The 72,089-nt window shown below is 38.6% G+C and overlaps 2 protein-coding genes, 1 non-coding gene and 1 pseudogene across 3 annotated transcripts; 2 read left to right on the top strand and 2 right to left on the bottom strand.

Annotated features, from left to right (window-relative positions):
• Positions 1–15,976: 15,976 nt before the first annotated feature.
• LOC141634586 (small nucleolar RNA R71) lies at positions 15,977–16,084 on the top strand. The gene has a single exon (XR_012539313.1). It is a non-coding gene; the product is annotated as a small nucleolar RNA R71 (small nucleolar RNA).
• A 17,117-nt stretch (positions 16,085–33,201) lies between these two features.
• Positions 33,202–35,638, bottom strand: LOC141632448 (uncharacterized). The gene is made up of 2 exons (XM_074444994.1): positions 34,168–35,638; positions 33,202–33,653 (listed from the first exon to the last, which is right to left on the bottom strand). The coding sequence occupies exons 1-2, from the start codon at positions 35,636–35,638 to the stop codon at positions 33,202–33,204; spliced, it is 1,923 nt and encodes a 640-aa protein (XP_074301095.1).
• A 3,637-nt stretch (positions 35,639–39,275) lies between these two features.
• On the top strand, positions 39,276–44,890 carry LOC141633156 (mitochondrial import receptor subunit TOM40-1-like). Its single transcript, XM_074445616.1, has 11 exons — positions 39,276–39,660; positions 40,452–40,533; positions 40,615–40,714; positions 40,825–40,920; positions 40,995–41,045; positions 41,817–41,882; positions 42,014–42,115; positions 42,527–42,595; positions 42,681–42,764; positions 43,789–43,884; positions 44,518–44,890. The coding sequence occupies exons 1-11, from the start codon at positions 39,525–39,527 to the stop codon at positions 44,572–44,574; spliced, it is 939 nt and encodes a 312-aa protein (XP_074301717.1). The 5' UTR covers positions 39,276–39,524; the 3' UTR covers positions 44,575–44,890.
• A 237-nt stretch (positions 44,891–45,127) lies between these two features.
• LOC141633155 (exocyst complex component EXO84B-like) lies at positions 45,128–59,488 on the bottom strand (annotated as a pseudogene).
• Between the last annotated feature and the right edge of the window lie 12,601 nt (positions 59,489–72,089).

Raw genomic sequence — 72,089 nt, 5'->3', positions numbered from 1 at the left:
TATTAAAGTGTTAATACGACGATAAATCCTTGATTAAACTGGTATACTTGACATCATAATGGATATTATGATAATGAGAGTCGAGTATTATAGAGTTTAATCTAAAAGTGTTCTTGGTCGTTGGATCGTCAAAACGGGACTATGATAATCCGGATAGACCAATATATTGATAACGGTACTCATAGGATGAGTATTAATGGATCTCATTTATTAAGTTATAATATAGATAATGCATATGGAGATATGATTATTGAACGTGACCAACAGTGAGATTTCCCAAATGGTTATTATTACCTATGCACTGTCAATGTGGAAATTCTCTTAAGGAGGAATTGTATATTTTATCCTTTGACTTGAGATCATCATTGTAATTAATAGACTACTTATCGTACTTAGATACCGGACACCTAGTGTGTAAAAATGCTAGTTTTTTTTTTTTTTTTTTTTTGATTAGGTAAGAAAACTAGGTTGATCCTCTAGGGTAGGACCAACCTATCCATCCTTTCGAATGAGTGAGGTAAGTTGAAGCCACCGGCTATCAAACCATCTCGAAAGAGTTGGACATGAATGTCCAATAGTAGCTATGAAGTCAGCAAGCTTGTTGGCTTCACGAAAGTAATGTTTAATTATCACTTCATCGAAAAAATGAAGATTTAATTTTACATCCTTGATAATACTAGAAATTTCCCAAGAAATTAACCAAGTTCCTCGAATTGAGTTAATAACACATAAATTATCACCCTCCACAATTAACTTTGAGATTCCTAAGTATTTAGCTGCTAAAATACCTTCTTTTAAAACCAAAACTTCCGCAACAAGGATATTATTGGATCCGTACTTTTTTCCTCCCAACAAAACGACTTTACCATTGTGATCTCTTATAGAATATCCTAAAGCAGCTTTATTACCTTCTATTCTTGATCCGTCAAAATTTAGCTTTATAAATCCGTTTCTAGGTTTTTCCCACCAAATTTCTTCCTTACTAGAGTTATTTCTAGCTGACTCTTATATCTTGGGATTGTTGAGATCCTTAAATCTAGTCACATTCCAGATCTTAGTGCTATTATTACATAAAGTAATAAGTTTGCTGATACTTAAATTAACATTATTAAATATAAAATCATTTCTATGAAACCATGCATTCCACCAAATAAAAATAATCTTAATGAAATCATCTTTTGGAATTAAATCCTTGAAAACTTTGACTTATAATAGTATAATAATTTGACAGAAACTCGTTGAAACTAATAATATTCAGGTCTTGGATGATAAACCCAATCAAGGGACATTCGTAAAAGAAATGATCTTTGTTTTCAATAAGATTGTTGCACAAAACACAATGAGGTGGGACATCAATATGACTCTTGAGAAGTCCACTTCTCGTTGGAAGGCCGTCAACACAGACTTTCCAAAAAAAAAAAATTCAATTTTGGAGGAATATTTAATTTCCAAATCCACTGAAATTCACAATTGTCAAGAGCTTGATCGAACAAACCTTGCGCTAACCAAGTTGTTGTTTTGTTAGAGAAAATTCCATCTACGGACAACCCCCAAATGAGGGTATCTGGAATATCATTATGTGCCACTGGAATGTTAGTAATCTGATTAATAATATCGTTATTTACTAAACTGGATAATTTACAAACATTCCATTGCTTGTCTGAGGTTATGAAATCTTTAACCAAAAGATTAAGATCACGGTTACTATCATCATCAACCATACTGCCTGTAAGTGGGTGTGAAAAAATCCAATTATCAGACCAAAACTTAATGTTGCTACCATTACCTACCTGCCATCTCAGTCCTTTTCTAAATAGAGTCCGAAGACTCATTAGTTTACGTCATTGCCAAGAAGAGGCTGAATTAGGCTTATGATCAAAGAGTGAACAATTTCTCAAGTATTTTTTGTTGGAATATGTGTCCTCCGACAATAATGCAATCACAACTGTCGATCATGATGATCACATATTTAAGTCTCATTTTAAAGGATACAATTGGGAAGTAATATTTTACTGTCAACTGGTCCACACATATCGGTAATGATTGGTCGACTAGAGTTTGACATTCGTCGTCTTGACGGTGGTGACCAGTTGATCCCCTTAGGTCACACCTAAAGGGTAACACTCTTAATTGATTATTTAATTGATCGTATGACGATACGGGTTAATTAAATTGCTTAAAATTGACGGACGATTTTGGAAGTAATATTTACGTATCTCATTATAATTTGATTAAATAAGATACGGTCTAAGTTTAGACGAAATTATTGTTTAAGGAAACAATTGCAATTGAATGAATAATTTATTATAAATACAAAATGTTGTGATTTATAATTGGTAAAATATTTTGGTACAAGTAATTATGAATTACTAAGTCGATTTTGTATATGACGTATTTTATTAATGCGTTGATTTTTAATATGTTAAAAATACATAACAATTTTACATGACATGTGACATGTGACAAATTGACAAAGATAAAATGGAATCCATTTTATCTCAATATGACCGAAATAATGGGGTGTTTTAGGAAATTATTATGTTAATTATATTAGTGGTAAACATAATCATATTTGCCTAAAACTAGCCATGCAAGCCTACCTGTTCTTGTGAAGACAACCTTGCTCATGCATTGGCCCTTTGACCCCCTCCCTCTACCCGGTTTTGAGAAGGAGAAAACCATGGGTTTTTCCTCTTTATACACTAGATGAAATGTTAGTGTATTCATTCATTCATTCAACAATCAAAAATAGAGTTTTTAGAGAGATAAAAACTTCTTCTTCCTTTTCCTTCTCTTAGACGAAATTAAGAGAACCAAATAAATATTTTTGGGTCATTTTATTTAAATTAATATTGTTCTAGTAATAATAATATTAATTTTTGTTAAGAGATTACCTTGGGTATTAATCTTTGGGAGGGATTCTACACTTGAATCCTTATTCTTCCATTTTAGGAGTGCTCAAGAACAAGTAAGAAGGAGATCTTACTTGTGCCCAATAATCCGAAATATCAATGTAAGGGTTGACGATTTCTTCCTTATTTTCATTATTGTTTGCATGCATAAGATCAATGTTTAATTTTATGACTAAATTAAATCATAACATATATAAATATGTCAAGTAATGAGATATAGATTTCTAACAAGCGGTATCAAGAGCCTTTGGTTGTTTGCATGCAAATCGGTTATAATTTTTTCCGAGTTATACGATTAACATATAAAACTCATAAATTTGTTTTATTATCATATATCACGAAATAATTTATGAATGTTAAATTTTCTGGTCCTAAAATGTATTTAGGATTTTTGGGTTAGTTTATGGATTTTTATTGTTCATCTTATAAAATAATGGCATTAAAAATGTGATTTTATGATAAAAAATGTCATTTTCGGACTAAAATTAGCTAAATTTCGAATTTTACAGTGATTTTTGGATATGTTATCACATGTATTATTTTTAGATGACCTGTAAATTTTCATAATTTTTGGAGTTTTTATGCTCGAAATATGGATTTTTCATGATATAAATCGTATTTAAATGAAAAATAGGTTAATATGAGATAAATTTTGAATCTGGTCATATAAATTTAGTATGTTGTCACATGCAATTTTATAAGATGTGTGTAAAATAATAGGCTATAATGAAGTCTTCATGCATGATTTATGAATTTTTGATGAAAAATAGCATAAATAGTGACTTAATTAGTGAATAATTGCTAAAACATACTTCATGACTAAGAAAAAAGTCACATGTAGCATTTTATTATATTTTTCAGATCTAAAATTAAAAAGTTGATGAATATAATTTTTCTCATGTTTTTATGATTATAATTGATAAATCCCATAAACCGCAACATAGTTTTTCCGATAATTTTTCGAAATTTTAACCTAAGTTTTTGAACATTATGAGTGTCATGGTATTTTTCCAGAATGTTCATGAGTTTAAATTTTGAATTTATTTGAAATTTTTGTGATTTATTTGAAGTTTATAGCATTTTATTATAATTTTGAGTCCATTAATGAACAATTTTAAGAAATATAAGTTAATTATAGTCAAATAGTTAGTGGAGACTAATTTTGAGTCCTAAGTTGGTTAGGGTAATTAACTTGTGCATAAATATGATTTTATGTAATTTATTGTGATTTTAAAAGGTTGAATCACGCAAATCCGTAAAAACCATTTAATATACGATATTGGCTCCTTAAAGGCGATTTAGCATAAAATTGGGCATGTTCATACATATTATAATGCTGAATTTTATTTATGATTGTCATAATTTTATTTTATGTATTTTTGAATTATGTATTTTTTTTTTACTTAGTATGGCTTTAGTTTTTAATTGGTATTGCCCGAAATGAATGGGAATATCGATTCGGTTGTAATTTATTGTGATCTCGTATCACCGTTTTGTAATTTAATAGATTTATTTTTATTTTAATTACAAATGTATAATAGGAAATTATGTAATTTGTTATGTAATTTATTTATTCCGGAGTTCCTTGAAGACGGTGTCGCTCAAGAAGGCGATACATAAAGACGGTGTTACCTCGAGATGCGTGCCAAAACCGAAGTTCAAGGGACCAATGGAGTTGGTTTCCGAATATGTAATAGTTAATTAGATTTTCTATTTTAGGAAGGCCATACTAGGATTTAATTTATACTTTGCATTTTACTTATATGTTGCATGCATCGCTAAATCGCCATAACTAAAACATGCATTATCTTTTAATCGAGTTTATCGACCGTGTCAATTATAATTATCGTAGTTCACCGCTTTAGTTCACTTAAAACGTGATAGATAATAAATTGACATGACCTCTCGCTATAAATAATCAATTGAGACATAGCCTTACCAAAAAGTAGAAACCATGAAAACCTATTTCGTGAGGGAGTGCACTCGGCCACACCGGGGTACAAACCTTGTTACGTAGGGGAAGTGGGTGATAAATGTCTATCCAGCGAATTTATATTAATGAGGGGTATTTCGGCACACCGTGCCCTAAGTTGATATGAGTTTGGATCATGGACACATTTATTCGAAATTTGGGTTGAACTCAACGAAAGTATTCACGACGATTTCCGGATGTGTTTCGGGCTAGAGATAAATATTAATGTAATTTTATCGACCAAGAGTTCTAAAAGTAGAATCGATTAAAAGGTTAATCCACCGAGTTATGTTAATAAAGGGTATTTCGGCACACCGTGCCCTAAGTTAATATGAATTTGGGTCTTGGAATCATTTATAATAGTTGGGTAGAGGTCACTATATAAATGTTCATATCTTGTTAAAATTATTTACAAGTATGATTTAAAAAGACAAATGTTAATATTTCCTTTTCCTCCATACTTGTAGCTCATTACAATGAATCCATCAAACGCTACCGCACCGATAACTATTGAGTCTTGCCACAATGTTTTTGACGACGTTTGCTTCAACAATGATTTCGACACTACTAGAGAACTTCATTTTGGGATAGGATCGGATGGAAACCTTAACTTCATCACTTCTTCTAGACCACCTACTACTACTAGATCTCGTGTGAGCCGGTCTCAGGAAGACCGCCTCATAAAATCTATAGGATCTTTGTCTCTGAAAGTGATAGGCTTATCGCGTACCTATGCAAAAATAAATTCCCTAGACACAAGTTAATGTAGTAATAGGGGTCGAACACAAGGAAACGGGAATTACGTCGTGAATTGCTATGGGTGAATTTTTATCAAGGTCGATTACGATTTGGGTTTGGTTTGTTTGGTTTGATGATTAATGAAAATTGAAATGTAAATAATATGATAAAAGATAGTCTAAAGGGTTCGGGTCACTCATGCAAAGGTAAACATATGAACATGATAAACTTGATACTAATAATGTTGTCAATTGCTTAGGCTTAAAGATACCCACCTTACGGCATTAGTATCAACCATAGACCGGGTCCTAGAAAAATTCTCGTCCATGACTAGGTCGTCCTACCACACATGCTTAGTCTAATTCAATTCCATGCCTCTCGACTTTAGAACGAATGAACAAATATAACCTACGACTACGGCCGATAATCAAAGATTAAGCGTAACAAAACAAGCATGTGATGGAAACAATTGATCAATATTATTATGAACTTTATTTAATCATATTATATGTTTGATTTTGCATGGCTCCCCTAGCCTTTAGACTAGAGAATTTAGCTACTCATACTAAGATGTAAAATGTAAACTAATTTGTAAGGAATGTTGAACATGGTTATATGAATTATACTAATTAGGTGATATAACATATGAAAAGAGCAAAACTAAATAAGTATGAAATATTTGACTATGATAACTATGTGATAACTAAAGCAATGATGTAAATTGTAAACTTGTAATAAGAAATACCTTATAAAAGAGGACTTGTAAGGAATAACAACCAACTAATAACCAAAAGATTGAATAACAAATGCTTGAGAATCTCTTGAAATACAAAGTGTTGAAAGATTAACTAAGGAATGCTTAAACAACTTCAACTTGAAATGAAAACTAATGAGAGAAAACTTATAATGCTTGAGGCTTAATGTAGTAAACTTGGACGTAAAATGGGATGCCCAAAACCTAGGAATGCCTCTCCTATTTATAGGAGAGGAGGGGAAAAACGTAAGGACCAACGAGCATGCAACCCCGATCGGGGTTGGGCGGCCCCGATCGGGGCCGTGTGTTCCTCGGTATTTTGCCTTAACTCCTCTCTTAATTCCTTAGAGAATCCTATGTGGGTGATTAAATGTGCGATTAATCACCCGGTTAATGCTTGCATTTGGCATCTTAAGATCTTTTGGAATCCCATGCTTTCCCCTTGACTTTTGACTTGCAATTTGGGCTTGACTTGGATGTTTGATGTCATTTGTATTTTGCTAAATGATCCAACAAATTCTCATGCAAAAATCCATGCAACTTGAGTCACAAAGTCCATGCAACATCCAATCCTTAGTCCATTTGGTTTTCTTTCCTCTTAGCTTGCAATTTCTAGTACTTTGTAGTTATTTTAGCTCCAAAAAGCTTATTCCCTACAAAATATGTTAAAGTATCCAAAACAACTAGAAATGCAAATATTAGCTATAAAACACTCAAGATAAGTGCTAAAGACATGTAAAATCAAGCTAATATAGGGGGTTAAGATGTATAAAATATGCACTTATCAAACTCCCCCAAGCTAAATCCTTGCTTGTCCTCAAGCAAGAGACCAAATCCCATCTATTGCAATATCCAAACAAGCTAAGCATAATGATTTAAAAACCTGAAACAACATGGGCAAGGAATAAAGCAAGACATGGATGAGATTTACATGACGGCGTAGCATAGAAAACTTTGAATGAACCTTTAAGCTCTTGCATGATCTTTTGACTTATGGACTCTCACGGGACACTCAAACTCTTTTATATGTGAAAGGACAATTTTTGTGAATGAACACTCAACTATCCTCAACTTATAACGATGTGCCCGCAATCTAATATGGTAAACATGTCAAACTAGCAAGCAAAGACAATCAAATGTAAGCATGAATAAGAAGCCAAATGGGTAGGAAGAAGGCAAATAAACATGGGTAAGAAGGGGGAACAAAAGAGTTATGAATGTGGAGCTAAGTCAAGCTAGCAACTACCAAAATGCAAGGATGCTCAATCCCAATTCTAACCCAATTTTTTCAATTCAAACCATAAGAAATTTCTCCAAAATATAATGAATAATGCTTGAGAATTTCTCTTATATTTTCTTCTTCTTCTCTTTCTTTTCTTTTCTTTTTCAATGCATACTTCTTTTTTTCATGCTTTTTCTCATTCATTTGTTTTTTCTTTCTTCATTTTTTTATTTTCTTTCATTTCCAATTTTTCAATTTTTCCATTTTTTTTTCTTTTTTTTGAACATTAAGACCAAGCTCACATGACTTCAAACAACCAAATATATCCCAATGAGCACCCAAACACTATCCAACTAAGCTACTAGCTCAACAAGGGTAGGCAATTTCAATGATGTAGCTAAGGATAAATTTTGTGAAGGGGTCAAAAAGGCTAAAATATCATGTGATGGCTCCAAAATGCTAAAACAAATGAATGCATGCTTACCAAGAAATGACATGAAGACCATACTTGTGCGTTTTGATGTAACACATATTATAAGGAGACACCTACACTCACCTAAATGAGACCAAATAAAGATGAAATGGCCTTAAAGGAGGTTCTACCTCATCAATTTTGTAGCTTGCCACAAGTCAAGATCAAGCCTATTCGGTTCATTCTCCATATCCCACCTACTATGTCAAGACATCCACATGTAGCTAATATCCCATCATTAAAGAATAAATCATTAGCAACAAGCTATTAATAGGATAAGCAAAGAGGAAAGTAGGCAACAAGCAAGCACAAAGCAAAAATTTCTCTCAAAAAATTTCAAAATTTCTACACTACATGCAAACTACACTATATGCAAATGCAATCCCCCCCCCCCCCCCCAAGCTAAACATCACATTGTCCTCAATGTGCCAACTATCCAAATCACCCAATCAAACCATAAAAATGGCTCAAAGCACAAAGCAAGGACTAGAGGTTATGTCTAATGGGTTGCAAGATCTAAACTAATATGCAATGCAATTAAAAACTTACTCAACTTGCTAGCCCCCCCCCCATCCAAGCTAGCATGAATTCGGGGGATTTCTTCATTGATCAACTAAGAAAAGGGCCAAAAATTGAACCCCTTCCTCCCTTTCTTCTTCTTCTTGCCACTACCACTTGATTCTCCTTGTTGGCCACTTCCACTTGAGTCATCCCCTTGAAGAGGAGTGACATACTCACCAATATCTTAGCCACTACCAAGACCTTTACCATAACTACTAATCCCACCATAGTAACCATAGCCACCATATCCTCCATAGCCACCATAGCCTCCTTGCAATGCCTCAACCCCATAGTCCGAACCACAAAAGTCCGGGCCGGGCTCATAATGAGCAAATGTACCTGCATCATGGTGAGGAGGGGGAGGGGGAATAGGAGAAGGAGGAGGAAATCCACCCGGAGGATAAGTATAGAATGAAGGGTGTGGCCCCTCGGGTTGGATAACTCCTTGCCTAGAAAAATGATCATAAATAGGATGTAATGCAAGTCGTTGGTCATCACGAATTTGATTAACACCTAAGTTCATTTCTCGCATCATGTTCATCATTTCTATGCTAGATGGTGACTCAATGCTAGAGGTGGAATGACGTGCTTGGGAGGATGAACCTCCCATACGTCTCTCAACGGTGGTAGTAGACTCACCTCTAAGGGGTAAATGGTAGGTTGGTCTAACAAAGGGGTCACTTCCACGACGAGGTTTAGTGTGAACTAAAGCCTTTATCTCTTTCTTTTCCTCGGGTAGACGAATAGAGTCTTGCCTACCTATCTTCCAAGTCATGTTGGGATGTGCATCTTTAATTACAAGAAAGAAAGTATTCATAATCAAGACCAACCCCCTTAGCCCTAGACTCAAGTAAAGGTCTCAACCCGATAGTCTCTTGGTTAAACCGACACAAATGGTGAGCAATTTTAGTGACCAAATCACCTAAGACAATGCAACTATTCTTGGGATTAGTTTGCTTGGTCAAGTGGACCGCAAAGTGGTAGGGGATATTAATTCCCCACTTCTCATCACCATTAACATTCAAGAAAGCACCCAAGATTTCTAACTCAATATTCCTCACCGAGTGAGGTTCATTTCGACCAAAAAAAGTCCATCCCATAAACCTTTGCCAAATCCTTATGTCGGGATAATGAATAAATTGATGAGGTGTATGATCAAAACCCGGAAAAGTCAAGTGAGAAATGGCATCCCAAGTTAAAACGGGGTTATAATCATCGGGTGATTCGGTCGGTAAGTCTTTGCTAGGCAAATCAAAGATAGCGGCGAAATCCGCTAAGTCCATCTTATGATCTTCATTAAATAAGCGAAAGGTAACAAAAAGAATGAAACCGGGTTTCCTAGACCTATGAAACTCGAAAGAGCTTAAGAACTCAAGGGTGAGTTCGGGGAAGGTCTTATAATTCATGGTATAACAAGATTTCATGCCAAGATTTTTAAACAAAGCTTTAACATTTTTCTCTATTCCAATATTGTTTAAAGATGCTTAGTTAATGAATTTCGTTGGTTCCATACCTTTGCTTTTCAGAATAAACCAATTGTTGTATTGAGCTAGTGAATTGAAGATCACATTTGGATATTCCGGGTCATGCCATTGTGGGACTTCCTCCATGTGGACATCCGCTGCTGCATTTGAAGCTCCGCCTCACCTCTCCTTCTCTTTGAAGCACCTTGTGAAGAGCTTTTCTTGGTGCCATATTTCTGAAATTTTAAGACAAAATTCATCTTAAGGCAAACCAAAATTCATCCTAATAGGCATAATAGTATGAATTAGTGAACTAATTCACACTACAAACATGTAATAAACAATCTACAACCAATTTCTAGTACCAAAAAGCACAAAATCGAATTCCCCCAAATTGATTTAGGGTTTGCATAATCCAATTAATTGATTGTAATAGATGAATTTAAAGAGAAAAGAGAAGAGATCTTACCAAGATGATGTTAATGGATGAATAAAGCTTGCAAATCAATGAAGAACTTAAAGTTTCCTTGTGATTTTAGGTAGAAAAATGATGGAGAAAGGGATGAGGAGTACCGTCGGGTTTGCTGAGTTGTGATAGAATCTTGCTTTTTTTTTTTACATACCCGCAAATACCAAAAAACAGCTACAGTACCACGACCCCGATCGGGGCCACCAACCCCGATCGGGGTTGACTGCTTATCCGCGTTGACTTCCTCGTATAAGGGGGGTGACTTGTTTTTCTTTTTTTTCGAAAACCACATCCCCGAACGGGGTTTTTGCATGGGGTTGCGTGTCAAGTGCACTCCAAATTCTCCTACCTTCATTTTCACCTAGAAATCATAAAAGAAAAATCGTTAAGTTGAGTATTTTATTACTAATCTACGAAAAACAATTAAATTGCAGAAAATTAAAAACAAAAATAAATAAAAGCAATAAAAAGCTTGGGTTGCCTCCCAAGAAGCGCTGGTTTAACGTCCCGCACGACGAAAAAGCTTGAGTCGGTTTAAGCTTTCTTTGGTAGAGGTTGAACGGTCATTTCCTCTATCACACCAACGATCACATTCTCATGGTAGAGCTTCAAACGATGACCATTTGCTTTGAATTTTTCGCCCTTGGTGGTCACTACTTCAACGGAGCCAAACTTGTTGATATTTATGACGGTATATGGACCGATCCACCGTGATCGTAACTTTCCCGAAAATAGCTTGTATCGGGAATTGAATAGCAAGACCTTATCACCAATTTGAAATTCTTTGTTCAAGATCTTCTTATCATGCCATCTCTTTGTTCTCTCCTTGTAGAGACGGGAGCTCTCATAAGCTTGCAAACGGAATTCATCGAGCTCATTGAGTTGCAACAACCGCTTCTCTCCACTCAATTTCGGGTCCATGTTAAGCTCCTTAATTGCCCAAAAAGCCTTTTGTTCCATCTCAATGGGAAGATGGCACGCCTTTCCATAGACCAACCTATATGGTGAGGTACCAATAGGTGTCTTAAACGCGGTACGGTAGGCCCATAAGGTATCATCGAGCTTCATACTCCAATCCTTTCGTGATTTGGCAACAACTTTCTCAAGTATTGACTTGATATCACGGTTGGAAACCTCCACTTGGCCACTAGTTTGTGGATGATAAGCCAAGCCTTTTCTATGATAGACTCCATATTTTTCCAACAAAGCATCAAGTTGTTTCTCACCGAAATGAGTACCACGATCACTAATGATTCCTCTTGGAACACCAAACCTCGGGAATATGATCTTATTGAACAATTTAATCACGTTGCGAGCATCATTGGTAGGAGTAGCAATTGCCTCTACCCATTTAGAGACATAATCAACGGCAACCAAAATATACCGATTCCCTTTTGAGGAAGGAAACGGTCCTTGATAATCTATGCCCCAAACATCGAACACCTCTACTTCCAAGATTCCATTTAGAGGCATCTCGTGTCTTCTTGATATGGAACCCGTTCTTTGGCAAGCATCACAAGCCATCACGAAATTTTTGGCATCTTGAAACATAGTTGGCCAATAGAAGCCGGATTGCAACACCTTTGCAATGGTCTTGGATGGTCCATGATGACCACCATAAGGAGAAGAATGGCATCCTTCTAGCACCCCTTTCACATCCCATTGTGGGACACATCTCCGGAATAGCCCATCGGAGCAATGTTTGAACAAATGTGGATCATCCCATAGGAAGAACTTGGCATCATGTAAAAACTTCTTCCTTTATTGATATGAAAGGTTGGGTGGCAATTCTCTTCCAACTAGGTAGTTGGCTATGTCGGCATACCAAGGAGTATTGGCTTCCAACATCATTAGAACATCTTCGGCGAACGAATCATCAATAGGTAACTCAATACCTCCATCCTTGAACTTCAAACGGGATAAGTGATCGGCAACAACATTTTCGGCCCCCTTCTTGTCTTTAATCTCAAGATCAAATTCTTGCAAGAGCAAGATCCATCTTATCAACCTTGGCTTGGCTTCTTGTTTGGCTAGGAGATGCTTCAATGCGGCATGATGTGTATGAACAATGACTTTGGAACCAATCAAGTAAGAGCGGAATTTGTCTAAGGCATAGACAATGGCAAGTAGCTCTTTCTCCGTTGTGGCATAATTGATTTGAGCCGTATCCAAGGTTTTGCTAGCGTAGTAGATAGCATGGAGAACCTTGTCCTTTCTTTGTCCTAGCACGACACCTACCGCATAGTCACTTGCATCACACATGATTTCGAATGGTAAGTGCCAATCCGGTGATTGGATGATAGGTGCGGAAATCAAAGCCTTCTTGATCCTATTAAAAGACTCAAGACAATCATTAGTAAACACAAAGGGAGCATCTTTTAAAAGAAGCTCCGTAAGGGGTTTGGCAATATTAGAAAAATCTTTAATAAAACGGCGGTAGAAACCCGCATGGCCCAAGAAACTCCTTACACTCTTCACATTTACCGGTGGGGGTAGTTGCTCAATAACTTGGACCTTAGCACGATCCACTTCAATTCCTCTCTCCGAAAAAATATGACCAAGCACCACTCCTTCATTCACCATGAAGTGGCACTTTTCCCAATTCAACACCAAATCAACTTCTTCACAACGCTTCAAAACTTTGGACAAGTTAGTCAAACAAGCATCAAAAGAAGAACCATATACACTAAAATCATCCATAAACACCTCCATGATAGACTCAATGTAGTCGGAAAAGATGCTTATCATGCAACGTTGGAAAGTGGCGGGGGCATTACAAAGACCAAAAGGCATTCTACGGTAGGCAAATGTACCATAGGGACATGTAAACGTGGTCTTCTCTTGGTCATCCGGGTGAATGGGTATTTGAAAGAACCCGGAATAACCATCTAGGTAGCAAAAGTATTTGTGACATGCCAACCTTTCCAACATTTGGTCAATAAAAGGTAATGGGTAGTGGTCTTTCTTGGTGGCTAGATTTAGCCTCCTATAGTCAATGCACATTCTCCAACCCGTCACAATTCTAGTTGGGATTAACTCATTTTTATCATTTTTGACTACGGTGGTTCCTCCTTTCTTAGGAACCACTTGGACCGGACTCACCCATTTAGAATCGGAAATCGCATAGATAATTCCCGCATCTAACAATTTAAGCACTTCCTTTTTGACCACTTCTTGCATGTTAGGATTTAGTCGTCTTTGACCTTGAACATATGGTTTATGATCTTCCTCAAGATTGATTTGGTGCATGCAAAATTCGGGACTTATGCCTTTTAAATCGTCAAGTTTATAACCAATGGCTTTCTTGTGAGACCTCAAGACATGAAGCAATTTAGCCAATTGACTCTCATCTAATTTAGCACTAACGATTACCGCGCACATCCCCTCATTATCAAGAAAAGCGTACCTCAAATTGGAAGGAAGGGGCTTAAGCTCGGGTTTTTGTACCTCAACATCTTGGGGTGTAGCAACCAAGCCTATAAAGTGTGAGCTTTCCTCCAATGATAGCTCCTCTCCATCCAACTCTTGCTCCAAAGCATCAAGCTCCTCATTTCCAATCTCATCGTCACCTGCAAATGATTCTAAAAGCAAGAGTGCCTCCAAGGGATCTTTAGACAAAGATCGAGGTGTAGAGTCTTCTATAACAATGTCAACAACATCCAAAATGTCAATAGAATAACAAGACTCTTCTACCATAGGACTCTTCATAGCACTATTCAAGTTATATGTGACCTTATCGTCACCCACTTCCAATGTAATTTTACCGTTCTTGACATCAATCAATGCACCCGCGGTGTGTAAAAATGGTCTTCCCAAAATGATTGGGATTTGGGCATCTTCGGCCATGTCAAGGACAATAAAATCAACCGGAATGAAAAACTTACCAACCTTAACGGGAACATCCTCCAAAACTCCCAAAGGGCGTTTTATAGAACGGTCCGCCATTTGCAATGTGACACTAGTGCATTTTAAGACTCCCATATTAAGCTTAGCACAAATAGAGTAAGGTATTACACTCACACTAGCACCTAAATCGCATAAGGCTTTATCAATTTGGTAGGTACCAATTGTGCATGGAATAGAAAAGCTACCGGGATCTTTTAACTTAGGAGGGGACTTGTTTTGCAAAAGAGTACTCACCTCGGCGGTGAGAGCTATTGTTTCAACCTCATCAAAAGTCCTCTTCTTAGTTAAAATGTCTTTCATGAACTTAGTGTAAGATGGAATTTGAGTGATTAATTCGGTAAAAGGAACGGTTACCTGTAAGTTCTTCACAACTTCCATGAATTTACCGAATTGGAAATTCTTTTGATTCTTTGCCAATCTATGAGGAAATGGCACTTTGACTTTTTCCGGAATCTTTGCTTCAACATCTTTCTTTGGAGGAGCATCTTCCACTTCCTTGACTTTCTCAACAACAACAAGTGGGTCATCCACTTTCTTGGGAATTTCTTCAATTTCCTTATCATTTGGAGAGACCTCCAACTCAACAAGTACCTCCTCATCATCTTTGGGCATGGATGGCCCATCATATTTCGTACCACTTCTTAAGGAGATAGCATTAAGGGTAGCATGAGGTTGCTCACCTTGAGGGGGTAGTTGACCCGATTTCCTTGAAGAGCTAGATGAGGCCAATTGAGCCACTTGTTGCTCCAACATTTTGATTGCGGCATTTTGAGCTTGCTCATTCTTTTGGATTTGAGCCAACAATTCCTTTTGCATACGGATTATCAAGCCCTCAAGCTTACCTCCCTCTTGGTTATTTTGTTGGGCATTTTGTTGTGGAGGTTGAGTTTGTTGGAAATTGTTTTGTGGGGGCCTTTGTTGATTTTGATACCCCGGTGGAGGGATATATTTTTGTTGTTGAGGGACATAGGCATTTTGTTGTGGTGGGGATTGTGGTTGAGGATTTAGCACATTGTTGCTTCTATAAGACATATTCGGGTGGAATTTTGAGTTTGGATTATATGTATTTGAGAACGTACCCGGTGGATAAACATTTTGTGCATTTTGTCTTAAAGCTAAAAAGGCATTTACCTCTTCAATGGGAGCTTGGCAATGAGCGGCATAGTGACCCGCACCTCCGCAACCTTCACACACAACGATTTGGCTCGTTGAAGACATGGCATTGACTTTTTGAATGGAATCTCTAGCATCCCTCTCCGCCAATTGTTGTTGGAGCAAAGCAATTTGAGCTAGCAAAACAGAGTTGTTAGAGGATTCTTCTTTACCTTTAGATGACACAACTCGAGAATTGACATATTGGGCGTCATGGATCGCCATAGATTCGATCGTGGAATGAGCAAGATCGGTGTCAATTTGATCAAACCGCCCATTGTTGGCGGAATCGAGAATCCTTCGGGACTCGGCACAACATCCATTGTAGAATGTTATTGCTAGAAACCAATCATCTAGCCCATGATGTGGGCATTGCCTTTGAAGCTCTTTGTACCTCTCCCAAGCTTCATATAAGCTCTCAAGAGCTTGTTGACGGAATCCGGTGATTTGGCTCCTCAAGGTTTGAGTTTTCTCCGGTGGAAAAAACTTTTGGTAAAAAGCAAGAGCCAATGTCTCCCAATTGGTGATTCCCAAGGTGGTGCGGTCAAGGCTATTGATCCAAAGCATGGCCTTGTCCTTCAAAGAGAAAGGGAAAAGTATTTCCCTTATTTGGGCTTGGGTGACGCCCGTTTGACGGATCATGGAGCAATAGTCACAAAAGTTTTGCACATGCAAATTGGGATCCTCCAAAGGACTTCCTCCAAATTGCTTTCTCTCCACAAGGCTAAAAAAAGCCGGTTTGATCTCGAAGTCCGGCGCGGTGATTTGAGTGGTTGTGATTCCGGCCGGAAGCATAGCCGCGATGGGCTTTGAGTGATCGGAAAGTCTCACCATCTTTTTGGTAGTAGATGGTGATGGTGGTGGAGATGATGAATTTGAAACCTCCTCCTCTTCAAGGGCTTCTAGATCGTCTAAGTAAGACTTTCTAGCACTTTCAACTTGTACGGGAGAAGTGGATTCTTTCATTTCCCTCCAAAAACGTCGTCTTCTCCTAAATGTTTTCTCGGGATCGGAATCCGGTGAAAGCAATTCTCCACTACGAGAGGACCTTGGCATAAGACAACAATTTCTAGAGAAGTGATAAGTAACGGTCTCAAGGAACAAGTGTTCCCCAAGACAAAGGAAAACAAGATAAAAATCGACAATTCAAAAAGCAAAAAACGTTTCCAACAACGGCGCCAAAATTTGATAGGCTTATCGCGTACCTATACAAAAATAAATTCCCTAGACACAAGTTAATGTAGTAATAGGGGTCGAACACAAGGAAACGGGAATTACGTCGTGAATTGCTATGGGTGGATTTTTATCAAGGTCGATTACGATTTGGGTTTGGTTTGTTTGGTTTGATGATTAATGAAAATTGAAATGTAAATAATATGATAAAAGATAGTCTAAAGGGTTCGGGTCACTCATGCAAAGGTAAACATATGAACATGATAAACTTGATACTAATAATGTTGTCAATTGCTTAGGCTTAAAGATACCCACCTTACGGCATTAGTATCAACCATAGACCGGGTCCTAGAAAAACTCTCGTCCATGACTAGGTCGTCCTACCACACATGCTTAGTCTAATTCAATTCCGTGCCTCTCGACTTTAGAACGAATGAACAAATATAATCTACGACTACGGCCGATAATCAAAGATTAAGCGTAACAAAACAAGCATGTGATGGAAACAATTGATCAATATTATTATGAACTTTATTTAATCATATTATATGTTTGATTTTGCATGGCTCCCCTAGCCTTTAAACTAGAGAATTTAGCTACTCATACTAAGATGTAAAATGTAAACTAATTTGTAAGGAATGCTGAACATGGTTATATGAATTATACTAATTAGGTGATATAACATATGAAAAGAGCAAAACAAAATAAGTATGAAATATTTGACTATGATAACTATGTGATAACTAAAGCAATGATGTAAATTATAAACTTGTAATAAGAAATACCTTATAAAAGAGGACTTGTAAGGAAGAACAACCAACTAATAACCAAAAGATTGAATAACAAATGCTTGAGAATCTCTTGAAATACAAAGTATTGAAAGATTAACTAAGGAATGCTTAAACAACTTAAACTTGAAATGAAAACTAATGAGAGAAAACTTATAATGCTTGAGGCTTAATGTAGTAAACTTGGACGTAAAATGGGATGCCCAAAACCTAGGAATGCCTCTCCTATTTATAGGAGAGGAGGGGAAAAACGTAAGGACCAACGAGCATGCAACCCCGATCGGGGTTGGGCGGCCCCGATCGGGGCCGTGTGTTCCTCGGTATTTTGCCTTAACTCCTCTCTTAATTCCTTGGAGAATTCTATGTGGGTGATTAAATGTGCGATTAATCACCCGGTTAATGCTTGCATTTGGCATCTTAAGATCTTTTGGAATCCCATGCTTTCCCCTTGACTTTTGACTTGCAATTTGGGCTTGACTTGGATGTTTGATCTCATTTGTATTTTGCTAAATGATCCAACAAATTCTCATGCAAAAATCCATGCAACTTGAGGCACAAAGTCCATGCAACATCCAATCCTTAGTCCATTTGGTCTTCTTTCCTCTTAGCTTGCAATTTCTAGTACTTTGTAGTTATTTTAGCTCCAAAAAGCTTATTCCCTCCAAAATATGTTAAAGTATCCAAAACAACTAGAAATGCAAATATTATCTATAAAACACTCAAGATAAGTGCTAAAGACATGTAAAATCAAGCTAATATAGGGGGTCAAGATGTATAAAATATGCACTTATCAAAAAGATAAAGATGCCAAAACTAGTGGGAGCTCAAGCAATCAAGTTCTTGCTTCAAAGGGCAAAAAGTTCAAGAAGAAGGGAAAGAAAGTGAAAAACTTCAAGCAAGTTGATGATGAGTGCCATTATTGCTATGGCATGGGACATTGGCTTAGGAATTGTCTTGTATATTTGCGAAATATAAGGGAAGGAATCATCGTTCCAAAAGGTAAAATTCCTAACGAAATTTATGTTATTGATATAAATTATACTACCACTACGACATGGGTACTGGATACCGGTTGTGGTTCTCACCTTTGTAATCATTTATAGGGTTTAAGAGACGTGAAGAGGCTTAGCAAAGGAGATGTGGATCTACGCCTTGGAAATGGAGCTCGAGTAGCGGCCGAATCCAAAGGAACTTATGTATTAGCTTTGCCTAATGGATTTGGGTTGTATTTACATAATTGTTTTTATGTGCCTACACTCTCTAAAAACATTATTTCTATCGCTATGTTAGACATGGACGGTTTTTATTTTGTCATTAAGAACAATCGTTGTACTATTTCTAGGAACGACTTGGTTATAGGCCAAGCTTCTTCCATTAATGGCATTTACATTTTAGAAACCTCGAATCCGGCTAATGATATCTATAACATTCAATCAAAGAAACTCAAATCAAGTGACCCAAATGAATCGTTCATTTGGCATTGTCGATTAGGTCACATAAACGAGAATCGCATCAAAAGATTAATTTTGACTAATGTGATAACACCATTTTATTTTCAATCATATGGAACATGCGAATATTGCCTTCTTGGCAAAATGACTCGAAATCCTTTTAGTGTTAAAGGGACGCGAGCAAGTGAACTATTGGGACTCATACATACCGATGTGTGTGGACCAATGAGTATCACCGCTCGTGGAAATTATGACAACTTCATAACCTTCACCGATGACTTGAATAGATATGGGTATATCTACTTGATGAAGCATAAAAGTGAAGCGTTTGAGAAATTCAAGAAATTTCAAAACGAAGTAGGGAACCAATTGAACAAAAGAATTAAGGCACTACGATCCGATCGTAGTGGAGAATATCTTAGCCTTGAATTCGATTCACACTTGAAAGGTTGTGGTATTATATCACAACTTACTCCACCCGGAACACCACAACTCAATGGTGTTGCCGAAAGGAGAAATCGAACCCTGCTTGATATGGTTCGATCCATGATGAGTCAAACCGAGTTACCAAACTCGTTTTGGGGATTTGCAATTCAAACCGCAATAAAATCTTTGAACGTAAGTCCAACCAAAGCAACTGAAAAGACTTCATATGAGATATGGAGAGGAAAGGTTCCAATTCTATCCCATATGAAAATTTGGAGTTGTGATGCTTATGTCAAAATTAAAAATGACAATAAGTTGGCACCACGATCCGAAAAATGCATTTTTGTAGGTTATCCCATGGCCTCACGAGGCTATTACTTCTATAAGCCTCAAGAAAACAAGGTGTTTGTGTCTTGAGATGCTGTCTTCCTAGAAAGTGATTTTATTTTTAGGGGACAGAGTGGGAGAAATTTTGAACTTGATGAAGTTCAAGAGCCACAAACCGAGGTAGAGACGCAAGAAGATGTTCCTTCGTCGTCTAGCGCGGTTGTCCCTCCTCCTCTTAGAAGAACGGGCCGAGTTATTCGCCATCCCGATCGATATGTGGGACTTATCGATGAAGATGAAACACTCGATGTGTTGCTTTTGGAAAGTGACGAGCCCGCCACCTACAAGGTCGCAATCTCTAGTCCCAATTCCTCCTTATGGCTTGAAGCCATGAAGTCCAAAATGGATTCTATGCATGAAAACCAAGTTTGGAACTTCGTAGATTTACCTAAAGGGGCAAGACCTCTTCAGTGCAAATGGATTTTCAAAGTCAAGAATGGCATAGAAGGACATGATGATGTCTACAAAGCTAGGCTAGTGGCAAAAGGATTTACCCAAGTCCAAGGTCTCCATTATGATGAGACCTTCGCCCCCGTAGCCATGCTAATATCCATATGGATTTTGTTAGCGATTGCCGCATTTCATGATTATGAAATATGGCAAATGGATGTCAAAACCGCTTTTCTAAATGGGGCATTTAGAAGAGGAGGTGTACATGATATAACCCGAAGGTTTTGTTGATTCTAAAAATCCTAACAAAGTGTGCAAGCTTAAGAGATCCATTTATGGTCTTAAGCAAGCATTTAGAAGTTGGAATCATCGATTTGATCATGTGATAAAAGAGAATGGTTTCACTCGAAGTGTTGAGGAACCATGTTTATACATGAAATTCAGTGGAAGCAATGTTGTGTTCCTAATCTTGTATGTCGATGACATACTACTCATTGGAAATGATATTCCAATGTTGTCTTCTGTTAAGAAGTGGTTAGGTAACCACTTCCAAATGAAGGATTTAGGAGAAGCACAACGCATATTAGGTATCCGGATCCATAGAGATAGATCCAAGAGGATATTGGCACTAAGTCAAGAGTCTTATGTTGATAAGATTCTTCGACGGTTCAGCATGGACAAATCAAAAAGGGGTTTGGTACCTATGGTAACTGGGACTATATTGAGCAAGTCTCAATCTTCCTCCGAACCCCATGATGTTGAACGTATGAAGTTGATCCCTTATGCTTCCGCTGTTGGATCAATCATGTACGCTATGATATGCACACGTCCTGATGTCTCGTATGCCTTGAGCATGACGAGTAGACATCAAGGAAATCCAGGTGAGAGTCACTGGATAGCCGTCAAGAACATCCTTACGTACTTGAGAAGAACTAAGGATTCTTTCTTAGTGTTTGGAGGAGACACCGAGATCCGTGTTAATGGTTACACGGATTCAAGTTTCCAAACGGATAGAGATGACATGAAATCACAAGTTGGTTTCGTTTTCATGCTCAATGGTGGTGCCGTTAGCTGGAGAAGCTTCAAGGAAGCTGTAACTGCGGATTCAAAAACGGAGGCTGAGTACATTGCAGCATCAGAAGTTGCCAAGGAAGCTGTGTGGATCAGGAAATTCACGGAAAGTCTAAGAGTAGTACCTACCGCCAATGATCCCATCACTCTCTATTGTGACAATAGTGGGACGATCTTCCAAGCTAAAGAGCCTAAGTCTAGTAATAGATCTAGACATGTACTTAGAAAATATCATGTAATTAGAGATTTCATTGAAAGAAAGGAAATTGCGATTTGTAAGGTTGGGACGGATGACAACATAGCCGATCCGCTCACCAAGCCTTTATCGCATGCCAAGCATGATGGACATGTTGCGTCCATGAGACTTAAACGTGTACCAAGTTTTTGTTAGATTTTGAAATGAAATAAAAGTGTTGTTTTTGTTCATGTTTATAATCACATTTGTCTTTTATATTTTCTTTATACATTGTTACATCCAAACGGGTTGTGGAGAAAATTGAACCCCGTTAAAGTGAACGCGAATTAGCATTGTAGTCGCCCATAGTTACTTACATGAGGTGACGTCTCGAAGTGACTAGAATGTGATGCGATTGATGGCAAGTTCAAGTGTCATGGAGTCATATGAGAATGACTAGTCGATGACATAGGCAGACTGTTAGGAACACTTTGTCGGGCCTTATGACCGCTTATAGAGTTCTGGCAAATTTATATAGCCTGGTCGTGGCGAGAGCTACTATAGTATTCTAATGAGTCGATTCTTTTGACTAAAGACTATTCGCCTAAGATGGCACAGTTTCAGATTAACTTTGATTTGTGTTACTACGACCTTCGTAAATGGGGTCAAATGGGCATATTTTGGGTTATGATGGTCGTGGCTAGTCGAAGGGAATGAGTGTGATAGGAATTGTCCACCCCTAGTCAGGGTTATAACAATATCTCAGGGCCACTCGAGGAGTAATGAACTGGAAATGCGTGGCCACGCTCGGCAGATATCTATGGTAGATAAATCCGGTCAATCAGTTATTCTCCAGATCGAGGAAACCACTCTCGATATGATCACTTGCAAGTACGACCTGAAAGACACCTTTCATTGAGTGGGAGATAGCAATAGGACAAGAGAATTGGTGACGCACACTTGTCGAGGACAAGTGGGAGATTGTTGGAATATGTGTCCTCCGACAATAATGCGATCACAACTGTCGATCATGATGATCACATGTTTAAGTCTCATTTTAAAGGATACAATTGGGAAGTAATATTTTATTGTCAACTGGTCCACACATATCGGTAATGATTGGCTGACAAGAGTTTGACATTATTGTCGTGCGACGGTGGTGACCAGTTGATCCCCTTAGGTCATACCTAAAGGGTAACACTCTTAATTGATTATTTAATTGATCGTATGACGATACGGGTTAATTAAATTGCTTAAAATTGACGGACGATTTTGGAAGTAATATTTACGTATCACATTATAATTTGATTAAATAAGATACGGTCTAAGTGATCGAATTGTTTTATTGCTTAGACGAAATTATTGTTTAAGGAAACAATTGCAATTGAATGAATAATTTATTATAAATACAAGATGTTGTGATTTATAATTGGTAAAATATTTTGGTACAAGTAATTATGAATTACTAATTCGATTTTGTATATGACGTATTTTATTAATGCGTTGATTTTTAATATGTTAAAAATATATAACAATTTTACATGACATGTGACATGTGACAAATTGACAAATTGACAAAGATAAAATGGAATCCATTTTATCTCAATATGACCGAAATAATGGGGTGTTTTAGGAAATTATTATGTTAATTATATTAGTGGTAAACATAATCATATTTGCCTAAAACTAGCCATGCAAGCCTACTTGTTCTTGTGAAGACAACCTTGCTCATGCATTGGCCCTTTGACCCCCTCCCTCTACCCGGTTTTGAGAAGGAGAAAACCATGGGTTTTTCCTCTAATTTTTACCTTATACACTAGATGAAATGTTAGTGTATTCATTCATTCATTCATTCAACAATCAAAAATAGAGTTTTTAGAGAGATAAAAATTTCTTCTTCCTTTTCCTTCTCTTAGCCGAAATTAAGAGAACCAAATAAATATTTTTGGGTCATTTTATTTAAATTAATATTGTTCTAGTAATAATAATATTAATTTTTGTTAAGAGATTACCTTGGGTATTAATCCTTGGGAGGGATTCTACACTTGAATCCTTGTTCTTCCATTTTAGGAGTGCTCAAGAACAAGTAAGAAGGAGATCTTACTTATGCCCAATAATCCGAAATATCAATGTAAGGGTTGACGATTTCTTCCTTATTTTCATTATTGTTTGCATGCATAAGATCAATGTTTAATTTTATGACTAAATTAAATCATAACATATATAAATATGTCAAGTAATGAGATATAGATTTCTAACATTTTTTAGATACCACTTTGACCCATATACTTTCCTTATCCATAAGAATTTTCCATAAAAGTTTCATTTGAGCAGCTTTATTAGCTGCTTCAGAAGATTTAATTCCTAAACCACCAACCGACTTTGGTAAACAAACTTTATGCCAACCAACCAAATTAGGAGAACGCTGGGAAGGATTCTTATTCCAAAGAAAGTCTATTAATTTTATCTATTCTATTATGGATCGATGAAGGGGTGAGGAAGCTTTGCATCTGAAAAGTTCCCTCCGCGGCTAAATTAGCATTGACAAGAACTAGTCTACCTGATTGAGATAGAGAATTCGCTTTCCATTTCGATAATTGAGTGCAAGAAGATTGAATAATGTTCTCGAAAGTATTTTTAGTCACTCTGCTATCAATTATAGGACATCCTAAATACTTACCCAAATGAGCTTCCTCGTTCATATGAAGAATGCCTCTAAAGGATTCACGAAGAGAACGCTCAATATTTCTAGTGCATTGAAAAGTGGATTTGTCAAAATTAACAAATTGTCCGGAGATCGTGCAAAATTTATCTAAAATAGAATTAATAGTTCTACAACTTTGGTTAGAGGCTTTAGCGAAAATGATAGTGTCATCCGCAAAAGTGAGAAACGAGATTTTCTCCACTCCGGATCCAATTCTAATACCAATATCACTAGAGCTAACATCACTATTTTTTTGTAGAGATCTTGCTAAAATCTCGGCGCACATAATAAATTTATATGGCGAAAGTGGGTCTCCTTGTCGAATACCTCGAGTGGGTCTAAAAATGTCTCCCGGTGTTCCATTTACTAACAATGAGTAAGAAACAGTGTTTACACATTCCATAATCCATGAAATCCACTTAGCATTAAAACCCATTTGCTTAAAAGTTTCCTCAATAAAATTCCATTCTTGTCTGTCGTATGCTTTCTCCATATCAAGTTTGATTGCAATCCAACCTCCTTTGCCTTTTTTACGTTTAAACGAGTTGAAAATCTCGTGTGCTAAAAGAATATTATCTTGAATGAATCGATTAGGTGTAAAAGCACCTTGAAACGGGTGTATAATCTTATGCAAGACACTTCGAAGACGATTAGCCAAGATTTTTGCAATAATTTTATAAATTGTTGAACAAAGACTAATCGGGCGAAAATGGTTCGCTGTTTGAGGATTTTCAATTTTAGGAATCAATGCTATGAAAGTATGATTTTGTTTTTTAGTAATTTCTCAGAATGGAAAAATGCTAAAACTGCATTAGTGACGGAATTTCCTACAATATCCCAGTATTTTTGAAAAAACTCTGCAGGAAATCCATTGGGACCTGGGCATTTATCTGCGGCTAAACTAAACACAGTTGTTTAACCTCTTCTCTACTCATATTACCTGTAAGAAATCTGTTATCTTCGTCTGTAATTAATCCACAAATAGACTTAAAATCCTCATTCTTGTCGAAATTACAAAGATGATTTTTCGCAAACCTAAGTTTAAACTCCTCAGATATTTCTTGCTTAATGAGGGTTTGATCAGTAATACAAGCACCATTCTTTTTTATAAACTGTTTAATACCATTTCTGTAATACTATGGTTTTATGAGTCTCTGGGTACTCTATCGAGTGGGCCTTACTCTTTAGAGTAAGGGTGTTTTGGTTTTTAGAAAAGTATTCTGCCCGTAGGATACTCGATCGAGCATCCTGGGTACTCGATCGAGTAAGTGGCACTCGATCGAGTACGTCAGCTACTCGATCGGGTAGCTCGGTTTACTGTTTTGTCGGGTTTTGTTAATAATGAGAATTAGTATATAAACCTTTCCGTCACTTTCATAATACACTTTTATCAAACCTAATTACTTCAAAAGAGATTTCAACCTACGTACTTCGCATCTTTCGCATTATTGACAAATCCCGGAGCTTGAGAGGTCGGAATTCATCATCCTTTACATTATTGTGATCCTTGCGTCGAGGGTAAGATCTACGTACCGATTCTATAGTATTTTATTAAGTTTGTTTAAACCCTAATTTGGGGGTTTTATTAGTTTTTATGATTGTTAGTAATTATGTGATCATATGTTAGGAGGAGGATTCGTAGAGGAGGCTTTTTTTATAACAGCTGTTGAGATCGTCTGATTGTATTGCATTCCAGGTAGGGTTTCCCTACTCAGTATTAGTCACATGATGTGTTGGTTGTTCTTTGTGATTGTTGAGTTTTATCGTACGAGTATTGTGACAATTGTTGGGTTTGATTGCTGATTAGTAGTTGTGTGTGATTGTATCTGTCTGTGTTCTTCGGGGTGCGTCCCTGGCTGAGTGGAGTCACTTGCGGGAGTGTCTTCACGCCCATGATTCGCCTTCTATTGAACCCGCCACAGAAGGGATGTGTACATTAATGGATTTGGGTTTATCACTCGACGGAGATGAGCGGGGCTTAGGTGGGAACGGCTGCAGTCCCCCACTGGCGGCGAGGAGTAACCTGTTGCGATGGGTTCTTTGGCAGGGCTACACACTTTAGTGTGTAGTCAGTATGGTGGAGTTGGTGATGGAGTTCGGAGTATATCTGTGACGATTGAGCTGTGTTGTGTGTTGTTTTGTTTTGTTGAGTTATGTAAATTATGTGATTATTACTGACCCCGTTTAATTGGTTTAAAAACTGTGGTGATCCTTTCGGGGATGGTGAGCAGTTTTTGAGCAGGTATGAGTCGAGATACATGGGATAGCTGGGATGTGTCGCCATCAGATGATAGAGTCATCCGCTGTAGTTTTGATAGTTTCTTTAGACAGTGTTTTGAGATCATGTAAACCGTATTTTGGCAGTTGGTTTTGGATTGTATTTACTCACTTAAACTTTATACTATTTAAATGTTGTTTCTTTATTGTCTTTTGATTATCATTGTCTCGGGAAACCGAGATGGTGACAGCTTTATACCTGAGTGGTCCTGGTAAGGCACTTAGAGTATGGGGTGTCACAATTTCTACTAAGTCTAATCGTGGCATGAGTTTGAAAAAATTTGGTATTATTATCTCCAAAATTAGCTTTGTTTATACGAGCTTTTTGTTGCTAGTAAACACGTTTATAGTCAAGGAGTGCATCGCACTTTTTCAACCATCTCAATTGCGCGACTTTTAAATTGGAACTATGAGATGTGCCTAGTTGATTTTGTATATTTTCTAACTTTTTTTCAGCAATTGAAAGTTGTCTAAAAATATTTCCAAAAGTAGACTGATTCCATTTCTTAGCTTTTTTGTTTTAGCAATTTGCATTTTTGGGAGAGACAGAAGATATATGATCCCTGAAACTTGTATTGCCAACAATTTTTAACCATTTTACTGAAATCATTCCGGAGGGTCCACATGAGTTCAAATCGAAAAGGAAGGGCTTTCCTATGAACTTGGTCGTGAAACTTAACAGAGATAGGACAATGATCGGAGCTAGTGAAAGCATGATGCACAAACTCCATATTTGGATATCTACTTATCCAATTAGGAGACGCTAAAACTCTATCAAGTATTTCAAAAACATTTACTGAACCACTTTTTTTTTTCTCCAAGTAAAAAAATTACCGAAAAAAGGGAGATCTATACAATTTGTATTACTTAAAAACATTAAAATGCTAGTTGAATGGTCATTGGGTATAATTAAGTACCTATGTATTTAGTGGGGAGTCAAGATGGAATCCGTCAACTCAAGGTAATGAGTTTGAACTCTATGTTGTCATTAATCTTATTGGTCATATAAAAACCTTGGACAGGGTAGACGAATGATTTAAGAAAGGAGTTTCTTAAAGTCATTCCCGACCAATAATGATTGACATGTAACATAGTGGTCGTCTAGTGGGGTTTGACAGTCGAACCATACCCTAAGATGATCCAGAGTTGGAAGGACGGAAGGAAATAATTACAGTGTCCTTTACCAGGTTCGAGTACAGTGAAGTACAGTGAATATTGGTATTATGCACGCTATCCGGCCGTCGGGGAGTGTTGTTAGACGCCAATCTCAATTAATAGTTAATGAGATTAATTATTACCGATTTAGCGATGAACCTATGTGGTCACACACTTACGGTTGATATTTAACGTTTACGATTATTTAATTTATTATGAGATAATTAATTAAATGACCAAGATGACTTATTTTTATATTATCCTCTAACACGGAAATATAGTTAATATCGGAAAGACGTGTGTGAGAAACTGAGATGAGAATAAGACCATTGGGTTGGGCCTTAGAGGCCACGTATCTTTTTAGCCTTAAATGTCAAGCGTGCAACTCTTATCATTTAGAGTCTACGTGCTGCTATTATGGTCAATCCTTAATTGTTAAGGATGTGACTCGCCAATGACATTACTTGATGGCTAAGAAATGTTTTGCCTATAAATAGTAATGGCACATTTCAATTTATATATACAAGAAATCATCTTCGTTCTCATACCAACTTATAAAAGAGAAATTGTTTCTCTATATTCCTAGGTTGGCTCAAGGGTTGAGAACGTTAGTCTATCTATTGGTGTGAATACACTAGAGACTCCGTATTTATTTATTGTCTACACATAAAATATATGCCCCTTTACTCAGTTTTACAAGTTTTTAAATGCAATAGATCTCAGGAGGACCGCATTTCTGTCTTCCGCTACTACATGTAATGTGCCGCGGTCCCTTCACATTCAACTTAAAAAAACAATTAACTAGACTTTAAAAGTGTGAAATCTTAATTTTGAAATCTGAAACATTCAAGATCGAATTACAAACCTGATAGACTTATCGCGTACCTATGCAAAGATAATTACCCTAAACAACAAGTTAATGTAGCAATAGGGGTCGAACACAAGGAAACGGGAATTACGTCGTGAATTGCTATGGGTAGATTTTTATCAAGGTCGACTTCGATTTGGTTTGGTTTGGTTGTTTGATGATTAATAAAAATTATGATGTAAATTATATAATAAAAGGGAGTCTAAGGGGTTCGGGTCACACATGCAAATGTAGATATATGATCATGATAAATGCGGTACTAAATATATTGTCAATTGCTTAGGCTTAAAGACACCCACCTTACGATATTAGTGTCAACCATAGACCGGGTCCTAGAGAAACTCTCGTCCATGACTAGGTCGTCCTACTATACATGCTTAGTCTAATTCAATTCCGTGCCTCTCGACTTATAGAACGAATGAACAAACTTAATCAATTGAATAGGGCCTTAAACAAAGATTAAACATTATGGCACAAGCATGTGATAGAAGCAATTTAAACAATATTATTATTAACCTATTTTATCATGTTATATACTTATTTTATGCATGGCTCCCCTAGCCCTTAGACTTAGAGATTTAGCTACTCATATTAGGGTATAAATTGTAAACTATATTAAGAGAAATGATAAACATGATAATGAAAATGATGTAACCTAAATGGTAAGACATATAATATAAAATTAAACTATGTGGTATAAAAGGACTAATGATAAAAACTATGTGATAACTATAATAGAAACGTAAATTAACCAAGCTAGAATTAGAATTACCGAATGGAAATAGAACTTGCAAGGAAGAACAAAGTAGAACCAAAAGCTTGAATGTATAAATAACCAAATGTTTAACAACTACAAGCTTAATAATATTGAAAACTAATGAGAAAACTAATGAGAGAAATATAATGCTTAAGGCTATTGTAAAGTAAAATGAGACGTGAAAATTAGATGTCTAAAACCTTGGAACACCTATCCTATTTATAGGAGAGGAGAAGGAAACGTAAATTTCCTAGATGCATGCGGCCCCGATCGGGGCTGGGTGGCCCCGATCGGGGTTGTGGTTATCCTGGTAATTTGGCTTAAATTCTTGTTTAATGCTTGAAGGAATCCAATGTTTGCGATAAATGATCCTTAATGCACCCGGTTAATGCTTCATAAATCCTTCTAAGAGCATCCAAATGAGCATCCTAAGCTTTGATATTTTCCACATGATTTTTGGACTTCTTATTTGGCTCTTTGTAGGATCATTTTGCATTTCTCACACACACTTGCTTGGGATTGGAAACACCTTTCATTGTCATGCTTGGTCCATCTTGTTCCCACTTAGCTTAGTGAACTTGGTGTATGCTAATGTGATAGGAAAAAGCCTCTAAATGCTTAGATTCCTACAAAAGGTAACAAATGCAAACAATACACCTAGAACACAATATTAGCTCACAATATACTAATTAAAGTACGATAAACAATAGAAACCGAGCTAAAATGAGGGATATAAGTATATATAAAATGAACATATCAAAACCTAGATAGTCGATTATCGACATTTTTCATCTTTTACATTAAATTGATTGGTGGAAGGATATAAAGATGGAATCATGGTTATGAGAACGCCAATCGAGAAGTTGGAGATGATGTGGATTTTGAAGCGATGGAAGTAGTTCGCGGCGGGGGGCGTGGACTGCAGAGGGGCGGAGGAGGTGGTAGTGATAACTCTGATAAGTTAATTGCAGTTGTCATGGGGGTTTGGTAGTGGCAGGGAAGAAGATGGGTTTTCACATTTCTTTTGTCTACTCTCTATAGGACCGTCTTATAGCATAGGACGGGTCCAATAGAAGGTATGAGCCCAACATGAGAATTTTGTAAAACAAAAAGACGGTTAGTTTTGAGAAAAAAAAAGAACGTGAGGGTGAGTTGGTGCAAATGTGCAATTGAGAACTGAAAGTTTACTCTTTGTGGGTCCCACTTTTCTTTGACTATTTTTTTTCCCGAAAACACAACGGTTTTACTTTTATCGGTGATATATGTTATTTCATTGTTGTCAAAAAAAAAACTTTTATCGATGACGTAACTCGTACTTTAAGTATTGAGGTAGTACAATGTAGTTTTCAAGCTAAAAAGTCAAGTATTAGGTTAAAAAACTGGAGTTTGTAATATAATGTAGTTTTCAAGGTAAAAACTCAAGTTTTATCCTAAAAAACTAGAGTTTCCTAATTTGAAACGGGTGTTTTTTCTAGATTTAAGGCCAATTTTTAAAATTTAAAGCCTGAGATTTTAACAATAGGAATTGTTAAGGTGACTTCTCAAATTTTAAGTTTAAATTTAAATTTTGTAACCAAGCAATGACTTTAACCATACATTATTTTTCCATTTGTCTTTTCATTATAAGATACACAGATTTCAAATTCAAGCCATGAGATTCAAGTTAAAAAAAAACATCAATTTTCAACTTAAAATCACAAGTTTTAATAGTTAATATGGAAATCGAACCCATACCTTGTGTTTAACACACGCTCTTCCATTTGAGCTAATTGATTTTGATTTAACAAAACTGGTGAATTAAATATATATATATATATATTTGCCAATTTTGATTTTGCTTGCCAATTATTCTTTATTTTCAAGTTAGGGTTTAGTCGATAAAAAAGTAAAGTAACAACCACAACATGTATTTCAAAAACTAGCGGTTTTAATGTATACTCGTGATATAACTTTAAAAACTACTAGTTTTTAGCTTTAATGTATGTCTTCTAAATCACTTATTGTATTGTAGTTAACATTGAACACTTTTAGAATGAAAACTTACCACTTTCATGTATTTACTTCACCTTTTAAATTATAAACATTCATACTTATATAAGTCGTCTAAATGAATAAAGGCACCTACAAATCTACAATCCATTCTTGGGACATTAGAAATGAACTATAATTTGGATGAAACTTCACACAAAACTTACAATATCACCAAATCAACCTCATGCATGTTGTATATATAAGAAAATATGTATCGGAAATAAACCTTACTTGATGAATCTCCTTTTTCCACATTGTTGTGATGGATAAATATGCTAACTTTAATGAAAGCTCGAGTTTTTACGCCTTTTAATTGCTCGAAAGTTGAAGGCATGGAGGAATCCATAAAAAAAATTGCAATGAAATTGAAGATTAATTTTGTTTTTTGGAAGACAAGAAGGCGATTTTCAAGTTGGGAGACAAATATAGTGATGTTAGTCGTAGGTTTTTCTTTTGGATGATGAAAAGTACATAAAAAAATCAGTTTAGTAGGTAGTTGATATTTTCCTCTTTTATGTAATTTGATTTGATTTGTTTAGGGCCTTAGTTAATCATAAATGGGTCGGTCTTATGGTAAGAGACCGCCCTATATAACAATTTGTGTTTGTTTTATACTTTTATTTAATCTCCTTTTATTGGGCTATTATCTTCTATTGGACCCGTCCTATGCTATAGGACGGTCTTATAGGAGAGTTACTGTCAGCAACTCTCCTATAGGACCGTTCTATAGCATAGGACTGACCCAAAAGGAGAGAAGCCCAAAAATAACACCTCTAAGTTAATTAGTATTCTATTTTTATTTTAACAATACGATATTCTTTGATAAAAACTAACATATTTAAATATACAATTTATTAATATAAAATTTTAGGTTATCAAAATAAAATATTTTTTTTACAAGTATATTAAGGACTTTTGGTTATTTGAATTTATAGCCTTATAGGCATTTTTGGGTCGGCCCATGAATTTTTTTAGTTCAGTTTTTGGGACTTTGGGCTTTTTGGTCCAGCCCATGGGCTTTTTTTAACCAAAATGAAAGGCCCAAGCCCTTCAAAAAGCGGATTGAGCCGAGCCGAGTCAATGGGCTTGGGCTATTCGATCACCTCTAGCTGAACTGAACTGAATTGAATAAAGCTAAAGTAAGAGTTAATTTGTGAAGAGATGAACTGAATTGAAGCTAAAATTAAGGCATAAAGAACAAGGCCTAACTAGATAGTAGATACTCCATCTGCCTCAACAGATTCTTTATCTTTGCCTTTTCACATTTGTCGAGGCGCATTTTACACTATCAATATCTTTCATTTTGCATTGATAAAAATTATAAAAATTTGATATTCTTAACGTATTTACAAAGACGAATCAAATAAGATCCCACATTACTATATTTTCTCTTAGAGATTGTCGAAAATATTAAGGGTGTTTGGTTCAAACACAAAAAGTATGAGGTATAAGTTTGAAATGAGTCAAACTCATACAAAGTGTTTATTTGTCAAACATAAGGGTTTCATACCCATATTTCAAACCTATGAGATATGAGTTTCTCATACCCAAGGAGGGGGTGTGTATGAGATTGATACCTATGGGTATCAAATTAAAAGAAACAAAAGTGTGAAAATAAAAATTATGACAATATTGTAAATAAACTTTTATATATTTATTTGATTAAATCTTTATTTATATGATTTTATAATATTAAAAAATATTATTTAAAATGTTATATTTTACATATTTTAGCTTTAATTGAGTTTCAAACTCATACCACTCGGTATTGAAACAAACACATGGAATGAGGAATGAAGTTCCAACCCCATACCACCCAAGTATGATTCCTGATTCCAAACTCATGCTCATACACAAAACAAACGCCCCCTAAAAATTCTCTTGAATTGTTTTTTTTTTGGTGCGCAAGAGGGGCAAAGCCCCGAAATTAACTAAGAGCTATTACACGGGGAATATCAACCCCAAAAATGTCCTCCCTAAGAATAGGGCTTAATTCACTAGGAGGAGAATCTAAATGCGTAATTAAAGTACTAGAATTGACTCCCTTATTAGCAAGGAAATCTGCAGCTCTGTTTGCTTCCCTATAAGAATGTTCCAGCTTGATCCTCCAATGGCCCTCAGCTATCAAATCTTTGCATCTTTTAACTATGAATTTTAGACTGTTGCTCACTAGTTGTTCTTCATTGATGAGATTGACACAGGGGGAATTATCCATATGAATGAGAAGCCTAGAGATGTGAAGAAGCTTCGCTCTCTCCAACCCGGCTAGTAAGGCTAGAAGTTTGGCTTTCATAGAAGAGCAAACTCCACAGGAAAAATAATAAGCTGTAATGAAATTACCGATCTCGGCTTGAAAAATTCCTCCTCCACCTGCTGGACCTGGATTACCTTTAGAAGCTCCATCCGTATTTAATAAAGCCCACCCGTGGGGTGGAGGTCACCAACGTATGAAAATTTCCGTGTCCTGAGGCCGTGGCGATGGAGTAAAAATATTATGGTGGTCAAAAGCATGTTTTGTAGCCTCGAATTGTTGATAAAGAAAAGCTCGAGGGTCAATAGGATTTTCTCCATCTCTACCAAAGACTACATTGTTTCGCCATCTCCAAATCCACCAGCAAGTAACTGCAAAATAAATAGGCCAGTCCGCAACTGATGTCTCCACATCGTTACTAGCATTCTTAGCTAGCCAGGTGGGAAAGGACGTACTAAAAAAGAAAGAGTTGGCCGACTAACTGCCAAATTTGTTTTGAGACGGGGCACGAACGGAGAAGATGTTCAACGGTTTCTTCACCCACGCTACAACGGGGACAAAGGGGGTCAAATCCCATATTTCTTCTTACCCTGTTAACATTTACCATCAAGCGACCATGTGCCGCAAGCCAAATAAACATACGGATTCTTTGCTGAACTGGTAATCTCCAAATAGTACGTCTGACAGGAGATTCAGGAGAATCCCCATAATCAAACCCTTTCAAGTAACCTAGGGCGGATTTTAAAGTAAATTTACCTGATGACGTACCCTGCCAATAAAGAGAATCTTCCAAATCCGGGTCGTTAGCTAAAGAGATAGACGAAATTCTTTGAAGAATATTCTGTGGTAGAAGGTCTGCAAATAAATCCCATTTCCATCCATTTTGCTCGCACCACATATCACTAACTGTTGCACCCAAAGAGACCTCGGGAATTGGAGCTATATTATGGTCAAATAAGCAAATACCATCAACCCAAGAATGATCCCAGAAAAGGGTTCTTCTACCATTACCTACCGCAGTGGCTGTGCCTCTCACAATAGTTTTGGCTTGTGCCGAAATACATGCCCATATATTAGACGAATTCTGTTTAGATTGAAAAATATCAATATCACACCTGTTGTTGCAGTACTTAGCTCGTAAAACTCGTGACCATAGGCTTGTGGGCTCGGAAATAACTCTCCACCCCAACTTGGTAAGAAACGCAGCATTAGCCTGTCTTGCAGATATAATACCTAGCCCCCCACAGGACTTTGGCTTTTGAACCGTTTCCCAGTTAATAAGATGGACAGACTTCTTATTTTCGTCACCACCCCATAAGAAACGATGGGCTTTTCTATCAATCGAGTCACAAACTGTTTTAGGAATCTTCGCTGTCTGCATACTATAATTAGCTATAGTGGTCAAAGTAGACTTGACTAGTGTATCCCGTCCGGCCAAAGAGAGGCGTTTCGTCGCCCACCCAGCTAACCTTGAATTTATTTTATCTTCCAAATGAGCAAAGGTATGATGAATCACCCTTCCATTAATAGCAGGCATGTCTAGGTAAGTACCAAGGTCATCTGTTTCGTCAATTCCGAGAGCTTGACTAACAGAGGTTCTACGAGAAGCAGCGATATTACTTGAAAAGAAAACTCGGGATTTAGCTAGACTTACTTTCTCTCCTGAGGCTTGACATAAATGGTCTAAAACATGTCGCATGACTAGAGCTTGATCATCTTTAGCTTCTCCAAATAATACCATAACGTCGGCAAAAAATAAATTAGTAATAGTTGGTCCATGTCGTCCCAAGACTATCGGCCTCCAATTATTATTCCGCACTTCTAGATCAATAGCTTGTTGTAGCTTCTCGAGGCACATAATAAAGAGGTAAGAAGATAAAGGATCTCCCTGTCGAACACCTCTAGAAGGGATGAATTGCTCCGTCGGTTCCCCATTCCATAGAATCTGCATACGTGTAGATGTAACACATTCCATAACCACGTCCACAAGAAGGTCTGGGAATCCCATATCATTCATTGTATCTCGGATAAAATCCCATTTCAGACGGTCATATGCTTTTTCTAAGTCAATTTTGATAGCCATAAAACCCAGCTGACCCTTCTTTTTCCGCATAGAATGTATAGCTTCTTAAAAAATAACGATATTATTTGTAATTTGTCTCCCTAGGACAAAACCACTTTGGGTCTCAGAAATAACATGAGGCAAAACCTTCTTAATACAGTTAGCTAGAGTCTTGCTAATAATTTTATAAGCTACATTACATAGGCTTATAGGACGAAATTGAGAAATAAATTCAGGGGAGTTCACCTTTGGTATAAGAACAATATGCGTATCACCTTCCGGGATTCCTTTTCCTTCGAGAGCTTTTATAACCATGTCACAGAGAGAAGCTTGAACCAGCTCCCAATTTTTCTGATAAAAGAGGGCTTGAAACCCGTCAGGTCCCGAAGCTTTTAATGATCCCATATGATTAATAACTTGTTCAATTTCTGCAACATTAGCTGCACTTTCGTCCGTATATAAATTTTGAAAATATTCCATTACAATTCTCTTAATTTCACGCTGGTCATCTGTCAGAATACCGTCTGCATTTTTTAGAGTAGTAATACGATTCCTCCACCTTCTTATCAACGTGATAACCTGGAAAAAAGATGTGTTACGATCCCCGTCTTTAATAAACTCCACACGCGATTTTTGGTACCATAACAGTTCGTTCCTCGTGTTCCATCACTCCTTCCAATTCTTTTCTCAGCCTTGCTTCCAATTTGATAAGATAACTCACTCTGGATAAGGAAAGTTCTCGTTGACATCCTTCAATCCTAGCCATTAGCTCTTTCTTCTTGCGGAAAATGTTGCCAAAAACTTCTTCATTCCAGGTTTGTAATTTTTGAGACAGTTCTCCAAGACGGGTCAGAAAAATACCCTCAGAGGGCCAATTAGTGTCAATAAAATTCTTAAATTCTTCATGAGTTAGCCAACATGCCTGGAAACGAAAGGGACGGTTAACTGCATTCAGCGGAGCAAATCCATTTGGTGAAATAAACAGCGGGCAATGATCAGACGATATAGCAGGAAGGTGTCTGACCATAGCTTCTTCAAAACGAAGTCCCCAATAAGAGTTGCACAGTGCTCTATCTAAACGAGCACTCTGTCTCGTCTCTACAGATTTCCCATGAGCCCAAGTGTTATTCGGACCCGTAAATACAAGTTCGATTAATTCACAGTTTTCAATCCATTCGTTGAAGCGTTCACAGCGTCTAGCCATACTCTGATCACCCCCATGTCTCTCACTGAGGGAACGTGTTTCATTAAAGTCTCCCGCAAACAACCAAAGACGGTTATTACTCCTCGCAAAAGCTTCCAGTTCGGACCATAATTCTCTCCTATTCGTTGGGTCAGGACTCGCATAAACAGCCGAGAACAGCCAGGGAAACTCTCCATTCCTAGCTACCTCGATTGTGATATACTGCATATGCTCTGTTACAAGAGTAACTGAGACAACTTCTTTTTTCCAATAAATCCAAATTCCTCCGCTAAAACCAACAGCATTGACTCTAGAATGACCATCATAGCCGAGAATGTTACCTAATTTGATAGCATGATCCCCTCCCATGTGGGTTTCTACAAGAGCTAGAACAGTTGGTTTATAAGTTCTTACGACTTCTTTAATGGTAGAAATTTTGTTTTTACTACCCGTGCCTTGCACATTCCATACCATAAAAGTGATATGGGGTAAATTGGGTGTTCAACTTGGAATCCTTGTATTCATATGATCAGGTAGATAGTTTAAAGAAGATAGATAAGCACGACTTACTAGTTTGAGGACATTATTAATACTCCATGGTATCGATAGTTCCAGCATTAGCTTCGATGGATTGTTCTTCATTAATTCGAACTTTATGTCCATTACTGGGCTCTCCCGTACCATTATTCCCAAGTAAGGGGCCGCCATCTTCGGTCAAGTTGAGATCGTCACTACCTGAGTTGGTGGGATTATCTCTATCCGGGGGTTTTGTGGGAGGCAGCGAGGTTGAGGGAGGGGGCGGTCTAGATAAGAGAAGTACGGATGAGGATTCATCGGTACTAATCAGAGCACGACTGGATGTATCAGGCAAAACAGACTTCGAAGAAACAGGGGAGGTTGTAGGGTTACTTACGTTGGTAGATTTTGTTTTAACTATGGGGATATTAGTAATATCTTGAAGAGTTTGAGGTGGGGTAGTGGAAATATTATTCTTATTAGTTGGATTATTATTAATTTGGAAATTAATATTGTTTTGGAAATTAGAATCCTTTTAAGATTAGATATTATTATTTTTGGGAATATTAGATTGTGAGAGGAGATTATTAGTACGTTTATTTAGGGAAGCGATTTTTAGCTTGATTCTGGGAGTTTGAATAATATTCCGTGAGATAGCATTACTAGAATTTGAGAATGATGCAGGGACTATGGGAGGATTATTCGGGATTGCATTATCTTCGGGATTATTTTGTAGGACTCCAAATCTCGTTCCTGATATCTTCATTGATTGACCATAATTGAATATTTGTTTATCGTTACCTATATTTCCGGGTTGGTGGGTTGTATGAGCAGACGGTTTTCTTCGCGGTGGTTTCTTAACCATCATCCAGTCACCGAAGTCCGCACTTTCCTCTGGCCGTAGGCCTGCTTCAAGTGAATGTGCACTAGGAGGACTATTTGGACATTCTGAACTTTGATTTAGATTCAATACTTCCATGTCAGTGGTGTTAGCTTCTTTCATCGTACACCCTTTGCTTGAATGACCTAGTTTTCAACACTTAAAGCAGATAATCTTGAGACCTCTGTACTGTATACCGTAGACCTTACCGTATAGACGAAATTTTGACAGTAGCAGTTTGGATATGTCAACTTCAATGCTCAGACGAGTAAACTGACCTCGTTGTGCTGTAGCAGTATTGTTGTCAATACGAATAACTTCTCCTATTTTCGACCCAATTTTCTTTAAGAACGTAGCATTAAGGTATTCTACAGGGAGATTCAGAATTCGAACCCATGTTGTGAGCTTAGTAATGCTATCTTCTGATGGTCAGTAAGGGTGAGTTTGCCACATAATATGAATTCGTGAGGTCAGTAAGGGTGAGTTTGCCCTTTATCGACCATTTTGCATTAAGTTTTCGCATGAGCGATAAGTACCTAATGTTCTTATCGAACATTTTGATGATGAGATAATGTCGCCATGGTTTGCGAAGAATTGCTTTTTTTTTTTTTTTTTGTGAGAAGAATTCGAGGGCAGAGGGTATCATCATCGCCATCTTCAATGTCATCATCAGAGTCTAAATCGATATCGTCCAGAGACAGATCCTCTAATGAATCGAAATCAGACCCAAAACCTTGCACCTTCTCCTTATATGATATTGCCGCATGCTGTTCAACAGGATCACCGGTTTTGCCAGCCGGAGGAGAATTAGATTGACTCCTTGGGGATTCAGCATGAAATATATCTATGTGCATCGTCTTTCTTTTCAAATTCTTCGGGAGTGGAGGAAAAGAGGAGCCTGGATGACTGGCCGTCGTGTTCCCAACCGTGAAGGTGAAAGCAGGGTTGATGCTAGTCTCTGGCGGGAGACCCTGGTTAGGATCCAACATTCAAAATGTGAAAGAATTGTGAGTAGTGTCTAAAAGCACATGTAAAAAATCTCTTGAATTGAAGGAAGTAAAAATTAACATTACATTAAACTATCCCTAAAATTAAAGACGTCTTGATCTAAATCGAATAAACCCGTTTGTCAGGTCGTAAAAGGCAAACAAAAGAACCACCAAAAACCCTTGTTAAGCCCCCCTCGTTCCTTCAATCTAACCCTTTTATCTAATCTCTACCCTCTTTCCAAACCCTCTTCTCCATTTCCCAGAATCCGATCTAAAGATTGGATCATTTTCATTCTAATTTCTGGGATTTATCAATTCAACATCAATTAACATAAACCCTAATCAAAGTTCAAATCTTTTTCATTAAAAATGTCAGCAACCCCAATTACAAAACCAACAACATTGGGTCCAATACCTACTGATTCTCCCAAAATTGATGAACATGTTGGTTACAAGAATCTTCCTTGCCCTATTCCTTATGAAGAAATCCACCGTGAAGCTTTAAGTTAGTGTTTTTAATCACTCAAATTTGTGTTTTTTGGGTTAATTGTATGTTTTGAATATTAAAGTTTGTTAGATTTGTTAGTGTAGATGATGGAGTTGGTAATGGTGTGCCCTTATGTCCGTAATATTGTATAGCGGGTTCGGTTCTATGTGGCTACTATGTTCTGCTAGGAGCCGCAAGTAAACACTTTCCAACTGTTGATTTAATACTGCAAGTTGGAAAGTGTTTACTTTGATGTGGATGGTGTATTTACTGAATGTAGTTTCCAGGGTTTTGTAATGCTTGAAAAGTGTAAGAATGATGTTAATATTCTTTTGCTTGGTTGGTAGCTTTCGCGTATCGTTGTCGAATGGTTTGGTAGTATGTTCTCTGCGATTTTCGGTGCAATGTACTTGAATGTACATATCTGAGCTGACTATGCAGCTTACTTTGATGTAAACATGGTATTCCATTAGCATTACTTAATGAGTTGTTATTAGCTTTCTTGTGTGAGTATGAGTTTTGGACGATTGCGGTTGATTGTATGTGACCGAAATTTTCCCATGGTCTCAAATGTAACTGTTAGGGGATCGAAATAATGCAATTACTTATACTGTAAATAGTTTGGGTTACATATGAAATTCAAGAATGTAACTTTTGGGGTGTCTCATTTGATGAAATAATTCTCGTGTAAGAATAATGGTTGAAGTTGATGCTTTTATTAGTATGTTTAAACTGAGTAGTGCTAGAATTGGTAATTAGCTCATCTTTCTTGCGCGTCATTAATTTGAATTTGCCAATGTTGGTGACAGTGTCTCTGAAGCCGGATGTTTTTGAAGGGGCACGCTTCGATTATAATAAAGCACTTAGCCCAAAATTTTTCCTTAGCCACAGGTAATCTCTGCTGTTCGATCACTGCTTACTGATGTTTACCCTATAATTCCAAGTGATCCCTGCTTCCTGAATAATTTTCAGTGTATCCATGGGGCCAATGGAAGTTCCGACTCAGTCCCCAGAGACCCTCAAAATCCCCACATCCAATTATGAGTTCGGTGCTAATTATATCGACCCACAAGTAAGAATGCCTGATAATTAATGATACTGAGGATTGAGATAATGGCTTAAAATGAGTATCTTATCATATGTATGATATTCATATAATTAATCGAATTAGTGTGATTATAGCTGATGCTTATTGGGAGAATAACACATGAGGGTAGATTAAGTGCAAGACTCAAGTATGATTTGCTTGATGATCTTACTTTGAAGGCCAATGGTCAGGTAATTTTTTTTAAACAACATTGCATACCTCATAGATGATTCGATTCTAGCTAATAGTTCTTGTTGTTTTCCAGCTTACAAGTGAGCCTCACATGTCCCATGCAATTGGTACCCTTGACTATAAGGTAAGAGCTTCATATCCCTCTCTCTTCTTATCTTAATTTCCCCCCTCAATTAAAGTTAAATAAGGTAACGTAGGTCTAGTAGCTTCTTGTAAAATTTAGGGTGCCTTTGGATAGGAAAAAAGGCGGAAAGGATAGATATTCTCAACCTATGTGTGATGTCTGACTCCTTTCTGTGGGGTTTTTATAGAGGGACTGCTCCTGATATTTTGGTAGTTTGGGTTCTTAGATGCTGTTTCTGCTTTAGTGCTCATCATATGATCGATGTTTCCGTTTCATCATAGTTAAGTGCATCAAATAAGCTCACTTGTGTCTGGCATATGCATTGAGGCTGTAATTGTCGGCACACTTTTCCACGTCTTTTATAACACGACATACTTCAGCGACAGCAACATAACCGTAGTGCCTCAATGGTTCCCACAATTGCCTGCAAAGTGCGGTGTAAGGAAGAGGGATCAAACCTACCCAGCCTTACCCTCGTGTTAGCAATACAAAGAGGCTGTTTCGGAATGCTCAAGATGAAAACTGTGTCGGTCACTGCATCGAAGGACTAATACTTTATAATAAAAAGTAGTGCCCCACCTTTAGTTAGTCATTTTGCTCTATTCCATCTTATCCAGAACCAATGTGTAATGAGTCTCTGGCTCCATTGGAAATGGAAACATACTTCAGCATTTATAAAAAATCTATTGATTATAATTATCCAGGGAAGTTCTACTGAGTTGCAATGTTTATGTTCTTATATGTTGGGTCTTTTGGCGGTTTCTTCCTCAGGGAACTGATTATAGGGCACAGTTTCAATTTGGGGGTGGTGCGCTTTTGGGGGTTAGCTACATACAGGTATTTATGTCAAGCTTTAATTGTCTCAGTATAACTGTATCATTTTTTGTATTTTTTTTTTCTCTGACGACGAACTCATACATATTTTTACTTCGTTAATTTTCTCACGTTTTCTCGGACTATCTTGACAGAGTGTGACCCCGAATCTTTCTTTGGGTGGTGAACTTTTCTACACTGGTCAACATAGAAAATCTGGTGTAGGCTACGCTGCTCGATATAGCAACGATAAAATGGTACTTCTTTTTTCCTTCCATAAGAATACTATATCAGTATATTAAATGGTTTAGTTTATCAATTGGGCTCCTCCCTTATGTACCCTCTTTTTTGTCTCTCTTTCATTTTGTTGCCGTTTTGTAAGTCAACTACTTGGTTGGGTTCTGCATGATATAGAAGAGAGTTTCGTAGGGTAAGATAAGAAGTCCTGCATGCCAACTATGTCTTTTCGGTCCCTTTGTAGAATGGTAAAGTTGATCAAACCCTATTGTAGTGCTGAGTCAATTGAGGGAATGACTTAACTCTTGGTTCTAACAAGGGTGATTTTTATAGTTAACTTAGCAAACAAACTATATCTGCAGTAGAAAAGATTTGTCTAGACAAGAGTACTTTCGGTTTGCATTTTGTCGTGTTTTCTGCTACATTTGTAGGTTGCAACTGGTCAAGTAGCTAGCACTGGTATGGTTGCCCTTAGCTACGTTCAGAAGGCATCTGAGAAGGTGAGTTGACTGTATATTAACTGCATAATCTCTGCCAAGTTCCACAAAATTTTCCTGGAAGCTTGCTGACTTGTGTATGATGTAGGTTTCACTTGCGACGGAATTAGTGTACAACTATTTGTCTAGAGATGTCACAGCTAGTGTTGGTTATGACGCAATACTTCGCCAGGTATCCCTTCGGCCTCCCATCCATGATTAAACTTTGCTAAATACAATCTACTCCCTCACCCTTTCACACTTCCGCAGGCAAAAGTTGTTGAATGACTTGTTGTTTTGCAAGTGTATTACCCACCTCCCCCTTTTATAACTCTCACTGTCAGTCTTTTAACTAACGCCGGGAAGGTCTTTAGGTTAACGAAGCCTTTATGGATGTTGCATATGTTGATTTTAAGTGAAGTCATAGCTCTACTGTTCAAAGTAAAACTTTCGAAGGGACTTGAATTAAGCTGGAATACATGCTCTTTTTTTTTCGAATGACTAATCATTGAACAACCTACGATGTGTACACACTCGGCCCTTTACTTTTCTGGTTTACCTCTTTGGAGGATTTGGACAATTTTAATGGTGTAAATAGAAACTAGTTTAGATCCCGTGCAAATGCACGGATTTTTTAGATTGTAAATATTTAGAGAAATTAACATTTAGCAACTTAACATTAAATTTAATATAATATTCTACAATTATTAATGATTAGTATTAAGAAATAAAATAAAATTAATTTCTATTTTCGTGTTCGTGTTAAAGGTAAAAAAAAATCACCAAAAAAAGAGGTAAATATTAATGATTATTGATAAGAGGTAAAAATCACAGTAACTTTTAAAATTTAATGTTGTAGTCTACAATTCTTAAATGTTAAATACATTTATGGTTAAAATTTGATGATAAATATTAATAAAATATATAGTAGTCTGATATTATATGATAGAATACATCACACGTAAAATGTGTAGTAGTCCAAAATAATGGGTAGAATACATTTCTCTACAAAGATTGACGCATAAAAGTTATAGAGCATAGTAAGGCCCACATATAAAATATCCAAAAATGTTCGGCCTAATTTATAGGTTAAATGATTTGAGCGGGAAAATCTCTAGATTCACCTATTCTTTTAGTAGATAGGGGATTCGATTTGTTCAAGATACTCTGTATAGAAAAGGTGCAATAGTATTTATACCCCTCCTTTCTCTATACAGGCTCGTGTAAGAGGGAAGATAGATTCAAATGGATGTGCCACAGCGTTTCTTGAAGAGAGACTTAGTCCAGGGCTTGGATTCTTACTTTCCGCTGAGGTGAGTTTAATGTGCCTGACATTTTTTTTTCTCAGGCAACTTCGCTAATCCTATGGCTTGCCTGTATTCTAAAATTCCTAGGGCAGAGATACTGTCGTCTAAACGTTTGTGGTCATAATAAGAAGCCAGTAGTTCTTTTTTTCTGCACTTGAACACTTGATAAGGTGTGTGTTATCTTTGCAAGTTAAAGTTTGGAAGCGATTGATTCGTTTTCTAGTTTGGCTTCAGATAATGTGATCAAGTGATCATATAGTTCTGCTACCAAGGAAGTCATGACCTTAGTAGTTAAGACGAACATAACCCATAAACTGGGACACGGTCCTCGTGATTATTTGAATGGACATACACAGCCTTACTCTGCGCGTTTGACATAGAAAGGTTGTTTTTGGTGACCGATTATGAATATTGCATTGATTGCTACTTCGCTATTAGAAAAAAAGATCTAGCGATTTATTTTGTTTTATTCTATCATAATCCAGAACCAAAGAAAAGGTGATTGCAGTACTCCTCTTAATGGTCTTCCCTCTTTTTTTCGCCCTCCCTTTCCTCTGAATGGACTATGGTGCACATAACATTGTTTTCATATCAGCGCATCCGCGTTTTAAGTTCTGACTTTGTCATGCAACAATGCAGCTTGATCACTGGAAGAAAGATTACAAATTTGGTTTTGGTATGAATGTTGGGGAGTAAACAATTGAATTTGGCTCCCCGAGATCAGCATTGAAGCCCAACTGATGTTGGGATTCTTATCAACTTTAGCCTGTTCCAGACAGGCTTTTTTTGTTTACATTCAATTCATGTGTGTACACTATGTTCCGAGTTATTGGTCTAGAGGGCATTGTTGCCGAGATGCAAAAGCATTCTTTACTCTTATTTTACCCTTGTTATCGAGGAATATTGTTGTTCCCTTTTCTTCTAATTATTTCTCCTCCGCCATTGTAGAATTCCAAATAATTAAAATTTACGTTCTCGTCACCATGAATGATTATTTTCCGGTAATTCGTTTAAGGCCATTTGTATACTTTTTTCCTAATCATTTATTTACCTTTTTTATTCTTTGTGAGAGTTAATTTTAATCAAATGTAAACAAATGAATTGGACGAAAGAAGTACTCCGTATCTTGTAAGCCACAATTCATTATTGTTGCATCTATAGCATGACGCTTCACAAATTAATTTTGCAATTATTATGCTTCTTTTCCGGTGATGATGGCGTTCCGTAGAGTCAAACAGAAGACCTAGGATTATCTTAAACAAATATTACTATGCTGCAATAGTAATGAACCATAGTACATGTGGTTATACAAATTTTATGTTCACATACGGTTGAGAAAGAATTCCTAACCTGAAGGCTGAAGCCTCAGTGTCATTAAGAGAATAAGAGCTACAAAATTACAGGATATAGAGCGCTAGGGTAACACAAAGAACTGAAGAAGGATGTTGAAAGGCCAAAAGTTAAAAATAAACAAAACCAAACAATTTCTATGGACAAAGAAATGCTGTCAAAGAGGCACTCATTTCCATTGTAATGTACAGATGAGACACGATCAGCAACTATGACGCCTACGAGCTGCCATGTGATCTGGTAGATGAAACCGACTGTGCAGAGAGAGACGCGGTAGGGCTGTTCATCTCGCGTTCTCCATCGTTTGCTCGTGGTCTTCCACTCAGTGTCTCGATTGCATCTTGACATACGTCGTTGAACCAGTTGTCTTCAGGCAGTACACTGTATGGTAAAGCCGCATAAAATCTCACATTTAAGGAGCACATATTCAAGTAACCAATTAATTGGACTACAAATAACATTCCATTGATTTATGTTGTACCTATTTACTTTTTAGTTCATCTCAAAATAATTGACCTCTTTCTATGTTTAATAAAATAAAAATGAAAACTTTTTTACACTATCCGTAGTTGAATAACATTACGAGACGCGAGAAACATTAGTGAGTCTAGTTAATTACCAGTTTCTCTCTCTAAGAAAGGAGAGAGCTTTCTTCTCTCGTTCCGAGAGCTTTTTTCGCGTTTTTTCTTCTATAATCTCTGCAAATTCCTTCCTTTTCACTTCCCAAAGAGTGCTGTCAGGTCTTGAAGATTGTAGGGGATTGGGCTGGGATCATAGGGTAATATCCTTTACGTATTAATATCAAGCTACCTACCCAAAATGATTGAGCTACAGTGGCTCCAATTGGGCGTTTTAACCCTAATCCCTCTTTCTGCAATTGTGGGTATTTCCCAATTTAATTAATTCAAGCTACTCTACATTCCTACCTATTCCTAATCATTATGGTTTAGCTCATTTAATTGGCGCCTCTATCTCTATTACTTCTGATAGCTGATCTTTGAGTTTCTTCTCGTGCAAATCTTTCTTTAATATCCCAATTATTATTTCTGCAACACATTTAATTGGTGGTCTGTTTGCTTTAGTTCTTTCTCTTCGATTCCCCATATTTGCCTTGAGGTGTCAATTGGGATTGACGTCTCAGTTTCTCTATTTATTTTTTCCTATTTAAGCAGATCATTATGGCTGTGGGTTTGCATTCATAGTCATCACACTTCATCTCCTTAAAAAGCTCAAAATCAAAGAGACTTAAAACAACCACACCTCAATCAAATAGTCCACATAACAAAAGCTCTATTATGGATTTCGAGCACCAGTTTGGAAGATTTAATCAGGGTTTTGAGGGAGAGGGTAGTGGGAATTTCCATAATGACCAACATCATAACCAGTATGCTCATCAACCTCAACCCGATGCTGCTTTCAACCCTATGAATCCACTTCATGCTAATGTCTGGCGTTATCCGAGGACGGGTGGAGTCATTAATGTGGACCCGGCTGAATTAGGAAAGTCAAGGGAGTTTTGGGGCAACTGTGTTCTGGGTTTCATGGTGGACTATCGTCTTTTTGAAGCTGAGAAATTGAATGACATTATTTCTAAGAAATGGAGTTCAAATGGGAAGATTACAGCTTTCAAGATGGGGGAAGTGTATGTTTTCCATTGTCAGGATGAGGAAGACTTACAAGGGCTTCTGGCGAAAACAATGGTGACTGTGGATGGGGCTGTGATGGTGTTGGCAAGGTGGTACGCTGATACGGTACCTCGTACTGTCAGGTTTCCTTTTGCGGAGGTATAGGTGAGGGTGTGTGGCCTGCCTTTTGAGTATCTTAATATGCATGTTGCCCAAGTTGCGGGTAAACTGCTCAGTCATCAGTTCCATCAGTTCCAGGTTGAACCTTTTAGCTTTGTGCCTGAACATGATTACCTAAGGCTTAGAGTATGTCTTAAGTTGAATGAACCTTTAATGCCGGGCTTCTTTTTGGCAATGGAAACGGGCCACTTGCTGTGGGTTCAGTTCAGGTATGAAAATATCTTCAAGTACTGTGTTAAGTGTGGGAAAATAGGACACAAGGGATCCCAATGTAGGGAGAGTTTGGTGTCAGTTGTGTCGGGTATTGAGAGGATGTTGGATAGGTCAGTGGAGAAGGGTTTTGCGGTTTTTCAGGCACACAGTACCCATACCATGTTTAACTTGGATCTCAAGGCGATGCCTACTACTACAAAATTTCTTTCACCCAGAGTTAGTGTTGGGAATTATAGGGCTAGAGCTGGGCAGAGCAGTAGGAGGGAGTCCCCTGAAAGACATGTTGAGTACGATCTAGGTATTACTGCTGGTGGAAGGGTTACCCCTGGCATGAGGTTTGCAGTCACTGCACAACCTTTTGCAGGACCGGTCGTTTTTCGTAGTGGACAAGGAGTGAATGGAAGGGGGGTGGGGGGACAAGGGGATGTGGTAATGGGTGAACCTCAAGGGATGATGGGGGAGGTGGCAGGATCACAAGCTCCTGTCGATATCATTGCTCCTGCTTTGCCAGTACAGGATGCAGTTATGCACAATGCTGATGATCAGAATACAAGAGTGATTTGTTGAGACAGTTGCAGGAAAATGACCCGTATGTCCTGTACGCTGGTGAGGGTACTGTGAGTGGGGTTCTTGATAGAGATTTACGAATCCAGGAGGCTATCAGTGACAGGGTGGAAGGAGATGAGCAATGGGCACGATGGGATGATGAGATAAGGGGTTTTAATCAGTTTTTTGATCCCCCTGCCAGTGGGATTCCCATTAGGTACCATTACCCTGATGGGTCTGTACATCATATTGTGGAAGGTACAAATCTTAATGATCAATATCACAACGTTGTAGCTGCTCAAGGGGCGATGAACCAGAATGAGGTGATTATTATTAGTGATTCTGACTCTGATATGTCAGAGGCTCCTAGTAATGTTTGGATTGAAAATGCTGAAGCTGAGGATGAGTTTTATGCGGAATCTTCTGAGGACAGGTTTACTGATGCTGTTATTGTTATTACCTCTTCAGAGGAGGTTGGGACCGAAGCTGCTGTAGTCCCAAATGTTGTGGCTGTGGGGGATACGAGCCGCCAAGCTTTGCTACGCAGAGGAGGATTTGGAGGGACCGGGAGCATGGTTTTGCGGAGGTGGTTCCTCTTCCTTTAAAATCTGTGGGTATTGAGCGTAAGGGTAAAGAGATCTGGCCGAGTCTTCCACGCTGCGGCCGGGTTGGAAATGGTTTTTCGAATCTTGGGACTATGGCGGAAGGTAATCCGGAGAAGGGTGAAGGAAGCAAGAAAGGGATTGATAAGCTGTTTGACATTCCTGCAGTTGGAAACAAAGCTAGACTTTTTGCTGAGGTTTCTTCTGGTAATATCTCAGATGGTTTCATGGGGTTGGCTGACACATATCACGTTTCTGAGATGCAGTTCACTCATAGGGAGGAGATAAGGATGGCCAGGAAAAGGAAATGCAACACTGATGTGGTGGAGTATATCGTGCACGAAGCAGTGCAAAGGAATCTCGGAAAATGCTAAGGAGTATCGAGGCGGTTAGCAAAGAGGAGTTGTCTTTGGGAAGGTATCTTCTTACGGAAGAAAGGAGTGTCACGCGTTATGGTTTCGGGGTGAGTGTCCCCGATATTGTTATGATTGATTCAAGTGATTCATCTTCTTCTTACTCCGTTAATGGAGTTCTTTGGGACCGAGGCTACGGACTTTTGCGGCTTTGCGGAGGTTGGGCTGTCAACCTCCTTTGTCGCCGTGATGGGCTTGGTATGGAATTGTAGGGGTCTCGATAACACGCCGCCCCTACAATTCCAAAGATAAGAGCGTTATTAGGTAGTACGTATTATGATTTCCTTTTCTTAATAGAGACCAAATGTAATGCAAATAAAGTTTTCCCTATGTTTAGATCTCTAGGGTTTGTGAAGTCTTTTGGGGTGGATGCGGTAGGGGCATCTGGTGGGTTGTGGGTAGGATGGAAAAAAGAGGCAAAAATGACCCTTGTAAGGGCGTGTAAGAACTTTATGGTGCTTTTGGTAAGGAAGTATGATGGTCTATTATGGTATCTTGTGCTTTTTTACGGTGCCCCAGAGTTAAATTTACGTTCTGCTGTTTTGAGTGAATTGGAAGAATGGATGGAGACTTGTACATACCCGTACCTTATCGTTGGCGATTTCAATCAGGTGGACTGTTTTTTGGATAAATGGAGTTGTAGTCAAAATCCTATTAGGGGGGCAAATGAGTTTATAAATTGGAAACTAAGGAACGATTTAATTGATATTCCTTTCAAGGGACCGAGATACACTTGGTGTAACAATCGTAAGGGGGACATGAGAGTTTATGAGAGGCTTGATAAAGCATTGGCCTCAAAGGATTGGCTTATCTTTTTCCCAAACACGGGTATCAAACATTATCCTGTTCAAATTTCGGATCATGCCCCAATTGAGCTTGATTTACACCTTACAGGGAGTGGGGGGAAAAGACCATATAAAATGGATGCTTGGGTTTTGGATCATGAGGAGTGTATGCGATTGGCCTGGAACCTTGCGGTGGTGGGTTCTCCGGCGTATCGAGTAACTCGAAAACTAGCTCGGGTGAGGAATACGGCTAAGAAGTGGGCCTTGGATAAGAAGAGTGAATGGAGGAAGGTATGGGATGATTTAGATGGAAAATTGGAAGATGGTTTAAATACCGATGTCATGGGTGGGGGGGATGATTTGTATACAAGGACAAATGAGGAGGTAAAGGCTTTTGCGAGAGCAACTGCGATCTTTTGGAAGCAACGTGCTAAGATGAGGTGGATGGTGGATGGAGATACTTGTACAAAATTCTTTTTCAATTGGGTTAAGGGGAGAAAGGGAAGGAATTATATTCATGGCATCAGAGGGAAGGATGGGACACGGATGTACGATCAAAATCTTGTCGCCTCGGAGTTCCAACAGAATTTTAAGGCTTTATATGCTGTTTGTGATGACAACCAGGAGGGGGGGATGGAGTGGAGATCTGCGAATTCTTTTGATCGGATTCTCTCTTCGATAAACAGGAAGGTTTCGAATGATGATGCAGACTACCTTATGAAACCGTTTACGGCAAAGGAGGTACGGGGTGCAGTCTTTCAGATGGGTGCTTTTAAATCGCCGGGACCAGATGGTATTCCTGCGTGCTTCTTTCAGAAATGTTGGTCGCTGGTGAAGGAAGAGATTACTAAGGCTGTGCTCTCTATTTTGAATTCAGGACGGGTCTTACGAGAACTAAATCGAACCTTTATCACTCTTATTCCAAAGACTGATAATCCAGAAGGGGTTTCGGATTATAGGCCCATCAGTCTGTGTAATGTTTTGATGCGTATCGTGTCTAAATGTATCACGAATAGAGTGGCAAGAGTTATGGGGGATTTGGTGAGTGATGCTCAAAATGCTTTCATTCCGGGACGTCATATTAGCGATAACATTCTCCTTGCCCATGAGACTATTCATCGCATTGTGAGTCACAAGAAAGGAAAACATGGACGGTGTGCATTTAAGGCAGATATGAGTAAGGCTTACGACAGAATCAAGTGGGATTTTTTGGAGGCGGTTCTCCTTCGGTTTGGGTTTCCACAAAAACTGGTGTCTCTCATTATGAATTGTGTTACCACGGTGTCCTATGAAGTCTTGCTTAATGGCTCTCCACTACCCCGCTTTCAACCGCGTTGTGGTTTGCGACAGGGAGATCCCTTATCTCCTTTCTGTTCATTCATGCATGGAGGTGCTAGGAGGGGGGTTGAAAATGCAAAGGAGGTGGGGGAGTACATTGAAAGGGATCACGTTATGTCACGGGAGAGACCAATCACTCACTTATTCTTTGCCGATGATTCGGTTTTTTTCTTCCAAGATAGCGGGCGAGCGGCTTTTACCCTAAAAAGGATTTTGGATGATTATTGTGATGCGTCTGGGCAAAAATTGAATTTGGACAAATCTGGCATTCTCTTTAGTCCAAGTACGACGCTAGCAAAGGCTCAAGAGACTATGAGGGTACTTTGTGTACAAGCAACAAAGGGTATTGGAAAGTATTTGGGAATCCTGCGAGAATTTAAAGAGTCAAAGAAGGGGATCTTTGATTCCCTTCTTGATTATGTCTCTAAACGTATCTCTTCATGGAACGGAATTTTCTTATCGCTTTCTTTGGTAGGTTAACCCTAATTTCTTGATCCAATCAAACCTTTCTAATTACTTTCTATCGGTTTTCAAAATTCCGGTAAGTGTGTCATCAAAGCTCAATACTTTGTTGGCACAATTTTGGTGGGCTTGGTGCAAATTGGGGAAGAAACTACATTGGTGCAGTAAGAATTTCCTCAGTCTTCCCAAGAGTTCGGGGGGATTGGGCATAAGGAATGTGGGGTGCCTTAATAAGGCGCTGCTTGCCAAGAACGGGTGGAGATTGGTTTCAGGGGATGATTCTTACTTCAGCAAGATCTTAGGCGGAAAATCTTTGGCACTAATATTTTTGTTGATGGAACCCGCCTAAGCGGGTTTAAGTTGCTCTTGGGGGGTTAAAAGTATTACATATGGTCCGGAGTCGATCATGGAGAATATTGGTTGGAAACCAGGGCTTGGAATCGAGCTCGATGTGTGGAATGCGAAGTGGGTAAATGGGGAATCACCTGAACCACAGGATCGTTTACTGGATTCTGCTTTTCTCTTTCTGGAGAGCCTTCAAGTTCGTGAGTTATGGAATAGCGATTTTACTTGGAATGCCCCGTTGGTGCGTACACTTTTTAAGTCACAGGATGCGGAGCGGATTATTGCAACTACGTTATGTGCGTCGAGGAAGCAGGATGAAGTTTTTTGGCCTCTTACGAGTAATGGTGTTTACTCGGTTAAAAGTGGGTACGGTCTTGCCTTCATGGAGTTTTTTGAAAAAAAGGGGACGTTAAAAGATAAATCTAGGATCACGATGACAGGGAGGGGTTTCTGTAAATCCCGATTATGGAACTTACCTGGGCCGAATTTATGGAAAATTTTGATCTGGAAGATCATCACAAACACTCTTCCAGTGGGTTTTGAGTTCCAGAAGCGATCAATTGATGGAAACCATACTTGTCAAATGTGTCTGGGGGATCAACCTTTTTGTGAGACGGTGGAACACATTTTTAGGGATTGTGCTTTGTCTGCTAGGGTTTGGGCGGGGACGGTCTTAGGTATTCGGGTTGAAGGGGTGACTATGGTACCACTTTGTGATTGGATCGTAAATTGGATCCGGTTTTTGGAGAAGATGGAGGGTGGGGAACGGAGAGTTATTGTCTTCCTGGCGACGTTATGGGGTCTTTGGTGCCCCATGATAATGTGGTATTGAGGGGGTAGGGTTATGCCGCGTATTCTTAAGTGGAGTCCGTCGATAACAATGTGGAAACGATATACAAGCTATGATGAAGGAGACGGAACGGTGATAAGGTGAAAGGTCGGGGATGCTTTGATGGATGGCACCGAGATGAGATCTATCAAGGAGGGGTTTCCTGTGTATGTGGTTGGTCGGAGGGATCCGTGTAGACAAATCAGGGTTAAGGTTGACGCAGGGTGGTCTAAAAACTTGGCCGCCGGGATTGGGTGGGTGGCTTTCGATGATGCGGGGGTCGAGTTGCTCACGGGAGCGGGAAGATTACTGGCGGGAGAATCGGCTTTGCACGCGGAGGCTCTCGGTATCTTTGAGGTTATCCGGTGGGTGCGTCGGGAAAGGTTTCCTCCACCTAGAGGTGGTGTCGATTGTTTACCACTAATATGTCAGATTGCAGGTTTGGCAGGAGTGCATCATGTTGTCAAAGGCATTCTGCAGGATCTCAAGGGGTTTTATGCTTATTTTCATTGTTTAAGTTTTTCGTATATTTCAAGGAACCTTAATCTTCAGAGCACATGGCCTGGCATCTCGGGCCATGAGATTGTAATCCCTTTCTTTACTGTTGCCAAAAAAAAAAAAAAAAAAAAAAAAAAAAAAAAATAACATTACGACAAGGGTAATGACATAATGTGATCTCTACATGTAAATTCTAAGTCAACGGGTAATAATATTTCACCACTATATCTGAGTAGCACCTCTAAACAAAAGATTGACATCGTGACAACACTACGGGCTACAGCAGCAAAGTAAAGGTCCTAAAGAAGAAAGCGATACTTGTCTAAAGTAGTCAGGATGAAACATGAATTACCTGTAAGGATCCCAGCCTGTTGCTTGAAACGCTGCTATTGTCTTGGTTATGATCTCGTTGATGACACGAACTAGATTACGAGACAAGTAGCGACCTTGAGAAGCAAAGCAGATGACAAATTTCATGTCCAAGTAAATCTGCAATAACAATCAAATACATTGGTCTCGGACAATGTTTGAAAAAAAGGAAGAGGACGGTAAATTGCAAAAGGTGCGACACATGGTAACTATGTATTAATAACCAACATGGAAGATAGAATAGTAATCACAGAAAAGTTTAGACGGACTGAAAAAAAGAAGAGCGATAACTCCAGGAATTCTATTTCTTCTTTTTCTTTCATTACCTTGAAATTTTTGTCAACACAATACTCTATGGCGTTGCCATTTGGTTTTGTAGGGCTCAAGGTTAAATTTGTATACCTGTTGAAGGCCAAGAGGACCTAAAGGCCTAGAACCATCCTCAATATCATCCCAGAAGCTCTGGTCCTGAGATAACCATAAGATGACCGTCTCTGTGAGTTTCATCAACAACAGTGTCGCAAATCTTTCCTTTCCTGCAACATTTCTGCTGCTATAGCAGCCATAGTGTTGAGTTTAAAGAAAAGTCCCTGAAAAGAATGTGAATCACAATGTAAACAAAAACGTCCAGCTATTACCACAGCAATATAAAGTGAAGGAAAACTAAAAAAAAAAAAAAAAAAGGGCAGCACGGTGCACGATGGCGTCCCCGCTAGGCGAGGGTCCGGGGAAGTGTCCCACCACAAGGGTGTAATTGGGGCAAGCCTTCCCTTGCCATTTTGGCAAGAGGCCGCTCCAAGGACTTGAACCCGTGACCTCACGGTCACAAAGCAACACCTTAACCGGTGCGCCAAGGCTCCCCTTCAGTGAAGGAAAACTAAAAAAAAAAAATCGGATTCCTTCCAAACAACCAAGCTTTAATACCACAATTTAAAGATATTGAAGAACACGAGCAACTGGAGCCGCTAATATGCAGTGGGGCGACGTAAAGTTTATAGAACTCTGTCAACTGTCATGAAAAAAATGAAAAAAAAATATTTCACAATAGTCAAGAACTCTACAAACAAGTCCGGGTCAATCTCAATTTTGCTTTAACAGCTTTTAAGTTTTAATTGAACAAGTGTTCGGGTTAGGGTAGCATCTCTTAGTATAACCAAGAGCGCACATTTCAGCATAGCATATTCGGAAGCAAAGCCTACAGATGCACACTTAGGGACAAGACACATATGGTGACACTAACTAATAAATTCCAAAAGATGACCAATCTGAATGACTAGCTTGCCATAAACTCATAGAGCATCACAAGTGGGCCATTGGGCATGCCACGGCGCATCAAAGGCAACCTGTGGAGCCTATGGGTCATGCCATGGTGCATCAAAGGCATGCAGCACATGCTTGCTCCCATGCATCGAATATGAGTCACAACATCACGCCATCACCATGCCCATGGCCATTTTAGGATGCGAAGGGACCTGGAAAAATCCCGGGATTATCCTTGGGTGGTTATTTATTGGTGTTGTCAACTCTTAGCAATCTCCTCCGAAAATGTCACCGTCACCCGCAATGATTGGAGACGGCTGAAATTGAAGGCTATATAATACACGCTTGAGACGACTTCCCAAAACAATGTGTTCTAAAATTCATACAAAGTTTCCAAAGGTGAAATGTTCTGCACTTAAGTCAAACTTTGTATTTACACAAGAACGGCATAAAATCCGGGAAATCATGTAACATAATTGGTGTTTGACAACCAACCCTCATTCTGACATAATCACCCGTGGTGGTCATATTACTCATATAAAGCCAAATTTGAAGTTTAGGATACATGCTCGAACAGCTTCATGGCACATAATTGAAAAAAAAAGAAAATGAAAAAAGTTGGCAACTTCAAATGTTAACAGGGAGAGACGGAAAATCAACAGAAACACTACTGAGGATCGAAGGAATGATTGCAGATTACCATCAATTTTGAAAAATTAGAACATGTTGACTGCTGAAATACTTGAAACGAAACAGTAAATGAAGCAAGAATGTTGCAAAATAAATGAAGTGTATATTATACCTGAAATATGGGTGATGGGAACCATAGAATTTCTTCTCCACGTGCATCTACACTTATGTACATATCAGAAGTAAGATTGCTCTCGCCTTCCTCTGTAAAGATCAGATCCAGAGCATGATGCTGACAGAAGCTACTTTTCAGTCTATCAACTGAGTTTACAAGTCTCCTCTTCCATTCTCTTTGCTCAGGGTGACGTTTTGTCTATCAGAGGCCCTCCTCTGAGGTTCATCAGGGTAATCAGCCTGATAGACGTGAGAAAGTTTCAAGGCTGCACGAGGAAGTAACTCATCAGCCAACAAAGATGCATTAGCTAGTAATGCGATTTGTTGCGCCTCATTGTCAGCCATCCTGACAATTTTACTTCCAGCGCCCTCATAAGTTGCTTCATCTTCAATGGAGTTTGGTAATGCTTTTATGAGCATGTTAACAACTTAACATATGTGTTGAACACTTCATAAACACCCTCTAGTGATCTACTACCTAAATGCATATTCTGAAGTGGTCCAACATCTTCAAAAAAGTTCTAATAAAAGCAACCATTAGGTAGCGTGAGATTACAACATTGAAAGCTGAAGAATATGAAGATCAAATTATTGTAATCATACTTCTCACCAAAATATTTCACTAACCAACACATCTCACTAATATGAACTAAATCTTCCAACAGAAAAATTGGGGAACAACAGATAAAACAACCCTACACACTCCAAATATAGATGTAGCCCTTCGACACATCCTATCTTAAACAGTTGGTAGTCTGATGATAGTAGGAGGTGTGAGTGTATGACGGTCTTATAAAAGACATACTGCCATGCTAGGGTCGCGGCACCACACATGTGGGGGGGGGGAGACAGGGTCTTTCAGAATTAACACTACAAAATTGCTCGAACTAGGTCGATAATCTAGCAGAGGAAAAAGTTGGTGCCGTATAATTTCATTGCAAAACCAGAAAACCACTAACCTGAACCATCAAAATGAACCTGTGAGCACTACTAGTAAGCTTATATTGGTAACCAGCCGCGCTAGTAGTAGATGTACTCAAAGGCCTCCCAGATTGACGTGTGACACTAGGTGGACTGGTTAGAACCCAATCATCAGCAGCAGCTAAGGCAGCAGTACTGGCCTCAATCCTTCTCAAATTAGCCTCCACAGCTTGCTCGACACTAGGCCTAAAAAGCTTCACTAGTGTCGGACAAAGAGATAGACCATGAGCTTCCAATAATGAACAATGACCTAGAGCAATTTGAACACACTCAGCAGCAGCCCTTAAACCTCCGGCAGCTGCAGATGAAGCTAAAGCATGTCGTTTCACAAGATGGGCAAAGGCTTCAGTTTGTTGAGTAGCCCACGTTACTAGTTCAGAAGTGTAAGCTGGCTCATCGCCAAATATGGTCAATGAATCACTTGCAGCCTGGGCAATGGAAGAAAAGACTAACTGTGAAAGAGCGGCAGTATAGGCTCCTCCATATGAGCTGCTTGATGGATGAAGACTGCATGTTATACTGGTATCGTTGTAGATGTGCGCTTAGAAGTAACGAATGTGCTCGAGGTCCATCACCAAGGTTCTTAAGAGCGGAGATGGACGAATGAAGCTCAGTACCACGTGTGGTGGGCTGACAAGCAGCTTCGGCTAGCTGATCAGCTAATCTCTGCCTCCGTTCTTTTATAGCATTTTGCAAAGAGCTAATCACATCTGCCCTTAGTGTCTTGGTTTCTTTTGCTTCATATGCAACTCTCTCCCCTTCATTAAGAGCATCCAAAGCTTCTTCTACTCTTCTTTCAGCTAATAATACATCAAGATGATCTGGAAACTCAATCACCCACTCTTCCAGCTCAGAAGGTTCACTATCATCACTGTTAATTGTGCCGTTTGCAATCGACGCTTCAAGACCAGTCGCTGATATTGATTCCAAGTCTACTCCTTCAGCTAGTCCATGAATAAGAGTTGCCTGAGTAGACAGAAGGTTTCTAATAGACAGAAGCTCTCCTTCCAAATCTGATATTTCTTTAGAGGTACTGCATCATAAAAAAGTAGCATTAAAATCGGAAGGGAAAAAAATCATCCAGGCCACAACCAGTCTTGCCTTTAAAGGAGTAAACTAGCTACAATCTACAAGAAAGACACCGTAACAGCGTGCTAAAAAAAAGAAACTAAAAAGTCTGGTCTTTGAAGGAATAAGCAACATAAACAACAGCTAAAGATTCTCACCGTATAAATGCTGAATAGTTTGCATAAACACTTTTCCGCATTTCTTAATTAGAGGCCTTCTTTAGATCCATCAGGTGTGAGCATAAATGCTTTATTTCCTGCGTCAACAATAAAGAGCAAGCAAGGTTGACGAATATCACAAATGAATAAGGCCTAGCGTGAAGCCTAAATGCTGCAGATACAGTCATACAGATAGTCTGGAATAAAACATAAATCACGTATAAACATCTTGTGTGTATATAAAGAACCCACACACAAACCGCAATTCATAACTTACCAGCCCCAGACCATCAATCCCTTTCCTTGAAGATAAGTGGGAAAACTGAAAGAAAGAATGCTAAGTCGACAGCCTGACAGGGTGACTGATCGAGAGTTTATTTCTTGTTAAAGAAACTCCTAGATTACAATAAAAATGCCAGACGATGTTTGCTAGGGACAAAAGGTCAATTTACGAATTTCTATGCATCATACACGTCTCAATGTGCGGTCATGGACTCATGGTTATACACAAGTGCATACTATAACTAGCACAAGATAGCTTTTCCTCGGAACGTGACATACTCTGACAACTCTAAATCCAATCTTTTTCTAGTTACAGTAAAAGACTAAATGGCTAATACACAACACATTATCCATTCCTAGTAAAAACCGCCAATCAATTTTTCGATGAGCTAATACAACAAGTAAAATATTACACCTCGAAAACAATACTCATGTGTGCTCATTATAACCACCAAATTCAAAAGGTCTAATTATAGTAAAGCAGAAAACACTCATGTTTGCTAAATTAAGCAAACACAAATCTTACACCACTGCAGAATAAAATTCATACAGAGTCCGATATAGATTTCCTAAATTTTATGTAATCAACTAATCATCATAATCGTCTTCTCCAACATTTCTTCTACAACTCGTCGACAAGACGACAACGCTGGCATTCTCCCTTACCCATACCTCCTCCATCCAATTCGCAATTTTTTCGCATAATATCATGAATACTTCACATTCCACATATATACCTAAAAAATAATTCCTCATAAACATCATCATAACCAAATAATTCATACACATGAACAAAAACAATTTTATAAAGATCAATAGCATTAAATTACTCCATAAAAGCTCCAAAGATTCAATAATCACCACAAAAACAATAAATAACCAAAAAAATGCAAAATTATACCTAAAAATTAAGAAAAACAAGAGATTATACCTTCTCATTGAGAGAACATTTGGATTGAACATAAGTATCAGGATCAAACCTATCATTACGAAAAGCATTCAAACTTTCTTCAAGTTTCGGCAAATTCTCCTTTGCCGGAGCACCGGAATGCGGTCTCGACCTCGGAACTTTCGCCGTCGACATCGAAAACTTATTAAACTAGATTGAATTGCAGGGATGGCGGTAAAATTAGGGATTTTCCGATGACCTAATTTGAAATTGAATTGATTTTGATAAAATATTTTCCGGAAAATCAATCTGTGTTTTATTGATAATAAGCACCCTATTTATACTAATACAATTTCCATAATCCTACCTTAACATAAACAAGGATACTTAACATAAACTAGGACTTCTAAATGACAATACCGTCCTAATCTAATTGGAAATAGAATATCGTAATATCGAATATATCGTAATACCCTCCCTTAAGATGGAGCATGAAGATTGATAATGCCCATCTTGCGCAATAACTTGTGAAATTGAGTACCACCCAAAGCTTTGGTGAACAAGTCCGCTAACTGATCCGTTGTAGAAACATGGTCAGTTGCAATTAATCCGCCAATAAGAGCATCTCGAATGAAATGACAGTCCACTTCAATATGCTTAGTCCGTTCATGAAATATAGGATTTTGAGCAATATGAAGTGCCGATGCATTATCGCAATATAGTGTAGCAGCCTGAGGATGGGAAACGCCCAAATTTTCGAGTAAGCCCTTCAACCATTTTAGCTCACATGTAACAAGGGCCATAGCACGATATTTAGCCTCGGTAGAAGAACGAGACACTATAGGTTGTTTCTTGGATCTCCATGAAACAGGGGAGTTCCCAAGAAAAACCATCCAACCACTTATGGAACGGCGTGTCGTAGGACAAGCCGCATAATCGTAATCACTCCATCTGTCAAAGTAAGATCACATGAGGCGGGAAAGAAAATTCCTTGTCCCGGAGAACCTTTTAAATAGCGCACAACTCGTAATGCAGCATGCCAATGATCAACTCGAGGCATGTGCATAAATTGAGACAATACATGAACAACGTACGTCAAATCGGGACGAGTATTGACCAGGTAAAGTAGGCGCCCAATCAGACGACGATATTTTTCGGGGTCACTCATCAGAGCACTCGTGTTCTGCCCCAACGAGTGGTTTTGCTCAATGGGTGTAAGTGCGGGCTTGCTCCCGAGATAACCCACTTCACTTATCACATCCAATGCATACTTGCGCTGACAAATCACGATACCTTCTGGATTTCGTGCAACTTCAAAACCGAGAAAGTACTCGAGAGCTCCCAAGTCCTTTACTGGAAAACAAGAACGCAAATAGTCTTTAAATGACGCCAAGGCCGCATCATTATTGACCGAGACAATCAAATCATCCACATAAACAAGTATATTAAGCTGAATATCACCGTTAGAATAAGTAAACAAAGAGTAGTCAGAATGAGACTGAACAAACCCGTAGTCAGTCAAAGCACGAACTAGTTTAGCAAACCAACACCGAGGAGCTTGCTTGAGCCCATATAACGACTTACGAAGTCGACAAACATGGCCTGGAGTGGTAGGAGTAAAACCCGGAGGTAACCGCATATACACCTCTTCATTTAAATCACCATGAAGAAACGCATTGTCAACATCCATGTGATGTAGCGTCCGTTTTTACACGCGACCATGACTAAGAAAGTACACGTCGTAGTGATTTTAACCACCGGAGCAAAGGTCTCATCATAATCGATTCCTTCAGTTTGGTGATTTCCACATACCACAAAGCGTGCTTTGAGTCTCTCAATAGAGGAATCGAAGTTATATTTTATTCGGTACACCCATTTACTACCAAGCGCCTTCTTCCCCGCTGGAAGTGGTTCCATGGTCCAAGTTCCATTATTTTCTAATGCTTGCATTTCAAAGATCCATGGCAAGACGCCATCCTTCAATTTTAACGACTTCCTGAAAATTCTTTGGCTCTGTATGTGTAGTAATAACTCCCAAAAATTGATGATGAGAGTGAGAAAATTTATTACAATTAACACAATGTACTAGAGGATACGGCGTACCTGAGAGCGATGAAGACACAGTGATTTTTGAAGCATCAGACGGACTATTACTACCACCAACTGTAGACTCAACAACAAAATCTCGTAACAAAGTCGAAGGAAAACGAATCCGTTGCCCACGACCAAGCTCGTCCTCTGTGGCAGCATTATCACTACTTATACCAACACCATCCTTATTGGTTATTTCACCATGTGGTTCATCTCCTGCCTCCTCTATTTCAACATTAATTTCCGGTTCACGCACCTCTATCGCAGGCCCTGTTTCAACATTAATTTCAGGTGCACGCACATTAATTTGAGGTGCCCCTCCCTTTGCTTCATAACCAAACCAATCACATGTACCCTCCCTTAAGTCTTCATGGTTAGAATCAGGTGAAATGTTAACACTTTCAGGCTCAAGGAAGGGAAAAACAGTCTCATAAAATTGAACATCACGAGAAACAAAATAAACATTGTTTTCGAGATCATAAAGATACCACCCTTTCTTCCCAAATGGATAGCCAACGAATACGCACTTACGACTTCGGCTAGCAAATTTATCTCCTTTTGCCTTTTGATTATGAGCAAAACATAACGATCCGAAAACTCGTAAGTTAGTGTACGTTGGTGCTGACCCAAAAAGCATTTCATATGGCGTTTTTCCGTTTAGAACAGAGGACGGAGTCCGATTAATAAGGTATGCTGCGGTAAGAATGCACTCACCCCAAAATCGTATAGGTAATCCGCCCTGAAATTTCAAGGCACGTGCGACATTTAATATGTGACGATGTTTTCGCTCAACCCTCCCGTTTTGTTGAGGAGTCCCCACACAAGAAGTTTGAAAAATTATTCCTTTGGAACGAAATTGTGGTTGAAGACAATTAAATTCTGTTCCATTATCACTTCGAACCAATTTTATTTTCACCGAAAATTGAGTGGAAACCATAGCAACAAATTCCATAAAATATTTAAACACTTCTGTTTTATTAGGAAGTAAATAAATCCAGACGGCACGCGAAAAATCATCTACAATAGTGAGAAAATACCGCCCACCACAAGAAGCGGGGAGGGTCATAAGGCCCCCATAAATCGCAATGAACGAGTTCAAAAATCCGACTACTAGTACTATCACTAATTGGAAAACTAGTCCTAGTTTGCTTAGCTCGGTGACAAATTTCACAGGGCACCGACAAGCATTTATTTGATGACTTAATAAAAGGCAAAAAACAAACCACTTTCTCAGACACATGTCCCAGTCGGTGGTGCCATAAACTAACAGGAGAGGACGCATCCAAATGCCCAGCAACACAATTTTCATTGTCTCGAAGGTAGTATAGTCCGTCGACACGATCACCCATGCCAATCATCGTTCTCGTTGGTAGGGCCTGTATAGTACATATGTTAGAGTTAGTAATAAATTCGCAATTCAGAGCATCACATAATTGCGAAGGCATACAACAAGTTACAAGTTAATTTTGGCACATATAAGACATTATCGAGTATTAAAGAATTTGTAATCATGACTCGTCAATACGAGTAGCTCGCACATTTTGCCCATCAGGCAATCTCACCATTCTTGCTCCAAGTGTTCTGACATTAGTGAGTAAGGAAAGAGTACCCGTAACATGTTGTGAACACCCGGTATCTATGATCCACTTACCTGTGAATCGAGGGGTAGGTATGCCACATACGTTCACTGGCTTTTCTTCTTCGAGACGGTTTGACGTATGATCAGTAATTACACGAGTGTGACCTGCACCGCTACTCCGGTGCAATTTGTTTTTCCATTGACTTTCCCAGTCCGCGCTTTGGAGGTTTTGCACCCTTGAGTTCATACCACCAATCCGGCAATTCTTCCATTAACTCAAAACACATATTTATGTCATGACCAGCCTTATTACATTGAGTACATCGTAATTTGCTTCGCTCTTCTTTGCTTAAGAATTTCGAACCTGTACTCGAGCTTTTGCGAAGAGCGAGTGGGTTGAGAACGAACCACGTACCCACTAGATCGTCCTACCGTAGTTTCTTTGGCCTTGTCAATTCCCTTCACACGTTCTTCTTGTGAGATAGTTTGAAAAGCACGATTTAAGGTTGGCAGCGGATCTTGAGACAAAAGAACAGAACGAATCGAAGCGTATTCGGATGATCGAAGTCAAGAAGAAAGCGATGTAGACGATCGGTGTCACGTCGAGAGACATAAGCTTTCCCGATGTCACATTCGCACTTCCCACAAGTACAAGAAATTATTGGTTCGTGCTTGTCCAGTTCATCCCACAACATACTCAATTTTCCAAAGTATATGGGCTATGAAGTATTATTTGTTTGAGAACATTCATGTAAGTCGATTTAATTTGATGAATACGAGGTCCATCGACAAGGGAGAAGCGTTCATGTAAGTCGTCCCAAAGTTTCTTTGCATTATCATAATTGGAAAGTAACGATTTTACCTCTGGATCTATGGTGTTCATTAACCATGAGACGAGCATGCAATGAACTGTCTCAAAATCATCCTTGTTGAAAGGCGCCTCTGGTCCTTCTATTGAACCATCAAGGAATCCAAATTTTCTTTGTGATCGGAGTGCGACTCGAACGTTGTGAGCCCAGTCATCAAAATTATCTAACTTAAGTTTCACAGGAGTGATATGATCACCTGGTCGATCATGGGTACCAAGGAAGAACGGAGAGGAAGGATCCGTCCTTGATGCCAAGGGCTCTGGCTTATCTCCCATGACAAACGAATTTTAGTGTTTTTTTTTTTTTTTTCGGAGAAGATTTTAACCTGCTCTATGATACCATGATAAAATATTTTCCGGAAAATCAATCTGTGTTTTATTGATAATAAGCACCCTATTTATACTAATACAATTTCCATAATCCTACCTTAACATAAACAAGGATACTTAACATAAACTAGGACTTCTAAATAACAATACCGTCCTAATCTAATTGGAAATAGAATATCGTAATATCGAACATATCGTAATAGATTTTTTAGTTAATTAGAGGAGAGAGAAAATAAGGCGGTAGACAGAGGTGTGGGGAAGTTTGAAAACGGCGGGTTTGGGAGTGGTTTTTTTTTATACGGTATGTTCCAACTATTTGTGCTGAAAGAGTGTGAGTTGGTTTTGGGTTGTTTTACTTGTTAGTCCGCGTGGTAATTAGGCCCCTTAACTCTGTTCAATTGTAAAATTGGATCCTATAAGTTTTAGTTGGGGCAATCAAACCCCTTAACTTTCACTAAAAGTAAAATTCAACCCCATTTTCATAATTTTCTCCAAATTCTTATATTAATATCACTCTTAATACAATTTATCAAATATAAAATATTTTTTTTTTATAATTTTAGAACTTTTATATTTATATTAAATATTGAGAATTATTTTATTTTAAATTTTATAATATATAGACAATTTATGTAACACCCGCAAATTTTCTAATCTCATTTATTCACTTTTAAATTATGAGATGTAATTTTAATCCTTCAAGTACGGATTTGATTTAATTAAATTCGTTTTATAATCGGTGTTCGCTCTTGATGCGTAATTTATCCATTTTGACTCGGAATTTAATTCCGTCAAACCCGTAATATTTTGTAATTGTCTTATACATATATTATAAGATCAAAGTGACCCCTACATAATACACCCACCAGATTTTAGAGGCCATCTAGCTTGCCTCCTACATTTTATTTTATTGCAAAAACAACCCTAATCTATACCATAGTTCGGCCCCTTTTCTTCATAGCTTCCTTATTTTATTTTTGGGTGGAATTTACCAATAATTGTGCCTTGCTTTGGCTGGTCACTTGCTCTATTTAAGGACTCCATTTTCCTCTTCATTTCTTACTACAAACTACTACAATTCATACTTCAAAGCTCTTGCAATTTGAATCAATTCTCCTACTCTTTTTACTAGTTTACAAGCTTGTTTTCCACCATAATTTAGGAGAAACATATCAAGAGAATTCATCCTATTCCTTTCCTTCAAAACTCTAATTGTTATTGGTAATCTCTTCTTCTTTGGTAAGAATAGTAATAATAATAGTCAAGGTAGTTTTATAGTCATCATAGTTTTATTTCATATACTTAATCGTGACATATGGTGCAATATACCATATGTGTTTTTATTTTATAGGTTATCAAGAAGACTCAAGAAGAAGACGAGTATTTAATCGACTCGGACCTTGACAACTAAGGTAACAAAGGACGTTACTCGGTGTTACCATATATTTGTTGTAGTTGCTTGTATTAAGAACTTTGACATTTAGAGGACTTACTAATAATTTGGACTATAAATTGATAATAACTAATTTCGAAATTATGAGTAAAATGGCTATAAATTACTTTTCTGGAACATTTGACATATTATAAGTCACCATGAATTTTTATAGTAATTGTTTTGCATTTAAAGTATTTATTTCGTATTTTACATTATTGTTGCAATTCTTGCAAATATAGTATACTTGGACTGTTTTAATTAGTTTTAAAATACTTATACTAAATTAACAATTTATGAAATTTTAATATAAGGCTGAGACATTATATATTACGGTTGTGTTAAATTTTTAGCCCTCGAAACCTTCATTTCGTAATTTAAAGTAAATTGGAAGTTTTAGTCAAAACCGAAATTTGTTGATAAACGATTTCGACAAATCTGTTTGTAAAATTTATATCCCCTGTTTATATTTCGAATAATTAAAAATGTTGTGAATAAAGTCCTGTTATTTTCAAGACTAGGATCTACACAAAAAATTTCATAACATTTGGACGTGTGGTTTGATCAGAAGAAAATATTTGTGAACATCTATCCAGAATACAACAATTCTGTCTTTAGCTCAAAGTTTAATTTGAAAAACATATTTATCCTTCGAAACATAAGCTTATATATTTCATGAATAAACTTTAGGATGTCTAGTATCCTGTAAAATTTTAATTTACCTCAAAATATATTCTAAAAGTCGATTTATAAATTAAGACATTCTGGTTATCATTTTATGACTGATTCTGCAAATCAATTTATATACCCCTACTACTTTCGTCATTACAAGTTTATCAAAGAATAAAAGTTGTAGCTAAAACCTTCTGGAAACCATGAAAATTGACCTTGCATCATTTCTATTTTTATATATTTAATTATGAATTTTATCGTAAGGTCAGTTTTCTTTTTTTGTAAAACTGTTTTTATGACTAAGTCTCAATAAAGGCCTAAATAATACATATCTTCATAAAGTACTTTCATTTAGACTTGATTTAAAGTATAAAGCAGTAGCTTTATCATATGTAAACTTCGAAATCATTTTATACCTTATAATTATACAGTTAAAAGTTTTCACTCGAGATAATAAAAGAGTAGTTTACTTACAAACCTTGAAATAAGATACTACCTTTTGGGTATTTTTGAGTTTGGAATATTTGGAGGGAAGGCAAGGAATAATAAACTGAGGTATACTATTTTCTTACCACCATTTGATTTGTTACCCCGGGCCGAGCAGGGGTTCCGTTGGTACAGATTGTCGTAGAGTCATGTACATGTACTTAGACCGGGCCGAGCAGTGGTTCCGTTATGGTTTGTGACTAGTGGGTTGACCGAGCGGTGGTCCCCAACAATTAGCACATGGTAGGTGAGCGGGGTCTACGGTTTTTAGCGATATTGCCAAAGCATGTTAAAATCTAAGTCCGAACTATATTATTTCCATTTCGTTGTTTGAGGAATTTTCTTTGTTAAGCATGCAAAGACGATTTGTTCCGATCGTAATTTTGATATCATATTTTAATTACGTTTGTTATAATACTTCAATCTATTTTGATATATTATTTCTTCTATACCATTTATATTGTGTAACATGGCTGGGAGAACGTCTAGTTACTCCCCTCTCGATCGTGGTCGTTATGTTTATAACATGACGGGTATTCTTATGGATGGGATATCGGTGTGAGAGCTAGCGAGTAGTCTCAAGATCCTACCTGTTCTTCTTTATGTTTTCAGTTGAACACTTTGAGGATTTTTGTTTTAGCCCTTTTTCTAGGAAAGTGGCATTTGTATTTGACCGAGCTTTGCAAAACTTCATAATTGAGAATTTTATATTCTCAATTTTTATCGATTAGACTTTTATCATTGTGTTATTAATCCCGTTCGACAGTGATTCCGCCACTGTTTTGCACTAGATTTATAGGGGGATTACAGTTGGTATCGAGCATCGTCGCTCCCAACGCTCACACATTGATCTCGTAGGATTATGCCTAATAAATAATTTAGTGAGAGATGGGTAGAAACCAATAAGGACTTGGATGCTAGTTTATCTGTTTTTGCAAATCAGTGCTTAGCATTGACTAAGTGTTAACGTTCTTTTAAGATGGCCGGACGCGGACGTGGACGTGGACGTGGATGTCAACAGGAAGAGATTCCGGATCGGACAAAGAATCAACCAAGCGATCGTCAACTCGCTTAATCATCGACCAACAGGATCGAAGACTTGGCCCCTCGCGGTAGAGGAAACGGTGGACAGCGAGAGTTCGTTTTTCCGAGAGCTGCCGGACGGATGGCGAAGAGCAGATTGACCTTCTTCAAGGGTGTCATTGACCCGAGGCTCGAGGTCGTGGATCGGACAGATGGAGCGACGTTTGAAATCTGCGAGGTCCCAAACCAAAGAGACATGGTGAACCTGGCCGTCCATTATCCGCAAGGTGAAGCCGACCATTGGTGGAGGATTGTTGGTTCCGCACCGCACTAGCACGGGTTCGGATGGACCGAATTCGTCACCATGCTTGAGAGAAGATTTTACCCTGAAGAACTAAAACACCGGAAGATCGAAGAGTTCATGGAATGCAAAGCGTGGAAACCTATCACCCAAGACTTCACCGACCTTTTCAACAGTCTTGCGCACTTTGCCGAGGAGCCGCTCCCGATGAGGCCCGAAGGGTTTTCTATTATCGCAGAAGCCGAAAGCCGAGGTCACTCATTTGATGCCTAAAGACCGGATACCGTAGAGAAGATCTACAATGTCGCCTTGCTAAATGAGAGATCCTTAGCTCGAATCAAGGAGGAGGTCGCCTCGTTAATGTACCATCTCGAAGAGGCCTTTTTCTTCTCCTACTTATTCTCGCTCCCAAGAGGAATAAATCTCCGGAGGTTCTGGACCTAAGAAACCTCACTTTACCTCCCGACCGCCCGGAAGAAGACCGATGAAAAGAAAGACTTCGTGAAGAAGGATGCCGTTTGCTATTCTTGCGGTGACCCTTATCATCCTGGGCTTACTTGTGGTGGTGACCCTATTGTATCCGCTTCAAGTGCAATGAACCGGGTCATAAAGCTACTGATGATGCCCGAAGAATGATATCTTGGTACATCAATTGTTAAGACTGCTGCCGCCGCCACAATCGCAAAGACCGGAGGTCCGCCGCCGTAAAGGTCGTATATTTGTCTTTGAGCCGAGCCGATGCCGAGGCTAACCCGGATGTGATTACCGGTACGTACCTTGTTTCTGGACGTCATGCTTTTATTCTCGTTTGACACCTTTGGTGCATCTATATCCGTCATATCCTCTAAATTCGCTGAAAAAGCATCCCTGGTATCCATTCTGCCGAGCCCGTTCCCATATCTTTACCTTCCGGTGAAGCTATATCTTGTGTTAAGGCATATGTTGACGTGCCTATTCTCATCGGGCCGTGAGGTCTTTCCCACCACTCTTTTGGACTTCCCTGGGTGAGTTCGATGTGATCCTTGGTATAGATTTGGCCCTTTATGACGCTCGTTTCAGTCTTCGAGATCGAAGATTTCCTTGAAGAGTCCTGCGGTAGCCGAGTTACCCACCATGGTGGTAGACGTCGGGGAGGGTATAAAGATCGTTTCGCCTTGAAACCGATGAGTCTACAAAGGAAGGGTTGTCAAGTGTTTCTATGCTCGTTTCCTCATCCGCCGAGTTACCCGAGCTTAAGGAGGTTCGTATCGTGAACGAGTACCCGATGTTTTTCCCGAAGACTTACGGTATTCCTCCCGAGCGAGATGTTGAGTTCTCTATCGATCCGGTGCCTGGCATGGTCCGATTGCTAAAGCCCCGTATCGTATGGCCCCGCCGAGTTACGGGAACTACGGAAGCGGTTGGATGAGATGATCGAGAAGGACTTTATCCGCCCTAGCTCCTCGGCTTGGGGTGCCCCTGTCCTCTTTGTGAAGAAGAAGGATGGTTCTATGCGGTTGTGCATCGACTACCGAGAGCTTAACCGTGTTACGAGAAAGAACAAGTACCCTCTACCCCGTATCGATGACCTTTTTGATCAGTTGAAGGGCGCTTCCGTCTTCTCTAAGATCGATCCGAGATCCGCTACCATCGATCCCCGTACGAGAGTCCGATATTCATAAGACCGCCTTTTGCTCAAGGTATGGTCACTATGAGTTCAAGGTTATGCCTTTCGGTTTAACCAACGCCCCTGCGGTGTTTATGGATCAGATGAATCGTACCTTCCAAGAATTCCTTGACAAGTGTGTGGTGGTCTTCATCGATGATATTCTGGTCTACTCTAAGTCTGAAGCCGAACATGTTGAACATCCGAGGATTGTTCGGGCATCCCGCGTGAGCGAAGTGGTATGCAAAGTATTCGAAATGTGAGTTTTGGCTCTCCGAGGTAGCTTTTCTTGGCCATGTTATCTCGAAGGAAGGAATTAAGGTGGATCCCGCAAAGATTTCTCGCTATCTCCGATTGGTCTAGTCCATCTAATGTTGGTGAGATTCGTAGTTTCTTGGGTCTTGCAGGCTATTATAGAAGGTTTGTTAAGGATTTTTCCAAGTTAGCCCGTCCGATGACTCAACTTCTAAAAAAAGAATCCAAGTTTCTATGGTCCGAGGCTTGCGAAAAGGCGTTCCAAGAGCTCAAGAAGCGTCTTTACTCGCACTGTGCTAACTTTGCTCGAAGACGGTGTTGGCTTCAATGTGTTCTGTGATGCTTCTAAGCATGGGTTAGTTTGTGTGCTAATGCAAGAAGGTAAGGTGATCGCCTATGCATCTAGGCAGTTGAAGGTTCACGAAGTAAACTACCCTACCCACGACTTGGAGTTAGCTTTGTGGTTCATGCTCTTAAGATTTGGCGTCATTACTTGTATGGTGTGAAGTGTAAGGTTCACACTGATCACAAGAGCCTGCGTCATATTTTCACGCAAAAGGATTTGAACGCAAGGCAGAGACGCTGGATTGAGTTGGTGAATGACTACGATCCGGAGTCATTGTACTATGAAGGAAGAGCTAATGTTGTTCTGCGATGCTTTGAGCCGGAAGAATGTTCATTCCCTTATCCCTTGCTCTGCTTTACCCGAAGCTCTGGTTCGCGAGTTCGAGAAAATGTCCATTGGCGTGGTCCTCAATGATCCTGCCGTTTGTGTTAACTCCTTGGTGGCTGAACCCGACCTCTTTCAGAAATCCGTGAGAAGCGAGTTGGTTGACTCTTTTGTTCTTTGAGATCCGTGTGAAGATGGGTCTTGGGAAAGCTGTCGACTTTGCTAATGACTCCAGTGGAGCTTTGAAGTTTAAGGGTCGTTGGGTTGTACCCAAGGATGATGATTTGAGAAAGAAGATTTTCGATGAGGCTCATAAAACTCCTTTCTCAGTGCATCCTGGTGGCGACAAGATGTACAAGGACCTAAGGCTTCACTTCACGGTGGCCGCATATGAGAGATGAGGCGCTTATGTGAGTAGATGCATGACTTGTCAACGTGTCAAGTTTGAGCATAAGAGACCTGGAGGTTTGTTGCAACCACTACCAATTCCCGAATGGAAATGGCGGTGTGTGTGGCTATGGATTTCGTAATGGCCCTACCGAGGACTGTATCTGGTAGGAATGGTATTTGGGTTGTGGTGGATCGTTTAACCAAGAGTGCTCGCTTCATCCCGATTCGCGATACTTGGAGTTTGGAGCGGCTTGCTGAGACCTACGTTGCCGAGGTGGTACGACATCATGGTGTTCCCTTGGAGATAGTATCCGATCGTGATCCGAGGTTTTGTTCTAAGTTCGGGAAGGCTCGCAGAAGGCTTTAGGTACCGGTTCTTTGATGAGCACTTGCTTTTCATTCGCTATCGATGGTCAATCCGAGAGAACAATCCAAACCTTGGAGGATATGCTCCGTACCTGCGCTTTGGATTTTCGGGGAAACCGGGAGAGACATCTACCTTTGGTTGAGTTTTCATATAACAACAGTTATCACGCTTCAATCAAGATGGCTCCTTTTGAGGCTCTTTACGGACGTCGTTGCCGTAGCCCTGTGTGTTGGGATGAACCTGGAGATGTGTTGGCCCTTGGACCAGATGTGATTGCCGCCACTATCGATCGAGTTCGGATTGATCCATCCGTATGAAAGCGCCCAGGATCGTCGAAGTCTTATGCCGATGTTCGCCGTCGACCTTTGGAGTTCGAGGTTAGTGATTTGGTTTTCCTGAGGGTGTCTCCAATGAAAGGAGTGAAACGGTTTGGAATTAAAGGCAAGCTTAGTCCTAAGTTCATAGGACCATATCCGATCGTTGAGAGAGTTGGCGAAGTGGCTTACAAGCTCAAGCTACCCGCTTCGATGGGTAAGACTCACGACGTGTTCCATGTATCCCACCGAGGAAGTACGTAAGTGACCCCGCGCATGTGATCGAACCAGAAGTTTTAGAGATCGAACCGGACGACCTATGAGGAGAGACCGATCCAGGATAATCGATAGGAAGGAAAAACGCCTTAGGAATAAAGTGGTGCCTTTAGTGAAGGTTCTCTGGCGTTGCAACCGCTTCGAGGAGGAGACTTGGGAGACCGAATCTTCTATGCGCATTAAGCACCCTCACCTCTTCGATTAAGGTAATCTCGTTTCCCTATCAACACTCTTTAACTCCTTTCAAGTTTCGGGGACGAAACTTTTTCTTAGTGGGGGAGGTTGTAACACCCGCAAATTTTCTAATCTCATTTATTCACTTTTAAATTATGAGATGTAATTTTAATCCTTCAAGTACGGATTTGATTTAATTAAATTCGTTTTATAATCGGTGTTCGCTCTTGATGCGTAATTTATCCATTTTGACTCGGAATTTAATTCCGTCAAACCCGTAATATTTTGTAATTGTCTTATACATATATTATAAGATCAAAGTGACCCCTACATAATACACC

Source organism: Silene latifolia, chromosome Y (genome assembly GCF_048544455.1).
Source record: "Silene latifolia isolate original U9 population chromosome Y, ASM4854445v1, whole genome shotgun sequence".
Classification (NCBI taxonomy): Eukaryota; Viridiplantae; Streptophyta; class Magnoliopsida; order Caryophyllales; family Caryophyllaceae; genus Silene; species Silene latifolia.
This window is presented reverse-complemented; position numbering and strand designations above follow the sequence as displayed.

What these genes read in the sequence shown, in the direction of transcription:
- LOC141632448 (XM_074444994.1), bottom strand. Translation starts at nt 35,638, where the DNA reads ATGCGGAAAAAGAAGGGTCAGCTGGGTTTTATGGCTATCAAAATTGAC. An exon ending in ACCAGTTCAGCAAAGAATCC is followed by an intron (nt 33,654 to 34,167) that starts GTATGTTTATTT and finishes AAGGTAATCCAG; the next exon opens with GTCCAGCAGGTGGAGGAGGA.
- LOC141633156 (XM_074445616.1), top strand. Translation starts at nt 39,525, where the DNA reads ATGTCAGCAACCCCAATTACAAAACCAACAACATTGGGTCCAATACCT. An exon ending in AAATTTTTCCTTAGCCACAG is followed by an intron (nt 40,534 to 40,614) that starts GTAATCTCTGCT and finishes AATAATTTTCAG; the next exon opens with TGTATCCATGGGGCCAATGG. An exon ending in ATGACGCAATACTTCGCCAG is followed by an intron (nt 42,765 to 43,788) that starts GTATCCCTTCGG and finishes TTCTCTATACAG; the next exon opens with GCTCGTGTAAGAGGGAAGAT.